We start from the raw sequence: 72,089 nt of genomic DNA, 5'->3' as shown, positions 1-72,089 counted from the left end.
TATATATATATTTGGATGATCTCAAAGGTTGTGGGGTTCTTACTTCCAACCACCAAACACAATACCTAGTTAGTAGGCTTAGCTGTAGAAATTTATGGTGGATCTGATGGAATCTGGACCATCACGTACACTAAAATTAATTTTAGCCTCAAACAAACCAAAAATATAGATGAACTATCCATTTTTACATTCTACATTTCATGACGCATGCAGCTTTACCAATAAGTTATGGTTACAATATTACTATATTGTGAAAAACTAATAAATCAGATTAGTAGATAGTTGAGTTATTTATTAAGTATTACAAAAGTTCCATTCTTTACTCTTTAATTATACATACAGTCATACAGAAAAAAAATTATTAGAAGAGATAGAATTGATCATTTCGGTGATTTCTATATTTAGAAAAAAATGAGTAGCAGATCATCGGTTAGAGATATTTTTGGTTAAAAAAAATACTATCGTGACTACATTTTACTTCCTGATTTGGCATTAAAAAATTTACCTGTACGTATTTTTAATATTTGCAATTAGAATCAAGAATTATTGCACTTGCCTTACTCAACAGCGAGAACGGGCTCACGGAATTTTATTTATTTATTTTTTTACAATTTTAACCTTATAAAAATTGTATATGATAATAATTAATAAAGATAAAAAAGTATTTTTATATAAAAATTTTATTCTTAAAACTGAGTGTAATTGCACACTTTTTCTACTAAAATAAATAAATACATATATATATATATATATATATATATATGTTTATCTAAAAGGGCATTATATTTTTTTTTCTCTTTAAAACAATGGTTGACATTTTTTTCATTTATTTTTTACTTTTTCCTTTTGTTTTCACTTTTTTTTTATTTGCCCTTGCATAATAATCCCTTCTCTCTCACAGTTGATCTTCCCCACCCCTGAGGTTCTCATAAGTAGGCAATTTGTGGTCCAGAAGTATTTGTTGGGCTCAAGTGGTAGTGATTCATGATAAGTTTAGTTTGGATGTATGTGTTTTCTCTAGTTCACAATGAGATGATAGTATGTGGTTTCTGGGATGGTTTGGAGTTTTATCTGATGCAGGGATGAAAAGGCTACACTGACGGAGATGGCTTTCAACAATGGAGTATGGTGATCCATGGTGTATATATCTAACCTAGAGTGGAGAGGTTGTTTAAGTGTGTTTGAACGTACGTCCAATACATGAATTCAACCATAAATTCATGTTCATAACGTGAAAGCTACAATAGATTGCAGGACATGTTTGGATCACATTCAAATTAACATTAATTTTGGAGAAGCAACTCTTTATTATTTTTATTAAATGTTAAGAAATCCACTTTTTTTATTTTAATTTCAAACACACACCAATATTAACGTGGAAATTCACGTTCTGAGGACCAAACACACGGGAAGAGGTAGAGATAATCAGATAAATAAAAAGAACCGAAAAGCAGAGATAAAAAAAATAACAATTGATTTAAAAATAAACTAATGAATCATAAAAGTAGAGATAGTAAAACGGGTTAATTCGATTCGTTTAAACACCCCTCGTCATCAATTCGTAAAAAGTGGATTGAGTCGAGTGAGATACTAATAAGTGAAAATGGACTGGTTGTTTTGACCCATCAACACCTAAAAATAATTTGGTAAGTCAGGATATTTCAAAATAATTAAAAGAAAGAAAAATTGCATATATATTTTAGTTATCTCTTGTAATATTTTTTTTCTCAATATTTAAAGGATTTACATAAATTAACATAAACTAGTGTATCTAAATAATAATAAAAAATTAATTACAATAAATTTGGTTGATTTATTATTCAATAAAAATATCAAATTTATTACATAATAAAATAGATATGTAATTATAAAATAATTCTTTCAACAAATTTATTATAAAAAAAAACTCAAATTACATATATTAAAATAAGTCAAATACTCACATAATAAATCTATTATAATTTATTTAAACTTAAGATTAATAAAAAAAAATTAGATAAGCCAACATTTCAACCCATCTTTACCTCCCATTTGACCCGATAAATAGACAACTAAGGTAGAGTGAGCCACAAAACTAACAAACTAAAATGTGTAACCTCACCTAATTGTGATCTCTACGAAGACTTTTCTAGTGGTGGGACTCTCGGAGAAATGAAGTCTTTCACCCTAACCTTCCTTTACCCTGCAACGAGTGAAAAATTAGAAAATCTTTACCATCCTTAATAATCGCACCAAATCTAACTAAATTAAAATATAGTGGGTAATAAAAAAAACTCTAAATTGTATAAGAAACGTGTTTAAAGAAGAAGAGAAAAAATTCAATACATATGTCGCGCGCGAATGAGATCTCATATAACAAAAATAAATTTGATCCCATATCTTATTAAAAAAGAAAGAAATTAAAAAATTCAATAGATATGTCACGAATGAGATCTCATATAACAAAAATAAACTTGATCCCATATCTAATTAAAAAAAATTGTTCATATATATATATATATATATAACTCTAAAAAAGAGTTATACCAATTTTCAATCATGATCAAATTTTAATCTAATGATTCTAATATACAAACGCATTAAACAGTCACGTAACTTCAAAGTATGTTTGTTTATGAACATTTTGTTTTTCTATATTTTAACAATGAGGTGCTCACTTCATTGTCGATCATATTATTTTCTTTTCTTTGGGTTGCAATAGACTATAAATCGTGGAAGTGATTGCCATTTTTACCTTTTATTTGTTTCTTACTTTTTTTTCTTATATATATAAATTGTCATATCCACTAGAATATCAAGGACTTGATACAATAATTGTTAGACCAGAAGGCTATGTGGCTTTTTTAATGCTTTGCTAATGAAATTTCTTGAAAAATTATGCAAGTTCAGATGTATACTTGAGCTATATTTTATTTTATTTTTATTTATTTGACATATGCAAGTTAATGTTTTTATTTTGTTTTAGGTCACTAAATAAGTTGACCAATCATTAAAGAAGCCAACATTGAGCCTAGTATTGGAATGGAATTTGATTCGGTGAAAGAAAAGGTAATTGTTAAATGTTATAGGTCATTGCATAAGCACAAGGATTTGAAATTTGAATTTATCATAGAAAAATGAATTACTTCCTTTTTATTATTTGTGTTAGGGAAGGTGATTGTCCAGTGAGAAATGGTAAAGATGATAATAACATGAAAAAAGTTAAAGTGTCTAACTATACACATGGGATGTCAAGAGCATCACTTACCGCGAAAAAGGAAAAAATACGAAACACATGAGTTATAATGTAGGTAACTTTGTTGATCAACTATTTTGTACTTGTATTTTGCATAGATATTATTTTATCAAATGAATTTGATCTAATTTTATTCATGACCTTTCTATATTTATAGAATAAAATTATAATACAAAAAATTAAATATTTACATTATCTTAATCTTAAAATGAAACCAATGATATTCTAAACCTAAATGATAAGAATAACATCCTTATTTTTATTTAAACAATATCCTAAAAATTTAAAATGTAACAAATTTCTTAAGAATTGAATTATCCATTTTTCAAACTAAGGATATTCAAGCATATTCCAATTTCTCCTCCTTGACTTAATGTCTTTACCATCCAATTTGAATTTCAACTTTGAAATTTGTCTTTCCTTTTCTTTTATAATTATTTTCTTTCTTTTATTTTGCTTATCACAATTTTTTTTGAGTGGGACTGCCTTAGCATTTAACTTGATTTTCTCCTTCAAAAGTAGTGGTTATTCATCATTTTCATTCTCCTCTTGAACACTGAGCTTCTTAAAAAGACATGCATCTTTATATTTTTCATCATTTATAGTTGACTCTTCCTTCATCTGAACATTGATCACTTGTTTGTTGTTTGTATCTTTAATTACATAATTATTTTCTTCAAATAAGACTTTGTAGCTTTTCTCTAATAATTGACCAACACTTAATTTTTATTATTATTAATATTATAAATGTATAAAACATCAAATATTAATTAATTGATTTCAAACTTGAATATTTTTAATTGCAAATGTTCTTATACCTTTTATTGCAATGTGTGCTCATTTCTCCATTATGACTTTAAAGATATTAGTTTTGTTGAGATCTTTAAATAACTCTATGTCATAAGTCATATGATTTGTATAATCATTGTCAATAAAATTAAACTTTGTGGATTTATTACTTGTAAAACATGATATTGTTGTTGTTGTTCTTGTTGATTTTTAACAATGTTGACTTCTTCTTATTGCTCATGAGATTCAGTTACTTTTTTCATGTGTCCTAATTGGTCGCACTTATAACATCTTGTATTAGGTCTCCCACCAACATCTTTGTTGTGAATAATTAGTCATTTTGTAATAAAATCATAATGGAAAAATCTGAGTGTTATTATTTTGAGTGCCTTATTGGAATGACTCTTTCTTCTTATTTTTGTCACAATTATTCTCCTATTTGACTAAATATACACTTTCCATACTTCTTTCTTATCTCGCGAAACTTTTTTGCTCTAATATCTATGATGCATCTAACATTTATGCTAAAGTGATCTTACATAGATCTTCTATTCTCTAAGACTATTATTGAAGCTTCACATATTTTAGGTCCAATTACTGAATTTTTTCCCCAAAAATTATAGTTTCAAAAAATTGTGTGCCAAAGTAATCATACCTTATTGGTTATACCAAGCAATTTATCTTAATAATTTTTTGTTGTCTCAAATTTTTCCATAATTCAAATTCTTTTATTAGATTCAACACTTGCATATTTCAAATCCTTTTATCTCCTATGAATTCTTTCCTTAAGTACGTAATTCAAAATTACTTTCATTGATTTAAGAGTCATGATTTTGGTGAAAATATTATTTAGGCTAAAACCCTATTTTGGTCTCTTATAATAATTGTTTGTTTCAATTTAGTCTCACTTTTATTTTTTGTTTCAATTTGGTCCCAAATAAATTAATTGGTTTCAATTTGGTCCCTAATAAATTAATTGGTTTCAATTTGGGACTTCAGTCTAAATTATTTAAACGGAGTTAATTATTGGCCACGTGGGTGCCACGTAGATGTATAGGTGGATTTCACGTGGATGCCAATTTTTTTGAAAACACCTGGAACCATAACCGCTCGTTCTGAAATCAGAACGGGCCGTTCTGGATGCACTATTGGTGTGTTAATTTTGCATCTGAAACGGGCCGTTCCAGATGCAAAATTAACCCACCACCAGTACATCAGAACGGACTGTTCTGAAACCAGAACGGTCCGTTCCGGATTCAGAACGGCCCGTTTCAGAACGCCAGTTAAGTGAAAATAATAGAATTATTAATTTGTTTTCTTTTAATGTCCTCTAAATTTTTATACTCATTTAAAACAAAAATATTTTATATGTTAATTTGAATTAATTTAACGAAGTATCATATGATTTTTAATTTTTTAAATTTTTTTATAAATTTGATCTATACATGAAAAGTTTTTTAATTTAACAATTAAATTTTTAAAAATTTGATATAGAACATTAATTATTAAGTAGAATAAATCTATCAAGACTTACTCTTGAAGTAAGTATTTTTTCTTCATTAAAAATGAAGATAATTTTACCACAAAATAAAAAATAATTAAACAATATAATAAAATATAAAAAATATTAATGTATTTATTATATTAAATATAACAACATAATTAAAATATAATTAATAATATATATTTTATAAAATTATTAATATTTTATATATATAAAAAAATGAAAAAAATTATTACTATGATTAACTTAGATCCGTCCCTGCATGTGGCTGTGTGGTGAAATGTTAGTCTTGTCTATCCTCTTCCTTTACTTTAGGTTCTACCTCTTCAAGAACAGGTTCTTGTTGTTGGTAGTAAGTGGTTCACTCCAGCTTGACTAACAATGAAATAAAATCTGCTACCATTATCTTTAGTGATACACTGCATTGTCCTTAATGATACACTGTATAGCCCAACTGTTTAATAATTGAAGTTATCAACTTTCATTGACAATATTATCAAATTCAGTGTTTGAAATATTTTGTACCAAATCCACGTGGATGCCACGTAGATACACACGTGGATGCCACTTGGATGACTTTTTTTTTTAAAACACCTGGAACCAGAACGGCCTGTTCTGGAACCAGAACGGGCCGTTCTGGTTGCACTCTTAGTGTGTTAATTTTGCACCTGGAACGGGCCGTTTCGGATGCAAAATTAACACACCTAAAGTTCACCCAGAACGAGCCGTTCTGGTTCTAGAATGGGCCATTCTGGTTTTAGGTATTTTAAAAAAAAGTCATCCAATTGGCATCCACGTGTGCATTTACGTAGCATCCACGTGACTAATAGTTAACATCGTTAAAATTTTTTTGACAGAAGTCCCACATTGAAACCAATTAATTCATTAGAGACCAAATTGAAACTAATTAATTTATTTGGGACCAAATTAAAATAAAAAATAAAAGTGAGACTAAATTGAAACAAACAATTATTATAAGAGACTAAAATAGATTTTTAACCTATTATTTAAGACATGAACAAATAAATAATTATCTGTCTTTGTTTTCGTTATTTATCCTTATTTGTGAATTTTTATTTGGGCATGATGGAATCGTTTGATGATGCAAAATTATTATAATCTTCTTTTATGGCTTCAAATGGGAGGAAAAATCTTTGAAAAGTTTATAATAGGTTTTTCAATATCATATTATGTATCAAAGATTCACAAACATCTCTACATTAATATGCTATTATGTATTTTAAATTTAAACTCTTATTTTAATTATTACTCAAAAGATTTATATCAATGGAAGCTTTGTATGTTTTTATAAATTCATATTCTTCATCTTATTATAACAATGTGGGATATTGTATTTCAATAATTTTCCTTTTAAATTAAAGACTAAAAAATTAAATTTTTTTTAATTAGAAATATTTAAACATATTCCAACAATTGTCAGGTGAGCAATTTGTTGATCATTTGAAAAGAAATGTACAAAGCGGTATCCAAAATGAAGGAAATAAATTGAATTATTTTTATTGTATAATAACATAACGTGCATTTATACATCAATAAGGAAATCATAATCATGAAAAATCAGCTATTGATAATCATTAGCAAATTTCTGAAAAAAGCAAAATCAATTATTTTTTTATTCTAATAGTTATTTTACTCTTTATTGCCTAAAAACTAGGAAAGTCAAAAGTTGACTAGATTCACGTGTCATTCTAATTAACACTCATCCTCTTTTTCTCATGTATTAAAATGTCGTTGAATAAAACTTTGAATTCAAGAAAAACTAAGCTTTGAATTTCAATGAACTAAAATAAATTTTATAGGGTTTAAAATCAAACTTAAATTTTATTAAGACTAAAATAAGATATAAAGGTTTTTTAAGGATAAAAAGAAAAAAGAAAATTTGCCTTGTGGATGCCATGTGCCATCTTCGTCAACCAAAAAAAAGTCCATATGAACAATTATGTCATCAGGAATGTTCAAAAGTATTGAAATAAATTGAATTGTATAAGAACTGAACTGCAAAAACAATTCGTCCAAATTGAATTAAACAGAAAAATAATTGAACAAACTGATCTGAGGTGTTTTATTAATTATGCAAATTAATTTGAATTGAACTAATTTTTTTACAGTGAAAAATATAAAAACTGAAGAAATTTTTATCCGTAAATTCAATTTTTTAAACACTTCTAGCTACGCATGTAACTCTGTTAGTTATGCAAGCACTAATCTAATAAAGTTAAATATTTGAATAAAAAATAACACATGTTATAATTTGAAGAATTAAATTTAGACGAAAAACATTTTAGGAAAAAAAATAAATTTGAGAAATTTTAAAAGAAAAAAAAAACATTTTTTTTCCTTTAAAAAAAAAAAAGTTAGAGTACTGGGAACAGGGATGTGAGGAAAGAAATTGAGACCGCGTAAAGTAAGTAAGGGGTGAGAAAGAGAGACCGCAGTCTCTGGCCAGAAAGGAGGCTGAGACCAAGAGAGGCACTGCACAGTGCACACATTATTCCCGCCGCGCCACTCTCTCACTGTTTCTTCCACTCCTAACTTCTCAGATCTTCTTCTTCATCTCTTCCTCTTTTCTCTTCGCTGATTGTTTGAACTTAGAGAGCTTCTCTGATGGAACAGGTTTGTAAAATGTAAACGCGCTGCGTTTTGAACTTCCGCTTTCACTTTCTCTTTTTATATTTCCGCCGACTCTTTCCCTCTACGCTCTGTATATGTATGTCTGCGTTTTGTGGATTTTTGCAGTACGAGAAGGTTGAGAAGATAGGTGAAGGCACCTACGGCGTCGTTTACAAGGCTCGTGACCGCGTCACCAACGAGACCATCGCATTGAAGAAGATTCGCCTCGAGCAGGAAGACGAGGGCGTTCCCAGCACCGCCATTCGGGAGATTTCTCTCTTGAAAGAAATGCAGCACAGGAACATTGTTAGGTATTTCTGCTAACTGTTTCTCAGGAATGCGTTGCTCGTTAATTATGCAATTCGTGTAACTAGCAAGAATATTATGTGGTCGTAATGCTCAGTGTGAGCCTCAATGTCTCAACACGGTCTTCGTTTTGTTTGGTATTTGATTCTGCATAGAACACCAATGTTTAGGCATTTAAATAATAGTAGATGACAGAAGCTAGGTAGGGCACGGTGATTATTTCGACATGGTTAAACTCTTGTTGGATGATGTTGCTGATGGTTTATGCGTTTATTAATCGAACAATCTGTGTATTTTCTTGATCACTTCAACGTTGCATTATAGAAAATGTTGCCATTATCGTGTTGTTCATATTCTTCAGTTTTGTCCGTCTTGTGACAACCTGTTTTCGTTACTCTAAATATGTTCAAAATGGTAATTTTAGGTCAACTGGTAAAGCTGTCTGATATATTTTCTTACAAACCCTATAGCTGTTCTGTGAATTGTTTGTGTATGTGACATTTGGATGCACCAATGATGTGTGAACATTTTCATTTCCAAGTGCAGCTGTGTATGTCAATAAAAACCCATACTTAATGTCCCTATGATTTTCACTATCCCAGCATAATGCTCCCAAGTGACAGATTCTGTCTGCACTGTTTTGTAAGTTCTACTAAAGACATGCTTGTGGGGTGTTATGTATGCATCAAAATTCAAAATTAGGATTGAATGGCCCAAGAAAACCTGTTGACTTTAGTTCATTTAATTATGTTGATTCATATAGTTCATACATTATTGTCCTAATGTTATTTGTCTTTTTAGTCACTTTCTTATTATCATTGGCATATGTGTGGAGGTCAGGTTGCAGGATGTAGTACACAGTGAGAAGCGTTTGTATCTGGTTTTTGAGTACCTTGACTTGGATCTAAAGAAGCACATGGACTCATCTCCAGAATTTGCAAAAGATCTACGACAAGTAAAAGTGCGACTTCTCTTCTCTTCTTTCCTTTGTAGATTTTTGAACTTTTTGTAACTAGACTTATAATTATAAGAGATCCAGAAATACAACTTTGCCACCAAATGCCTGGTTCTCTCATCCTCTTACTTGTCTTTGCATAAATTAAATAAAGCAAATATGAGAGCCAATGATGATTAAATATGGTTTCAACATAACTATAGCTTGTCAAAAATGCAGGTCCATACATATTATGCTTGTCTCATGATTTTTGTGATGAATTACCAGTTACGTGGATAGCAGTCAATTGGTATGACTTTGTCCATAATAGTTTCCTGTTTTGAAGACAAGTGATGCACTGAATAAGTTTGACCTTTAGCATATTGATTTGGGCTGTTAAGTTCTAATTAAAATTGAAGGTGCTAAAGAGGAAATCTCTATTCTATGGAAAAAATAAACTAGGTCTAGGTCAATAAGTTAATGATTCTTATTTGTTTTTGGAGTTTGGTATTGTGTTTGTTAAATATTATATAAAGTAGTTAATCAGTAGAAAAACTTTGTTTTCTTTGTTCAAGTCATTGCAGTATGACAATAAAGATGTTGTACTGACATGCAGCCTTTTTAATTCATTAGATTTTGGCTCCTTTCCACAGTTCTTGTTAACTTCCCTTTTCATTGTTTGTATGTTTGATCATGACTAGTTATTTCCACCTTATCTTGCATCATTAATTGAATATGTTTTATTGTGGTTTCGAAACAAGATGAGGTAATTTTGGCAAAGAGGATCGGTTAATTTAGAAATTAAATTTTTAAATGTTGTTTTCTGCAGATGTTCCTTTACCAAATTCTCTGTGGCATTGCTTACTGTCATTCACATAGAGTTCTTCATCGTGACTTAAAACCACAGAATTTGTTGATAGATCGTAGCACTAATGCACTAAAGCTTGCAGATTTTGGATTGGCTAGGGCATTTGGAATTCCTGTTAGAACATTTACACATGAGGTTTGTGGGCAACCTTTTACTGGCTTCTGACTATGGAGACAATTAAATTTGAAATTAATGAGCCCATGTACTAGAAAAGAAATCAGTTGTGCACATTTTAAGGTTGAATGTTTTTGAACTCCAAACTTTAGTTACTGCCCTATAATGCTAAAACAATGAAACAGATATTGGGGACTAGATTGGTAGTTTGTTATTTCTTCTCCTGATCTAAAATTCATTAATGTGTTTTTGCAGCTGGCCTTCTACTTATTCTTGTCCTACATTCTGTATTTTTTTTATTATTAAATTGAGGAGAAGATGATAGAAGATCGTGTTATGTGGTTTGGTCATGTGAGAAGACTAGAGGCTTGTTAATTCCATCTGTTTTTACTAGAAAATTGCATAATGGATTCTTAATTTCAACTGTTTTACTTTAAATAACACGTGATAGTTATCTGAGTCGTAAGAAGTGGATTTTCTTCAAAATTTTGCAAATTAAACATAAAGAAATTGCCTCATTTGAAACTCTGAAAGATTATTGGTTTGTTTCATATTATCTGTCTTGTTACTTGTCTTATAAATTTGAAAATTTAAATTTATGAAACACATAACTTGCTACTTGTTAGGTTCGTTGTTCCTTTTGCTATATAAATACAATGTGGCTATATATATACGTGTTTATGTGTGTGTGTGTGTGTGTATATATATATATATATATATATATAGCCACATTGTATAGTCTTTATTTTTTTTCAAATGAAAAAAATATTAAAATTTTATTAAATTGATAGATTTATGGAAGTAGATTCTTTTAAAACATAAATCTTGTGGTATAATGGTAGATGGACATTGAAAACTTCATATCATCTTTTTTTTTCTTTTCTGAGTGATAGTGTTGGTGGTTTCTTGTAGGTGGTAACACTGTGGTACAGAGCTCCAGAAATTTTGCTTGGATCCCGTCATTATTCTACTCCAGTTGATATTTGGTCAGTGGGATGCATATTTGCAGAGATGGTAAATCAACGTCCTCTTTTTGCTGGGGACTCTGAGATTGATGAGTTGTTTAAAATATTCAGGTGAATAGCCTTTTTGTTGTTTTGCCATAATTTTTTTTTGTTTTTTGTAAGGCATATTAAATTCTGTTGGCTGAGAACTTGACAAAAAATGTCCACCTAAATTCTCATAGCAGTCTCTAGCTTCTTCCAACTAATGTGGATCTTAATGATTGGGAGGTTGCAAATACTTTTTTTAGTATTTAATATTTTGGAATGTTAAGTATTGATGTAATAATCTGATGGATCAATGCAAATAATATGCATGTTTTGTGATGTCCCATATGCTTGTATTTTACATTAACATTTCTCAAAGTTTTGATACCCATTTGGTTTTTGTGGAGTTGAATTTCTGTCAATTCTTTGTTATCCAGTTTGGGGATATGGGAGGAAAAATGTCAGAAATCCTTTGAGGGATTTGCTATATACTTGATGTGTGGTCTTTGGATCAGCCTAGAATTTAGTCGGGTATCTTGTGGTCAAAGTGTATAGTTTTTAGTTTGAACATATTCTCTTTCACAGCTTGCATTAGTTGTGTTAGATTGTACATTAGCTAGTTATATTTGTGATTTGCTTTCTATACTCTCATATTTACTGAGTTCTGGGCATGCCATTGAGGAATACTTTTAATTAAATACTGAGCTTTTGGCCATTCTGAGGAGGGTAAAGTGTTACCATCATGTGCTGAACTGAATATGATGTCTGTTGGCCACTTTTTATTTTTGGAACCGAATGCTCTGATCTTTAAGCAAAAATGCATGTTTGTGGACTAGCAATAAAAAAATGTGCTTTACATGGCCTTTGTATTCTTCAGCCTGTGAATTTTGGTCTCCAGGGAATCTCTTTGGTGGCATGTGGATTGGAAAGCTCTTGTATCGATTGTAGCCTTGTAGGATGCATGTTACTATTTGATTCTTTTTATAACTTTCTCTAAAAAGGGGATTTATAATTCTTTACTTTGCATTTCTTGTCTTATTATCTTGTATATAAATGCAGTCATACATGTGTATATATAGGCTCATAGGATAGTGTGCTTAGTTTTCATTTTTCAGTTTTGACAAGTAATTGAATTATTGACCAACTAGGCTGCTTTGTCCCATATTCTTGCAGACTCTGTTTGACTCAATTTTTTTCTCTCTATCTTAAAACACCCCCTTCCCCTCCAAATGAGTATCTATAAACTAGTCTAGGCCAAGTAAAAAGGAGTGTCTTGCTTGGATATTTATGGCTTGTTTGGGTAAACAGCTTAATGATGTACATATTCAATAAGCTCAGTCAAATGAAAGCTTATTCACAAGTTTGACTGTGAAGCTCATTAAATTGAGCTGAAAAGAGCTTATAAGGTCATAAGCCACTTTCATAAGTCCAAATAAAGCTCTGTAGAAGCTTTTCCAAATGCCTGCTTTTGGTCATTGATGGCCTAAGAATGTTCCTCAAATTTTTATTTGCCCATCTGTACGTTTAACTTCAGCTAAAAGAGTTTCATCTAAATTTCAGAGATCACTTGTGTTTTAAAAAACTGCTATGAAGACCCTTAGATGTTTCCTGTTCTTTCAAAGGAAAATTGTTATTTCAAAGATCTAGGGTAGGGATATACATGAATCAGTTTGGTTTGGTTCTAGAGAGGAAAAAATCTAAACCAATCAAAATCAATTGGTTTGGATTTTGAATTTTTTTTTTTCAACAAACTCAATCCAAACCAACCTAGTGAACAATTTGGTTTGGTTTCACTGGGTTGGTTCGGATATCAGGTTGGCAACCTATATATACTTTTAAAATCTCATTGAATTTAGAATACCATTTAGTATATATTTGCTAAAGGTAGGGGAATTTCTCAAATTCTAGAAAAGATTATATATAGAGGATATATCTAGTGAGAGGGTAATTTAATGAGAGTTGGAGGAATAAATTTGGACCATACAATCATACATAGGTGGTCAAGATTTAATGTCATTGGTCACTTAAATGTGATGTTTTAAAAAAAACACATGACTTTTACCTTTTAATCTTGAGCCCTTGACCATTCATGATTAGACCTAAGGGTCAATATTAATTCCTCTCACTCTATGAAAAAGGCCCTCTAACTAGATGTTTCTCCTATATATATATATATGTGTGTGTGTATATATATATTATTAATTGGTTTGATTTTGGGTTGGTACAAGTTCTGAGAATATGAACCCAAAAGCTGAACCAATGAAGATCAGGTTTCATCATATTGTTTTGTGTTGGAGTTGATTTTGTCAAAAAACTGAACCAATTAAATTAGTTCAGTTTGGTTCGTTGGTTTTATTGGATTGACCTAATCCAATGAAGACCCCTAATCTAGGTTACTGTAGGTTTCAACTTTTAAAGTTGATTATGAATACTATTGGGGCCCTCGTCTAGGTTTCAGTTATAGATAATTTCATGGGATGATTCACAGCTTGATTGGGTCTGTTGCAGGTGGTTGAAGGATAAATCGGGCACAAGCCTCAAGCATCCATGTCAGTCAAGGAAATAAAATAATTAGAAAATTTCAGTTCTATATATACTTGATAGGCAGGGTGAGCCTTGGCACAATGGTAAGGTTGCTGCCTTGTGACCCTGAGGTCACAGTTTCTAATCCTGGAAATAGCCTCTCCGGTCTCCACTAGTAACGATAAGGTTACATACATATACCCTCCTTAGACCCCACTAGGGGAGCCTTGTATGTGGGGCCACCTATTTATATACATGATAGGATATTTCATATATAATGAGAGCTTCCTTTCTAATACATTCACATTTGTCTTTCCTACACTTTTTCCCATCCGTTTTTTGTTTTTTTTTCTCGTGACTGGCATGGACCATTTTTGCATAGTATCATCTATACTCTACTACTAGTATACTACTACTTGAGGGGTGATTGGTGAAGCCATAATATGGTAATATGTAGGTGATTATTGATTTTCAGCCATAGCTTAAAATTTTTGTACCTGCTACATCCTCTTTTTCAAACATAGTTTCCTTTAAATTATCATTGCATATTTCTAGCCATTAGCCAACCAATTAATTTGTGGCTTTTGACTTCATAGTACAGAAATTGTCATATTGTAAGTATTGCAATCTATATAATGCAACCCATATATTTTTTGCTTCCAATTTCCAAACAGGCATGTAACAAATAAATAAACAAAGCTACATAATGCATGCTTATATTTTGACACATCGTTCCTTGTATGAAGAATCATGGGTACACCAAATGAAGATATATGGCCTGGAGTTACATCATTGCCTGATTTTAAATCAGCCTTTCCCAAGTGGCCGCCCAAGGTAATTAAATGGGTTTTGTCTTTACATTGCTTTAATTGAAAGTTGGGTTTTTCTTTACATAAAAATTTAGAATTTAATATTATTTTGGACTTTGCAGGACCTGAAAACTGTGGTTCCAAATCTTGAGCCAGCTGGTCTTGATCTTCTTTCTGTAAGTGGAACATCTTGTATAATATTTTTTAAATAATAAGAAAGTCAAATGTTTCTCTATTATGGTGATAAATGTAATATTGTTACCGAAAGTTATATTTTTTCATCATTAGTAAGGAGACAGTACTTTTTGTTCTGTTGAGAAACGGGATAAAACAAAAGAAAATGCATTTTGAAGCAGTAACAGTAAAATGAGTATTAGATGGAAATCTTTCTCTTCTAGATGAGCCCAATAGCTAAGAAACTCTTCATTATTTGGAATTTGATAAGGATAACCATGCCAAATGAGGATATCAAGTCTCACATGCTTTTGTTAATGATATTAATAAATTGTACCAATTAGTAATACTCATGATTCTACCAAATGCCAAATGAGGAACTTATGAGTCATGATTCTAATTTTAGTTGTTCCCTCCAATTGTACCAAGTAGCTTTACTTAAAACCTGTATGGTGGTATTATCTGTTAACAGCGCGTGCCTGTCCCTTTTTTTTTTCGGCAAACCAAGTATCTCTTGGTCAATACTTAAGGACTAATCTTCTGAAACACTTTATTTAGCATAGCGAAAGATCCCGTAACAATTTACTTCATCTTTATTATTTTTCTATCCTTTATATCAATCCATGTTTTGCAATTAAGTTCTTTTTTAGATACTAATATGCAAATGTTTTATGTCCTCCCCAAATTATTATTGATTTTTTTTCCAGTGCTTAGTAGTGCATTTATATTGTATTCCAGAACATGCTTTGCTTGGACCCCAGCAAAAGAATTACTGCCAGGAGCGCTCTTGAACATGAATATTTCAAAGACATTAAATTTGTACCCTGATTTATTATCTTCGAGGCTGAGGTGTCTATATATGTGTATGGGTGAGTCAGAAACGTGTGCTATCCTTGCTTTTTTCTTGTTGGGACCGAACCATATTTCATTTATTTGTTCTTACATATTTGTTTTAGGTTCGGCATGAGTGTGATTTTATTACCTATACTATTTCTCTTTTCATGTTTTAGTCTCGATGCAATGCAACAAGCAAAATTCTCGTTTGCTTGATGTGTGACATGCCTAGTGCTAAATGCTGCTTGTAAAACTATTAGGTACTTCCGTAGGCTGGAGCATTTAAAATTGACTCCCGTTCAAGTCTGTAAGCTACTTCTATCTGCTGTCAAATTGGTATCAGGACATCAAAACATATAATTCATCAATGTATGATTAAATTATCTGATATGATTTTTAGGGTCGCTATTATATTGTCAAAATAATTCACATTTTATTTATATATTAACAAAAATGAAAAAATAAAATAAAATAAAATTTCAGGCAGTGTATTTATACCTTATTACAAATAGAAAATAGTTATATCGACTTTCAAGAGATTTTTTCACGCGTTCTGTAAATCCTTTGTGCGTTCTGAAATTGTTACTTAGATGCGCATCTTATTGGACTTAATCGGAATATAATTTTCTTTTATTAGATAATTGTGCGTAATATATCGCCCAGTATCAACAAACCCTTGCAACCCTTGAAAATTGAAATTGATAGGCATCTTATAATTAAATTCAGAGGCGAAAGAAGTTTATCTCTAGCCATGAACTGTGTTGACTTGTTCTGATCTCTTAGTGTATATTTGATATATACCAATTAGAATAATTATATTGAATGAAAACGTTTATAGTGATTATCATTTGGCAAAGACATAATGTTCATGTAAAACTATTTTAACTAGAATGATCTTAACCAAGATTGGTTATCAATTAATTTTGCTGCAAATGATAGCTTACCTAAACTATTCGGTAAAAAGTTAAATGCGAAAGCTTGGCAGCTTGCCCCACTTTTTCCCCCACTGCCTTGGCTCTAACGAGTTTCACTGCCTTATCCATGAATGAGTGGAATCTTTCCATTAGGGAAAATGATTGGTATAGATTTTACCTAGTGAGAAATAAGAAGAGACAAGAGAAGTGAAATATATGACGAGAAATTAATGTAATGAGAAGAGAGACATATAAAGAGAAAAATAACGATAATATGGGAGTGCGTAAATATGATTGTTGCTTCATTTGTGCGGGTCATTAGTGCATGCCATTAAACTTTGATTCTGCTGCATAAATACCATAAACTAAAGGGTCAAAAACAGTAAAACTGGATATACTCCCCACCATTCAACATATGGGGACCAATTCTCAACACCACAAACTAAGAACTTGTTCGAAATTAAATGTTACCCGCTCATAAATACACAATACGTTAATTGTCCCTCAATTTTAAATATTTCTGTCTAGAAGTGTTCTGATTTGCTCGAGATAGCAAGATTCCTGACGTTAAACTCAAGTTTTTTGATACTCAAGTCTTTTTTTTTTAATGAATAATCTTTTTCATTAATTCAATACTCTTTTAAAATTTTTGTCATACATTAAAAAGCATTCATTATCCTTTCTAAAACTTTTTTTTATACATATAATTATTTTAATGTAATTATCTAAAAATACATTTTTTTTTTCAACTTGAAGTTGTTAAATATTAATTTTAACTATAGTTCTCATCGTTCATCTAACTCAGCTGGTGGAATAGACGACGAGAATTGTTATAAATATTGTTATGTTGAGTTCAATTTGGAAGGATAAAAGATATATCAAATCATAATGCTCTAAGTACAAGTTAAATAAATGAGATAATCAATTTGACGGCGTAAAGAATACAAATTTAATTTCAAGGGAAACAATAGGTTTAAGATTGCGAGACACTTGACGAGCTTATAATTTTTCTTTGATCAACTTATTTGACTAAAATAAGTTTGTGTGGTATATTTTAGAAACTTATAACTTATTTCTATAATTTAATTAAAGTAACTTATAACTTATTTTTATAACTTTGCTTTTTTTTCTTTCTCTTTTTTTATCATCATTAATTTACTTGAAATCATTTTTATCTTCTTATTATCAAATAAATGTGTCATTTTACAATAATTAGATAATTTATTAACTAATTTTATTAAATATTTTAATTTTATTAGTAAACTTAGGATTAGTCACGAATCTAGATCAATTTGAAAAACTGATGAATGGTTGGAATCAAATTGAAAAATGCAAATTCAACAAGTTCCAATTAGTTTACAGATTTTGATGTTGAAAATTTAATACAATTCAATCTAACAAATAAATCATTATAATTTATAAAGATTTAGAATTTCTTAGTAAAAAAAGGATTATTATTTGAAGATGCCAACCAAACTTTCTATTCATTCTTAATATTATAACACTTCAATTATCATATGATAGTCTACATGTTTATAGTTCTATACTTTTATTTCCTCTCAATTTATCACAATTAGAGTTTAAGTATAGGTATGCTACAACTATTCATACAATATGGGAATGAATATAACCTTAATTTATTTTTTTTTCAAACTTTTATTTTTTATTTTTTTTAAATGATATATAATTCAGATGATCCGATTCAATCCAATCTAACTATAGTCGAATTGGTTTGACTCAAATTATTAAAAAAAATTTAGAGACATTCAATCCAGACGATTCTATTAAATTTAATTGGATCGTGTAAAAAAATAATACAAATCCAATTTAAGTCCATTCGTACCCACTCATAAATTAACTTATAAGTTATCAAATTTAAATTTTTAGTCCTTGATCTATAAATTATAAATTAATTTTATCAAATATATACAAAGTTAAAAAGATTATATACAAAATATATTTAAAGAAAATTACCATTATATTGTACTTTATTGGGGAACAAAAACTTAGTCAAATTGCTACTTATCAAAAACAAATAATCACTCAATAATAAGCAATAGTTCCTCTTCATAAATTTATTTATAACTTGATGTATATAACATACATAACTTAATTTCTTGATTTTATTCACTTTGAACAAATGACCACTCGATAGCAAGTAAGAACCACTTGAGTTCCTTTAGCGCATTGGCTCATTGTCTCATTGGCAAAATGGGATGTGACCTGTGGATTGACTCATTGGCTCGCTAAGAATTGACAGGCCAGACCCATCATTCCAACCCGTCAAGCCATCAAGTCCGCCAACTAGCGGGGCCAAATGGTGAGTTGGCCCGTCACAACCTGCCAACCCACATAAGTAATTGGGTTTCATTTGTGAACTATTAGAAAATTTAGATTATTAGTAATTTGTAAGTTTGTAACTTGATTTTGATTTTATTTTAAGTGGACTAATTTCTATTTAATTTTGTTATAAATTTGTAATTTATTTTTGTTGAACATATATTATGCACAATATGTATGCATTTTTAATTTTATGTGATTATATTTATTTATTCGTAGCAGTTTTTTAATTTGAACATAAGATACATTTTTCTTTTATAATTTTTTAGTGGTATGCGAGCTAGCTCGCTGACCCACCCGTTTGCCCTTTGACAGGATGAACCAACATTTCTAACCCATTTTTCAATGATAACCCAACACGACCCATTTTTGATAGGTTATTGGTGAATCAGACTAGCCTATTTTGGCCACCCCTAAGCACATCCCTTTTATGGTTTATGTGTATGATTTAATATAATATTTTTTACCACAAAATCACGTCAATTCCATTGCAATAAGACTTTGGATATACTGAGGTAATACAGGAAAGGTACGAGAATCAGAAAATTTATTAGAATTTCTACTTAATAAATTAGCAAGTAAAAATAAGGTTAGATTGAATCTTGAAAAAATAACTTAAATAGAATTAAACTATTTTTTCACTAGTCTACAAGTTTATGAATTAGTCTATTAAATTAATAATTAAAATAATTTAAATTAATATTGTAATGTGATATAAAATAATATAATAAAATATAATAATACTAATACAGTAATAGTCTTTCATATATATATATATATATATATATATATATATATATATATTTTGTATTTGCTTATGCTTACAATAATTTAGAGTTGGGCTACACCGTTTGTAGTAACGTGTTTTTAAATTGAAAAAATAAAGAATGTTTTAACTATTACTCCTAATAAAATATGTTTGGCAGATGATAAACACACCTCCTATAAACACATCCCTTTTTAAAAAAAAAATATATAAAATGTCTAAATTACCCTTAAAAAAAATAAAATTCCTAAATTTATAACCCCCTTCCACATACTCCCGTTCTCCGCACCCTCCTTCTCCGCACCCCACACCCTCCCTTCCCCGCACCCCTACACCCCCCCTTCCTGTACAACACAGTGATCAGTGATGTATATTCACGGCAGTATTATATTTCTTGTCTAAATTAGAAGGCAAGCAATCTCAGTACAAAGGGGATAGGGATATGCAGGGCTCTTCGGATTGTATTCAAATTACCATCGCACGTATTGAGGTCACAAACCGGGCATCTTACAAGCTGCAGGTCTGAAAAATTAACCATGTCAAATAAATGAAGTTAATTAAACATAACTGAGATAAATTGGTGACATAATTCATTTCAAGGATAATCCTAGAGCAAAAGTTAACTTGGGAATTACCAGCTATCCAGATTCCAGATTTAACATTATCTAACAGGCAACAACCTAGAGACCGTAACATTTTTTCCATGGTTTCTCCTTTCCGTATCTTCCCCGGAAAAGTCAGTCTCTCTGTCAGGACGGTTACAGAAGAATCAAAAGAAAAGGTGCCAATATGCATCCAATCTGACGGTACATAGTATTAAAAAAAACAGTTACTATTACATCATCACTATAACCTTCTAAGTCTACGATGTTAAAGTTGCAGATATTGCCGGTAAATTATTTTCAGTCAAGCGGACTGTGTTTTAGTTCAACAATATATTGCTCCTCTTATTTATTATATATTGCGGGGAAGGGGGTGTGGGGTGAGGGGAAAGGAGTGAGGGGAAGGGAGTGCGGGGAACGGGGGTGCGGGGAATGGGGTGTAAATTTAGGAATATTATTTTTTTTAAGGGTAATTTAGATATTTTTTATATATTTTTTTAAAAAAGGGGTGTGTTTATACGAGAGTGGAGGTGTGTTTATCATTTGCCAATATGTTTTACTTATGATGTATGTGTATTTGTAATTATTTAAGGCTATATAACTGTGACAGTTTATTATGTTGATTTAAATTGGAGGTTAAATAGTAAGTTACTTTCATTTTGTAAATTGAGTAGTTCGCATACTAGGTTAGTATTATTTGGAAGATTGCTTGGAGCTCTTAAGAAGTGGAGGATAGATGGAAAAATATTTTCCCTTGCATTGGATAATGCCTCTACCAATGATAGCATGATCAAAATTTTAAAAGAAAATACAAAATTTATTATTTGTTGATAGTGCTACATTTTCTTTCTAACCTTTGTTTATTATTTATCATATTGTTATTTGAGCATTAAATTGTAAACAGTACAATATAATTTAAAAAAATAATCAAGTTGGACTTTCAACTTTAAGGAAAAGAATGACAAACAAAATCAACATAATTTATGTGCAAATATTGCTAAAATAACTTTTGTAATTAACTTGTAGTGATAGGGTGTTTCATAATTGTATAAAAATAACTAATAATGTTTCATGACAATATATAATATCAATTAATCATGTTATAATTTTTATTATAAAAAATAGGTTTAATTTTATAAAATGTATTTTTTTTAATCAAGTCAATTTGGCCCGATGGCCCTGCATGGTCAAATTAGACAAAAAAATAACAGTCCAAAAATAATATATACCAAGCCAGTCTATCATAAAATAATAATTGACTCGTGTAGGTTAGATTGGATCAAGTCAGCTCAATCTGTTTGACATCTCTATATATGAAATACTTCATTAATTTGCCTCCTAATAAATTGAATAGATGAAATAATTTTTCAAAAAAAAAACCCCTCTAATTTTTAGAATCACTCTGTAATATTAAACTATAGAAATTTGAGTTTTTTAAAGTAGGATATATTTTAGAAGGATAAAATGTATTTACAATTGTTAATTATAAAATTAAAAATTAAGAATTATGATAAAATCAAATTCATACAAAATAAAATTTAAAATTAACTATAATATATTAATTGTTAATTTTTTTAATTAATAATAATTACAGTCCTTTATTTTTTAAAGTGGAATTTCTTGACTTTAAAAGAATCAAATCCCGTATTAAAAAAAAAAATTAAATCCGGCACTGTAAAGTGGCCTGGTTAATTAAGTATTTTGGGAGGAGAGACGTAAAATTGAATTGATAAGAAAAGAAAAGAGTGTGTCTAAATCTCCCAACTGAGATAAGTCATAACAACGATTTAAAAGACTTTGTCATCGATGCAAACAGTTTAAAAAGAATTAGTTTTTATATAAAATTATTTGTCAGTTAATAGGAACAAATTAATATCTAGATCGACACAAAAAACAATAGTTATTTACAAATTTATTTTAAACTCATTGGATTTGATATAGAATTTCATTTACAAAACTATAAATTATAACCAGTTACGAATTAATAATCATTATTAAAGAAAAGAAATAGCAGTTTGAAGTTTCTTTTAAGTTTTTTTTTTCTCTAGAAGATATGTTTAAATTATACTTTTTAGACTTTTTTATTGACTCAAGATTTAAAATTTATTTCATTAGATTCACCTATATGAACATTATTAAACACAATTGAAGTCTAAATAAAAAAAAAGGTTACAAACATGATAAAAAAATTACATAAAAATAAGTTTAAAAATAATTTAAATTTTTTTAAAATATAATTTCATACAATTTTTTAATTACTGAACTTTTTTGATTATTAGATGACATTTTATAGTCCTAGTTTTGTGATGGTGGTAGACATTACAATCTGGTGATTACCTTTTGTAAGGATTACGTTGGATTTTGTTTAGGTGACTTTGTATTTTGTAATGAGTTGGGGTATCCCTTGTACTCCCATTAATTTATTTTGCTTATAAAAAAAATTTCTAATTGTTCATGGGACATATTTTTTATACAATTTTCACTATATCTATAATATTTTTGAATTCAAATATTAATTGAATTTCTTAATTTTCATTTAGTTAAATCTAATGTTTCAAGTTTCATGTCGCAAATTAATAAAAAATTGATTCAAAATTGTATCATAAAATAAAATTATTATTATTATTATTATTATCACAATATCAATCCAAATAAAAAAAATAAAATATCAAAATAAATATAAAAAATTAAATAAATGACTAAAAATATAATTAAATTATAAGATTATAATGATAACAATAGTAATTATTGATATTGTAATTTTTTTATTGATGAAAGAACAAATAAATAGTTAGTAATTACTAAAGACTATAATCATTATCAATAAATTATTAGTTTGAATAGTATTGAACTCCTCCTTTTTTAAGAAAATTTTTGAATTGAAGTAAAGAAAATATTTTAAAAAGAAAAACCTGCTATCTATTCGCGACAATACATAATCATTTGTAGATCTCTCTTCAACTTCGTGGATCTTACATGAAACTTCAGTTATACCTACCCGACAAAAAACAATGCTTTCATAATTCCTTCTCGGCTTTTTGTACAACTTGAAACTAATTGTAACTTTAGAATATCTCAATTTACATTTTAAAATGTAAAATTATAAAAATAAATTTAGGTAAAAATTAGAGGAAGGATCAGCAGCATAGCATTTCTAAATGAATAAACTGGTGCATATATAACACTGTTGTTATTAATCAAATTCACACTTAAACTACATGATTAGACACCATCAAAGTTGGTGTTACTTCACAACAATAACATTGTTCTAACATATTTTGCTAGTTCTGTAATGTAGGAAGGAAATCCTTGAACTTTCCACCAAATCACACACACACATATATATAACAAAACTCTGGTATTAATCAGATATTACCCTGAGAAGCTTCTAATAATAGTGAGCACATGATCACAAAATCATCAATTAAAGCCATCCTGGGATGAGAAGTAGGAAACCCCATCAGAAGCAGAAGCCGTGGCATTCGAATCAGACAACAACAAGTGGTGAGGAACACTCGAATAATTCATCATCATCATCATGGCATCACTTTGGTGCTGCACTTGGTTCTGTTGACCCTTCCTTCGTTTCTTCTTCTCATACGCTATGCCTCTCGCCTTCGCCTGAGCGTCCCTCACCTCCCTCAGGTAAAGCCTCACCGCGCGCGTCCCGAACGGGTTCATCTCCGCCGCGCCGCCGTTCTCCTCGAACGCCGCGCGCAGCCGCCCGATCAGCGCGTCCAGGCTGCCCCACGCCTGCTTCAGCGGACACGTGCACGGCGCCGGAGCCTGCGGGTTCCCGAAGTACGCGCACGTGTCCGCGTGCACCTTAGTTTTTCCGAACTGGTCCAGGTACCGCAGGAACTCCAGCACGTGAGCGCCGCTGCACCGCGAGAGGCTCAGCGGTGGCCGGTGGTTTCGGAGGTACTGCCCGAACGTCTTCCAGTCGCGCCGCTTCTGCGACTCGTACCTGCTCAGAGGAGGAGACACGCACGCTCGTTGTTCTTCAGCTGTGAATGGCGCTTGCGGTTCCTCAAGGTTTTGTCTCTCCGAGGAGTTGTGGTATCCCGACATGGCGGCGGCGGCTGCGGCGGCCATGGCGGCGGACATGTTATATATATAGTATGGTCTTTCTAAGGGTGAGGAATAGCACGTGTGATGTTACGAGGATGTTGCACTCTTGCACTTTCTCTTTTTCTTCTGGTTTGGTTTAGGGTTTGGGGATGACTTGGGAGTTGGGATGGATGAGTGTGTGTTTAGTGCAGAAGATGTGTTTTATGTTTGGTGAGAGACATGTGTATATATAGACTCCTGATATTGGATTACGCGGAAAAAAAGAGAAAAAGATATAGATAAAAAAAGGTTAGATGTGATGACAAGTGAAGAGAGACAAAGATTAAAAAATGAGATGGAAATAAGATGAAAGAGAATTCGTGTGAATTGAGTGTTTATAAATTTTAGGGTTGAGTGAGTGTGGTATGAATAATTCAGTTGATTCAACAACGTGCGTGAATGATTGGAATAGTTGTGTACTATCTGATAATGAGTTTGATTTTTAAAGATAAAAAGAAAATTAGGGTTTATATATAAAGGTAGTACTGTGGTTAATAATTGGGATATATGTGTGATTATGTGGTCTTTGGGGCACTGTTGTTCAGGTGGGTTTGGTTGGTATTGTCTAGCGAGCTAGCTGGCTTAGAGAAGACAGATTGAAGACGGTGAGTTTGAAAAATGATTGGGTTCAGAGTTCTTCCCCTATGGTCAAAGGAAAAGAGCTAGGTAGGAGTTTGGTAATATAACATGGGATGGATCCATCTAAGTGAGAAGATGGTGTAGGTTGAAATTCTTGGGGTTGTTAACTAGGGCTATACTCAATCTAGTGGAAAACAAATTAAGGAGAGGAGTGGGGGGAGGTAGAGGAGGATGTAAGGAATTTATAAATCTTAAGCGATGCTTAGAAGAGGAGGATTTATGGCTGAGGATGCATGAGGTATAGCATAGGGTAGGCAAGTTTCGTAGCTATAGGGTTAGGGAGACAAAAGAGGGGTCCATGCATTTGAGAGCAAGTGATGGCAGTTTGAATATCTCTTCAAAACGTCTATCTCAATCATTCATCTCCCTTGTTTTCTTTCCCTTCCTCTATGGCTTTAAGGTGGAAAATAAAACAAAAGTGGGAAACTTGTTTTGGCCTACCTCTTTAAGTAAAGTAAGTACAATTTAGACCATTATGCTGGACAGATAATTGTCACCAACGGAATTGGAAACAGCAAAAGAGGTTAGTCTCTCAAAACATAACGAAAAAATGATAAAATTTCTATTATCGGGGAATAGTTTGGAAAAAAAAAAGAGAGAGAGAGAGAAAGAGAGAAGATAATTGTCGATTTGCACTGGGAATTTAACCTGGACGAGACTAAAAAGGGTTAGGACAATTTTTCTTTGCGTTTGCAGGTGCCGCAGGCCAACATTTTCGTTCTCTATGCTTGCACGAATTAAATTCACTTCGTGTGATATTTTCTTTAGTCAAAAATCTAGTTTTGAAAAGTTATATATATATATATACGACTTGCTCCATAAATAAACCTGGACTATTTTTCACTTCAATTTTTAGTAGAATTTATTTTCATACTTGGAAGTATGTACACCTTGGCAAAGAAAAGAGGCAGAAGGGGGAAAAATGATAGATGCAATAGAGAGATATATAGAATCTTATATTATTGGTTCATGATATTGTAGGAATTGGCCAAATTAGTCTTTAGAATAAATAAAAGGTAAAATGGCTACTAGCGTTTAGCACCAACACCAAACATAAAAGCAACAATCATCAAAACCACATCACCCACCACCAAATCAAAGAAAATTCGGTCATCAAATTCATCCATGATACGTGACAAACCATATGTGTGTGATTATTACTTGGCTTTCACCTCAACACATTAATGTGACAATTCAGTACTTTTGACAATGTTAAATGATACCGTTTAGCAAAAAGACTATATTCATTGATCATTTATAAATTCTATACTTTTTTTTTCATTTGGTTAATTTTAGAGAATGATTTGACATCCTCGACTAAATTAGTAATTCACTGTTCATGGGACGAAATTACATATAGGGATAGAGGGGCAACTGGCTCCCTAAAGAATAAGACTTTAATATTTTTAGTTAAAATCAATCCGCCCCCTAAGTCCAATGTTTACTTGTCTTCGACAGGAAGGAATTGAGACAGCACATCAATTACTACATTTTTTTTATAACACAACAATATCTATTTTTATTTATTTATTTATTTATTTATTTTTTACTTTGGCTCCTCTTACTTTTTATATATAGACTACACATTAAGAAAATGCAACTTTTAACTTAAACAGTGTGTTTACAAGTCATGTATTAAATGAAATAATAAATCAATAAGTTAGACGATTTCTAACATGAAGCAACATATCAAATGTTAAATAATATATTCATGATTCATGAATTAACAATTTAAATTAAGTGATACACTCAAGCACTATCATTTGTAACGATTGAATACATATTTTAATATTTCAACGATTCATTCATAAATGCTCTCTATCGGTTAGAGACGCATCCCAGGCAGCCAACCTTTCACAAATTTTATTCGGTGTCCATGAAAAATGTGGATTGTATTGTTTATATATCTTGATCATGAACTGAATAAAGCTCTTGTGACATACAATATACTAACAAGTTTTTAATTAAAAAAGAGAATAAAAAGAATTGAGAGTGAGCAATAAAAAGGAGAGCAATACCCAACGTATAAAGATCTAACCATTTGTGGTTTGAAAATTTTAAAAAAAAATTAATTTCAAAACTTTGAAAATTTAATAATAATTAAAACTACAATAGTTAAATTATTATATCTTATTAAAACTTATATTAAACTTTAAAACTTATAATTAATAAACTAAATTGAATTTAAATTTAAATTCAAATTCAAAATAATCTCATAAATAAATTAATTTTTTGAAATATCTCAAAATACCCAACAAATTATATTATATAATGTTGAATGGAACTGTTGAGGAGTTTTTGTTGGATTGGATCTGTTGACAAAGATGAAGATTGAAGAGCATGGGTTGATGAATAAGGTGAATAAGGTCACTCTTACTGGTGGCAACATGGCAGTGGAGAAGCCAAGGTACCCTCACCATCGGTCCTAGATTTACTGTTGGTTAACTACTTTATGGTGGTGGTAGAACCGTACAAGTGTGTTCATCAATTTAATAATACTTTATGTCAGTAAAATGTAAGCCACCAGCACTTTAAATAAGATCTTAATGTGAGAGGATAAGGATAATATGAATTAGATTTTAATTCAAAATTATGTTGTCCTCAATGTAATTTTTATTGAAAAATTTTTAAATATCAACTAACTAAAAGAAAAGAGCAATCAAAGGTTACAATAAATTTTATGGGTGAAGCAAAAATTAGAATGGAAGTTCCGTGTGAACTCTTCACATGTGACACAAGTCTGTGTTTGATGCTAACTAGGTAGACTTGTGTTGCATACGATGAATTCGCGATAGCATATGATTTCTTCTATTATTCTTTTATTTATTTTTTTTAATAAAATGTCATGTGAAATGGGTACGAGATACTCTGATGCCACACATGATACACTTTTTCTTTTCTCCTCCATGGAGTATCCACCGTCGAACCCTTCATCTTGCTTAAGCGTGGATAACCCCTATTGCTAAACCACACGTTTTGAGATTTTTTTTTAAATAATTAATATTTTCACCTGAATTTTCATTTTAAGGCGGTACTAAAAAAAAACTGAAGGGTTATTAACCATGATACATATTAATTCCAGTATATATATTAAACACATCATCAATTTATTATTTTATGCGGTAGCATTTTTAGAAACTACTTTTAACAATCATATTTTTAAAAATTTTGAGAAAAGAATTTTTAGAGATTATTTTATTTTTTTAATGTATTTTAATTTTTATTTGTCATATTTATTTATAAATTAAATTTTAATATTTTAAAATAAATAATCAATAATTAAAATAATTATTATTTATCATAATTTTAATATAATTTATATGTTTAAAATTATTTATTTATACAAAATTTATACATAACTTATATATTTAAATATAATATTTATTTCTATATAGTTTATTATAAATTTTAGTTATATATAATTAAAATTTTCTCATATACTTTTTTTAATACTCTTGATATTATCTATATTAGAATTATAATGACAAAAAGGTTTAAACTTAAAATTCTATACATGTTGCTTTAACTCTTTAATTACTACTAGATTAATTCTAGTAGTTTATAATGCTCTTTATTATTTTCTAAAATTAATTAGAAATCAAAAATTTTTAATCTCACTTTTCACTTAATGATTCTTTTCTAATTTATAATTTTTAATAAATTTTAACTAATAATAAATTTATATAGAGATAACAATAGAATTAGACAAGTGTAGGCAATAGCACTCCGGTAATCCACATCATTTAATGCAAGTATTAATAATTTATATATATAAAAGTTTCCACACGTACATGTGAATAATTGTTAAAAAATAAAAATAAAAATAAAAATATATTTTTAAAAAATGTCCGTGTGTAAAAATAAGTAAATTCGGAACATATATTTTTTATTAAAAATTAATAACTATAATATGTGTATATAGTAAGAATAAATTATGTCAAATTAATTTTTATATAATTAAAAATATTTTTAGTAATTTCAAAAAATATTTATAAATCTAAGTATTTTAGTAATTATTACCTGCTCTTTATCTCGTCCTTATTAAGTAGATATCTATTTAATATTTTCGATCAATAGTGGATTCTAGGTGTAATTTTTTTCCCTTTTTCTTGAAATGCTAACTATATATATTCTTTAAAAGTTTTCAATATAATTTGTTTTATGTTTTATTATTATTGGGCTTATAAAATGAATTTATTTTATAAGCTTGTTCATTGTTTGTCAAAATAGTGATATTATAAGCGAACATTCAATAACTCCATTGACAACACCTATCATTTTTTTCTTTCATTTTATTAAATCATATTATCTATCGTATCAACATTTTTATGTTTTCTCACTTTTATTACCACACAGGGCCTTGTGCGAGCGAGAGGAAAAGTAAGAGAGAAAAGTTTGTCCAAAATTGATGTAAAAATGAAATTGAATCATTTTTAATGTACAAAGTTTCCAAACTTATATACAAGCATAAAAAACTAAGAGATGGAACCATAAAAAAATGGGTTAACTAAAAACTAACCAGTTGTAAAACTCCCCCTCAAGATGGGCAAAAAAAAAAATGTTCAAAGTTCACAACTTAGATAGTAACAGAAAGAACTTAGATATAAGTAGGGCTTTAATAAAAATATCAGCTAGTTTGGCTTTATTCCACTTAATGATACCATCAACTTTATATGTCAACAACAAAAGGCTTGTTTGATGTGATATCTTTTATTTCAATATATATATATATATATATATATATATATATATATATATATATATTCAAAAAATTTATTAACTAAAAAATAATTTCAAAAAAATTTTATTTATTAACTAAAACTATGAGCAAAAGATATCACATTCAAATTTTACATCCGAAAATTAAAATCAAATAAATTGTTATACAAGTATAAAACACTTTGTGGAAATGTTTTTAAATAAAGTAAATCCAAAATTTCTAATTCAAATAAGATAAAAAAGAAAAATCTATATTCACAGTACACATATTTCTCATTTCATTTTACTAATAAGTCATTCTTAGGTTTGCTCACTTATTTCATTTACACACATCACATGTCTCATAACTTATGAACAACATCATAAGCATTTAATGTCTCTCATATATTCTCAATTCTTATTCTTAGGCACACTACATACTATTCATTCACCTGACATTTCATAGATTACTCACTCTCACATTCAATAAATCATGTAATTCGTTTAACAATACTAAATTAATTAAAAAACATAGTTCCAAGTATAAAAGTCTGTTGGGACAAGACAATGTTCAACGTGGGGTGCCTTGTGCCCAGTGCGAACGAGGCTGCGAGCCTCTAGAAGGATCACGCTCAGGGTGATTCTTCTTATGCCCAAAGAGAGATCACAATAGAGAGTCCCCTAGAGCTCCCATATTTGGTGTGACCAAATTCACTCACGATGTCATTTGTACCACAAGCAATTCGAAACTTTCACACTCGATGTTATTGCACTCAAACCTAGGTCATTACGTCGCAAGTATTTCATACTCTCGTGCCTGATGACCCCAATGTGGCACTTGATGTGGTATTAGTAAAAACATAATTTGCATAATTTGCGTTTCACTCTCTAAGGGTTTGGTTCTACTACTACTGTGAATTCATGTTAATAAAGGTATCTATAATCTAATTAGTTCATTTTTTTACAAGTAATTACTACATACAATTATTTCATCAATAATTTGTTTTGTATCTTGTCCTTAGGATTTCCTCCCAAGGAACCCATAGGCACTCAATAGGGACAAATTCATAGATTAAGAGCATGACTATAGTACAATAACATGCTTAGAAATCAGAGACATCATAGACACATCTATATGCACATTGCAATAATAAAAAAATTAGGTTTGATCCCTCATGCATACATATACAAACAATGGAATTGGGGTCAATCCCACTATCCAATAGATAATTCACACTCAGAACGAGATTCTCACTTTTCCCTTATCTTGATTGATGTTAAAATCTGGATTTAGGTTTTTGAACTTTTCTCTTGTAGTCTTTGACTCTCCTTCTTCTTCTAATCACAAGGCACACAAGTTAATTTGATAAAGCGAGATAACTCTAACCTTAACACATTTAAATAAAATGTTAAGCTTATATTTTGTGTAGCACATTAGTAAAATTCTATTTTATTTACTCCTCACTATTTTCAAAAATAAATCAAATAAAATAACTACTATTATTTTAAAATATCTCTCAAAAATATTATATTACTCCAAATTAATTAATTAAAATTTTATATTAATTTATTATGAAAAATGGGATGTTACATTTAGGGAGAGGAAAAACGAACCATGCATTATTTGTCTCTAAAGCCTCAATTACAACAGCCATGGCTTTACACCAATCAAGGAATTGCATACCTTGATGATAAAATTGAGGCTCATAATGATCGGTGAGATGGAAAATGAAGGTCTTATAAGTAGGGAAAGTCAATCATATGAAAGATGGTTAGACATGGTTTGTGGGGTATGACATAACTAGTCTTGTAGGTAGATTAGTGTTCTGTGTTCAAGCGGATTGTTGAAGGGTTAGAGGAGAATGTGTAGTTAATTGGGTTTGATCATGTTGAGGGGTCACGTCTAAAATGGACAAAGGTAATAAATACAATGGATTGAAAAGGATTTGAATAAGTTGTTTGTTATGGAGAGAAGTTCAAAGGGGGAAAAGTCTGTTTGAAACTTAACATCTCGTGAGACAAAAAATTGGTTGGAGGCGAGATCAGAGTTTATAACCCTTGTAACCAAGGGGGTACCCTATCAAAAATGTTGGAATGACCTTCAAAGATATTTTTTGGTCTTTTATCGGGAATTATGGTAGCATGACATAGGAAACCAAATACCTGAAAGGCTGCGTAATTTGGCAACTTGTTGTATAAACTTAAGTTCTCAGGGTCAAACATTCTTAATAGAGGAAGAAGGAACTACTTTGTTAATCGACAGATATGATCGCACATTCACCCCAAAAATGAATTGAAACATCGTGGACCAAGCAGCATTCAGCATAAGTGTTGGTGTTCGCATTCTACAAAATATAATAAATTAATAAGCTTTCTTATTAAAAATTAATTAATAAGTGATGGATATTCAGCTTGTTAAAAATTAACTGATTAAACACTTTCTTATTTTATAAGGTAGTAAATTCGACTAATTTAGCCATGATATTTGTTATTTTAAATTTTGAATTAGCTACGTACGGCATGGCATCGAATCAAAAATAGAAACTACAGATCAAACTCAAGTTCAAGACAAAATGTTCAAACCTGAAATGGCTTCCAACAAATCAAAATAGAATCAGATGTTAGTTACAGACAATAAATCGAGTAACACGAGAGATGGTTTACCAACTAAATTATTTAACACTGGTCCAAGGCTTTAAAACTCAAGTATGATGATGATAGAGGTTCAATCCTCTAATTTATTTATTCTTCTGTCGTTATCCAAGTACTTGTACACCTAACTAACCTCCATATCAAGCCATATACATAGCTAAGGAACATTAAGAATAATTTAAGTTCCCTAATCTGTACTTTCTAGTGACTTCCAAGTCTAATATCTTGGCTTGAATTTTGAGGAATTATCCCCCTTTAGTTCAACTGTATATCACATTTCCCATTTTCCCTATCTACTTCATGATTCATGTCATATAGCGCATTTCCTATTACAATTAGCAATAACAATTTTCCTAGGGGTAAAAGGCGTACATGCTACTTTGAAAAGATGCCCCTTCCACCAAGTCCACACTATAAACAATTTACCAATACATTAACGTCTGATCAGCTATCCCACCGTCTGCGCTTGAGTATGCACAAATGCACATTATAGACAGTATCCAAAATAATTAAAACAAATCAAGATTGAAAAAAGTTGGCCAAAAATCATTTTAAAAGCTGTGTATATATATGGAACGTTTACAAAATTCAGCCAATTTCCTATAGCTAAGTTTACACATGCATAACATGCTCAGACAATAAATTGCAACCTAAAAAGCGATGAACTAATCATATCTATAATGCAACTTGCCATCATAGAATCCTATCAAACTGGTAAATTCTGCACTCTCAAGTGCTTATACTTTTGTTCTTTGTTGAATCTTTTTGCACTCTCAACCAAACCTTTAGTTAGAAGGAACTTCAAGACATCAACCCCCTCTTGCAAAGCCTCATCAATCTGTCCAACAAGAAAACAAGAAGCAACACTGACATGATGTCATGATGATCTTTATAAGTTATAACATCCCCATTTTCAATATGGTGCATTAGCATGATGTAAAAACATGTAATAGTAATTGCTTATGAAATCTGCTACACTATAGAAGTAGGATAGTGCGCCTCACGGTAGTGCTCTACTGCCTCTACTCACATCGCATGGTATTAATAACTATGGCCCTATTGTAAAAAATTTGCCGTGAATTTTTCTGGATCAGTATATTCATATTAAGTCATTAGAAAGCCACCTAAATGGAAACTATTAGCATGGTTTTATGACATTGAACTAACGTGGCAAGTAACTGCTATCGTATTTGGCATTTGTCACAGTACGGCCACACATCATCCCCTCTTGGCACCACATCACCACAATAGCAACTCATTACTTTCCGTTATTTAAATTGCCAATAATAATTGGATTCAGGTTGCACTGAGTAGATAACATGAGGAGCGCCATTGCACTTTGAAGAACCATGAAAACCAAATTGAAACTACACGAGGAACCGAAAGTATATTGAGCAGTAAACCAAGAACTTACTCGTTGTCTAGCAGTTACATTAAACTTTTGAAGCAAAAATGCTTTAGGATCCATTTGCCCAGGAGGACTCCCAATCCCTAACGACAAAGCAAATTGAAAATAAATGACAGTAATAATCAAAACTAGGAGAACAGCAAAGGATCTGCCACAAAAGTACCAACCAATTCTCAGCCTAGGAAATTCTCTATTTCCTCTGAAGTGATAGATCACACTCTTTAGCCTGGTTCATTGAAAAGAGAGGACAAAGTATAAGACGAGTAGCAGTACTAAAGAAGCACTTGACATTAAAAAATTAGAATTCAGAGCTAAAGATTTCATGAACTCATTTTCCATCACCACTCATCCCTTAAACAATATTATTGAATTATAAACCCTGGCTTCTTTACATCAGTCACTTCATAAATTTGATTTTCCTTTACCTAAAATAGTGAAGCATTACAAATATTACAACAGATGGCAAGTGAAAATGTATCGAATAATGGTGAAGCTATATATCCATCCACTATGAATATATAAAGAAAAACTAAGAAAGACTAGATGATTAGGTTTCTATACAAAGTAAAATTACTAATGGAGTGTTCATTTACTGAAACAGCCATAAGTCATCCACTATTTAGAGCAGATACAAATTTCTCATTAACAAGGTTCTTGATATGAAATATTCTCTCGCTGTATGCATTTTCCAACATTTAGATTCCAAATAACCACAATTGAAGTTAAGGATAACTACTCATTGGTCCATGCATTGAAGCTTGCTTATTAAAACTCAAATCACTGAAATCAGAAATAGAATTGAAATAATATAACATTGCAATCATTATTTTTTTCAATACTTTTAATGAACAAAGAAGATATTTTCCACAGTTTCCATAAGCAATTGGATAGCAACAATAAATGTCAGGATAAACTGTTTTTAAATTCCAGATAAACTGGAACATGCCTTTGAGAATTTAGTTATGGGCATAAAACTTGCAGGAGGCTGGTATGAAGAGTGGAAGGTGAGGGACCAAAATACCTAGCAGTAAGTACCACAAACAACCCTAACTGTTAGGACCAAAACCAAAACTTTTCAGTATCAACTGTTATCCCTACATTCAAATGCATGTGTTAAATAAGTAACTTTCATGATTGACTCATCAGTAACTGATTTCTCTTCTTTCTGGTCTATTCCCCACTGTAATGCAGATAGCCTAGCAAAACAGATTTATGATAATTTTGTACAAAGGATGAGAATCCAAAAAACAGAAAAAAAAAAAAAAAAAAAAAAAAAAAAAAAAAAAAACCTGAAATGGTAATACAATACTTTAGGAAAAGACCTTAATCTGAAGTGCATAAAAAGGATTGCAAAATGCTTGATTAGGCAACAATTAAACAATTAAATGGGACAGCCAAATATATAATCAACATGTTACAGCAGTACAAGCACAAGATACCTTTCATTATGAGAAAGAAAAACAAAACAAAATTGCATGATAGAATAAATGAAAAGGATGAACTGTTCAGAATAAGATGTGAAACACAATCTGAAATATGTATGATAGGCCCATTATGCAAGTATATAGAAGGAGGAGTAAGAAGGTGTAAGAAAAGGAAAGTGGGCTGAGGGGATATGAGAGGAGAAGGGAAAATGTGACACTGAGGAGGGGCTGGGAGGAGAAGAGAAAGGGAATAATAGAATGGACCAGTGTCAAGGAGAGAATGGAGGAGGGATGCAGAAAACAGGGAAAGAGAAAGAGGATGATTATTTAGTGCAAGGTGTAACCAGATAGAGAGAATGAGAGAATTTCCTAAGGGTCATGACTCATGTTGGGTTTGTTTTTTAGTCTGAGAAGAGGAACTAGTCATTTCTCAGTCACTGGGTGTTACCGTTTCTTTTTTATCCTAGTTATTTTTTTCCATCTTGTAAGTTGTAAGGAGCTTGCTCCATTCCACTGTCATTTGTTTTCTGTAGTTTCTGCTAATATACTGTAACAGAGGGTTCCTCCTCTGGTTGTAAGGGGATCCTTCGATAAATATTTGTTTTTTTTTTCAATCTATATCTAGTTCCTACCAAAGTATGATTGAGGGGAAAAAGTTTATAAGTAATGAGATTTCCCCTCCTCAAACCACAAACCAAGATGCAACCCAATAAGGACTCTTAAATATCCATATAATTTTATGAGATTGAAAAGTCATTAATATCTGGCTTACTACACCTTCCTAGTTTGTCCGCATCTTTTCATTACAACAAATGGTAGAATTGACTTCCAAAGTGATGGTTATTGGCTTATGACTCCAATAACATCTCCATGTAAATTTCAACATAGATATTTATTGGGTTCTGGAATTAGTGAATTACATAATTTAATGATGCGTGATAAACACCATAATATCTCTAGAGTAGGTACTTGAATTATAAAACAATTTTCTTTTGGTTATTGTCAAAAAAATAAAACAACTTAAGAACGGAGACAATATTAATTTTTCTTCTAATTATTGATTATCATTTAGTGTTGTACCCTTTGTGGCTACCATGACCCCCTTTGTCGTGAAGACGAAGCACCCCACATGGCAAGTTCATGTCATCATGGAACTGAAACCAAAGATACCGTCAAATAAAGAACACCACACCTATCATTGATTAGATACTATAAAGGAAAGGTTGGAATAACTCACCACAAGCACCTGAGTAAGAGGTAGCTTGTAATAAGCAGCCAGCGGTCCTGTCTGCAGTAAAATTAAGAGTCATAGAATGACAAATTGATAATAAGCACAAGGTTTAATATGTAAACAAAACATCAACAGCACGAGCAAAAAGAAACCAGATGCATGCTACCTTAAAGATAGAAACCCTTCCATGGAACCAATATTAGTAAATTACCTTACCCCAACAAAAAATCAGCACTTCAAATCAAATTAAACCAGTAAAAGCAGAAAGGAAAGATGTTAGCAATCAGCCATGATGACTGTTTTTGAACCCTTAATTATTTATAATAGAACTATCCATTAATTTCTTGTTCCTCTGGATTCGGTAAGGACCTCTATTTGACAAAAGAATTATAAATCCAAAGGAGATTTGTAAAAAATTCTTAATTCATTTTTTTCCACAATATATATAACCTCACTCTACCACGTATGAAAAGATTTTATAAAAAAAAGAAGTAAATCCACATATGTGAAGAAACACAGGAAGTAAAATACACTATATGAAGCCACAAAAACCTACGGGAGAAAGCAGGAAACCATCACAACTTCCCCCAACACTCTCCCAGGAAACCCCCTGCACAAAACATTTGCAATGAAAGGGATTATCTAATACTAACATGACACTAAAACACACCAAGACAATTCTTCAAAATAACCTAAACAATTCTTCTAATATTTTAAACCCTCCATAATTTACTGCTGCAACTAATCTTAGAAGTTCTTTTTCTACCTGAAATCTTTGTAATATAGGTGTTTGGAGAAAATATCATCTTTGGAAGTGCTCAAAGTCCCCTAGCAGAAATAGTTTCCTCACCCATTACCCTCTCACTTTGTCCAAAAGGTTTCACCTATTCAACATCTGGGCAAAGCATTATTTCCTTTCCACTGTGGAATCTTGACAGCTTAAACACAACATACTAAATAATTTACAATCACTCATTTTATCTGAAAAATTCCAAACAGACATAATACAGATTTAGTCGCTGAATAAAAGACCTCCACCGATATCTCAAGATAGGTACATTTCATAAAGAGTAAAAAAGGAGTAAAAGAACAACATTCCTTACATATAGAATAGAACCTATTTCATGCATTGTTATCTATATTCCACAAACATGATAATAGCAAGAAGCCTATAGGTTGATTCTCCACAGCACATAAAAAAAGAGGACATGGATGCCAAAGAGCAGCAAGGAAGATACATTTTACAATAAATATGAAGAGTAAGAACTAAATAACCAATTTGAAGATATGAAGGACATGAGGAACACACACATTGCACCCAAATAATTATGTCAGGGTAAGACATTCAGAATTGGGACTTGAGGAAAAATTGTAAACACCATTGGTAAATATGAATACATGAAAACAAGTTAATAAATGTGACATCCACTAGAAAAATAAATATTATGATGTATAAATATGGGAGAATAACGTTCTTAAATTTAAAATCTTTCTTGATTGCTACATACTACAAAGAAATAGACTCTTCTTAAGCTCTAAATTGACAACCAAAGTAGTCTATGATTGATCCATAATTTATAAGGATGGCAATCAGTCATCAAATAATCAAGGTCCGCCAAGAGGACAATTTGATTTCAAGATTGCCAGAATCACCACCAACTAGCTACAACTTCCTAGTTTTCAATACTTAGGCTTTATCAGTCTAGAAATATTATAGGTGCATTTGGATATACAGATTAAGCAGTTATTTAATAATATTATAACACGAGAGATTAAATAATAAGCTTAACAGAGAAGCTTACTGAATTAAGCAGGAAAGAGCTTATTTTGATAAGCTTCAGCTTGAAGCTGATAGAAATAAGCTAAAAAGAGCTTATTGAGACTCAAATAAGCTCTATATAAGCTCCTCCAAACACCTTTATATTTAAATTGAGAAGAAACTTTTAAGTTAAACATCATCTACTCCATATCAGCACTGAAAACCACTGTACATGCTCAGTTATTCCCCTAGCAGACATTGTCAACTTCAAGATTTTCCCATCAGTAGTCATAATATTAAAACATATGAACTTTCAATTTTTAAATGTTTGCAGTTATTGGTACAATTTAACCTCAAACAATGCCAAACAATAAGAGTAAAGTTCAATGTACCAGAAAAGCCACCCTCAAAGTAGGTTATTCATTAATGACTTAAGCAGCTGAGTGTATAATCAAAGGAACTCATAGGTTAAGACATTTTTTCCAGCAGCAAGTGACAGAAAAGATAAAGACAGCACAACTTGTAGAAACTAAAGTAAAACATCTAGATGGATAAGAGAAAAAAGAAAATGCAGCACATCTTAATTCCTCACCGATTCCCCACTCAGATTCATGTAAGTTTGAGGCTTTGCAAGGAAAACAGGAACTTCGCCAACAAAACCTGTAACAAACCACCTTGCCTAAATTTCATGAATCTCAACAAAAATGGATAGAGGAATATAAAATAGAGAAGACAAACCTTTACCAAAAATGGCTTTGGAATGGACAGTGTCCATAGGAATCCCCTGCGACTCAGCAAATGCATCAATCATGTCAAAGCCAACCTGATACGTTCAGACAAAAACATGAGGAAATTGCTAATTCACACACTATGACCCCTTTACACTAGAGAACACTTGCTATGCAATTTGAGTGATGATAACTAAACTTGCAACTTTAAACTAACTCCTAACAAACCAGTAATGCAAGATAAAAGGGTAAAAATAATAGAAAGGGTACATTGTGCCTGGTTCCTTTGTACTTGTCGCCAGGGTTGCCCAACCCCACAAAAAGCCAAGGGCGTGGAGCAATGGTGCAAAAGCAACGCGTGCTTAACCTATTAAGCATATCCTCTGCTACCAAGGTCGGAGAAAAAAATTCAAATTAGAGTTTCATTGGTGAACGAAAGTTGAATATGCAGTGGTAATTACCTAGCTTAGCTTAGCTTAGCTATCACCGTTGTATCTCTCTATCTATCCCCATCGTCACGATCACTAATCGTTCAATCACTTCTATTGGGTATCGGATTTTTAAATACCTGCAAAAATAAACCACAACCTTGGCTTCCCCTGGTTTAATATATACAACTAGAACCAGAAATCATGAACCTGTGTTCACATGGACTACAGGACAAGACAGAAAAATAAATAAATTCCTTTATAATTTAAATTAGTTTATTTGTAAGCTCAGTAAATATCATAGAATTTAGTTCTCATAAAATAGTCAATTGATAAAGGAAATTAAAATTGTATAATTTTAAAAATAAAGAAACTAAAATTACATAAATAATTTTTTTTTTATTTTAATTTTATCGATTCCTGACTTGTAGTCATACACTTGTTCCTTTTATCCACCTTTACCATATTGAGTTGTGAAATTTTGTAAATCATTTATCAGATGTAAATATATTCTCAAATAATTAAAATAATCAATCTTATTTATATGATGAATATATTTTTATATGGAGTTTCAGTTTTGATCTCAAAATATGCAAATAAGTTATGAAATAAACAAACCCATGAATTGGAAAAATTATACCAAATGTCTTCCAAAATCCATAGGCAAGCTCCAGAACTTGGAGACCTTGGATGCTCGACAATTACCTTCCCATAATTTATGCCGAAAAGGTGATAGAAAAGACGATTACTCTACTAACTGTAGGCCAATTTACTCATAAACCAGCAAGAAAGACCAAAATTCTTAACGCAAACTACATAAAAAGAATTTCCTTTGGCAATGGCAAAATACATCAACATGAACATATAAACTAACAGTACAATTGTAGCTATTTGCACTAGATCTAGGACACTATTTATTTTTGGATAGTAGCTCATTGTGTATAGGAGGGAGAATAAAGAAATAGATGATGAGGCATCAGCTTGGAATAAGCCAGGGAAAAAGCATTTCTAATAGCTTGGAATAGGGTTTAGCATTATTTATTTTGGATAATAGCTTGGAATAAGCCAGGCGGTTAGGGAGGGAGTGAAAATGGAAGAAAACGAAGGAAATTTGAAGGGATAAACAAAAGAGAGAAAGGAATAGGGTTACCTATCAAATGATCGAAAGCAAAGGCGAGGAAATCCAGAGGGAAATGTAATAAATTAAGCAGCTGTCAAAAAATTCACAATTTGAGCATGGTAATAGTAATTTATACTAATTTTTTACTCTTATAAATTATAATTTTCCTCTTTTTTTTTAATTCTACACTAAAATTACCCACACTTGTCAATTAATTGTTCACTATTTTTCTTTTTTTAGTTTTTTTTTTAGAAAAATGAGAGATGAGAGATACACGGCATTTTCTTTGACGTATAAATTCAGTAGAATTTGGAAAGTTTGATATTAATGAATCTATCTCATAAATGTGGGAAAGCACCTCACGAAACTTCAGGCCTTTAGCTATGTTGTCATTGTGGCGTTAAATGGAGACATGGAGTATTGAAAATGTAAACCTTGACTATGGAAGTCAGGAAGTGGTTTGCCAGACTTCCTAGTCAGTGGATAGCAGAAACGGCCATTTCTTCAATTCCGGGAACATCATATGACAATCAACTTTTTGTCAAAGATTTCATAAAATCAAATGTTTACACGAGTGAATTCACATTGGAATGTGCAAAAGCAATAGGAGGAAGGTAGGAATGTACATGTAAACGAAATTACAACAAGATTAAAAAATAAAAATGCCCATCTTTAGATTTTCCTGTTTCGGGGAAGAAAACCCTTCAAAAGTTATTAAGCCACCACTACATGGTGCTAAATTTTCTAAAATCTGATATATGCCTACGAAACTTGTCCTTTTCCAACCTCCTGTTTCATGTGCAATCTTCAGCTATCACCGATCCTTGCACGTGCTTCTCTACATCTACGCCTCCTACCAGAACGACCCAATAAAACTCTGCCACCACCATGGCGGTGGAGACGGCTAACCAAAGATACACCACCATCATTACCATCATTATCATTGTCTTCATCCGAGATATCCAGCACACCAGCCACATTCTGACCTGCTACCCTGTTGGGAGTCAGCTCAGGCCTCAACCGTCTACCAATGCTGTTAAGCTCATTTCCTTGCCGAACTGCATGAAACAGGAGGAAGAGATTCATTGCCTCTATACCCATCTGAAATCTTCCATTTCTTTCTGCATTGCCTGCACCTTCCTCTTCATCTGTATCAAAGTCATTATGGTGACCTTCTATAACATAATCTCCAAAAACAACTGCCCCAGGCATTGTTGATGTTACTGTGCTGATAACATCTTCCCTTTCACGCTCCCACTCAAGCCATCTCCATTTCTGTTCATGGGCAGGATCCACCATCCGTGGGCGTGCCGAGGGATGCTCTGCCCGCACATGCTTCTTCAACTCCTTATAGTTCCCAACAAATGAGCAGTCATCCTGCATGCAGCCTCTTTTCTTTGCATTCAGGTAGTCCCGGGCAGGTTCCACAACAGTCCAACCTTTCACCTGACCCCTGCATAGAGGACATGCAAGCTCGGTAGCTTCACATTTCTCAGGAAGCAAGTTTGGATCCTGTAGCACACCTGGTGTGCCTTGCATAGGTTGCATATTAGATGAAATTACTTTAGTGTAAGCTTTCTTATACTGATCAAGGCAGTTGGAATGACGAAAGCTAGTTCCACACATATAGGGACGGCAACCCTTGTCATGAGAAGAACAAAGAAGAAGAACAGCATTGTGTGGATATTCCATGCACACAGAACATGTTACGTCCTCTAACTCTTTCTTTTCCAAAGCCTTGGAACATTTCTTTTGGCACATGTCCTCACAAATGTCCCTTTTGCAGGGAACCAGTGGGTATGGATTCACTCTGTATTGACGAGAAGCAATCCTGTGTCTTCCCCTGCTACCTTTTGCCATTTCTGATATTCCAACAGAACCTGGAATTTAAACTGCCAAAATGTTATCAAGGAAGCTCTGCATTAAGGGATCTACAGACATTATTAGGTTGTCAAACTACAAATGCATTCATATATTTTTCACTTAAAAGCTTACAGAAAATAGACACTGGATTTAAAATTTATTCAAAATAAAATAAAATAAAAGTTTAGTCATTGCAAATGTTGTGTGTAAAATTCCACAATGCTTGTGAGTGATCAGAAACAAGGGGTTAAAAATGATGACCAATTCAATATTCATCCTCCAGGAAAAAACCAAGGGGAAGGTGCAGACAGAATAGAAGGTCAAGCTAACAAGCCAAACAAGAATAAACCGAAGAACATTGTACAACACATTCCACAAAACGTGTATTTATTCATTATCTGCAGTGAACCCAAACCCATTGTAAGAACATGTAATAAGCTGTCTTCAATTTAAAAAAAAAAAAAATATATATATATATATATATATGCACATATATACTAGAACGGGAAACAGTACAAGATAACAGGGAAAATCTATCCTCCTGCAATGCCTACAAATTAAATTAGTTCCCTAATTTAATCTAAAATTCAATTCAATATAAAAAGTGATCTCACCCTCACATCCATTGTGCAAACCACTTATGACCAAGTGCAGTGCATAAATTTATTGCACCAGCATTCTTTTATTTCTACTCACTAACCAATTCAATCAGTGCCTAAGCAGCATACATTGAGCGGGGGAGGGGGGGAGGAAGAAACCATGTACACTGCGTCACTGCCTAAAATTCATCCTTCCACCCCTCAACTTATCCAACTGACTGATCAGCTATTTCAAAAATATAAACACATACATAATAGATATGTCATCTTTTGGATACATAGTCATTTGAACCACTCATGAAACAATTCCAAAACAGTAGCTGAAATATCCAGTATACTCAGTTATGCAATGAAGAAATGATTGGTATACATAGGTACTTATTATGAGTGTCTATCTATATATATCTGCTTAAAATTAACACATATAGAACATTAAAACTCACATGGCACAAACAGACATACATATGTACAAAACATCAAATAATAATAATAATAGTAATAGTAATAAACAAAATAACTCTAAAATCACAACATTTAATTAAGCTCCAATGACGACACTTACAAGTTTTCTACAGCACATCAAACTAAGGTGGCATTTGCTTAAGGGATTATTTTTATATTCCTTGCAATGTTGAGATGGGGTATACAATGTTCCCGTGTTTAATTCACAGTTTGAAAAAACAACCCACCTAAAACTTATTCCCTTGCATATTTTTTTAGCATTAGTCCCACCAAATCTTACCCATGGCAGCATGTAGGTTTAATTTATTCCCATCAGAACAATTAAAACCTTACCAAATGAGTAATGGACAGTAGGAGGGAAGAGGGAAAATTTTTTCTTGTAATATTCCTTGAAATAGGTTTTTAAACTGTATAAGAAAGCTAAACCTGTGTATGACAGAATTCCAGGAATTTCATTCTAGGTGATTTTATTCCCAGGAATGAAAAATCATTCCCTGAAATAAATGTCCCCTTAATAGATATTATAAAAACACACACAACACAACTATAACAATGTGGATGCTCTTCCAAGGGTTAAAGACTAATTGCTAGTTCTTTTCAGGACTAGGACCAGATAAAAGGTTTCAAATCACTGATTGCACTATGTAAAGGGGCCACAATATCTCTGTTGCAGTGGCCACTGAAACCAAATCAGACCAATATTGCGGTTAGCAATGGCCGCATCCACCCAAAAGTAACACTGCAACCACAATTGACCAGAGATATATTATTGAGGAAAAAAAAAACAAAACTTGCCATTTGTTAAACAGAGTATCAGAGCCACACGATGAACCCCCGTCCCCCAACAAAAAAAAATTAAAAGGGGAAAAAAAAACACAAGTCCACGACTCATGCAGGGGTAGTACCTTGATGAAAAACCATGCAACACCACCAAGATCAATCCAGTCTCATGACAGGAAAAATGAATGGCAAAGTCATTTCACCAGTCAGTTGCAGCACAACCATTGCAATGAGACAGAAACTCAGATTGGAGGAGAACAGTGTAAAAAATTGATAGTAGTCAGAATATCAGATAAAAGTGGAATAAAGATGTGAAGCAGCCAAAAAGGTTTGGGTTGGGGTTCTTGATATTTAGTGGAAGACAGATTTTTCCCTACACAAAATGAGTTGTCCTGCCATTTGAATGGTTGTCCATCTAGATTGAAAAATCTGTCTGAATTGCCATGTAAGTAATTTCACAAGCTTGACCACTGATCTCTTAGAGATCTCACCAAACCAAGTTGGAGTGCATAAGTGAAACAGAAGTGCAAGATCACATAATCCTACAAGGAAGATTGCCTTCCCCAATAGAGATATAATGGGAAAAAATTATCTTTCTGTGTTAAGGCTTCTTTTTCATAACATTACAGGGGCAACTTTGCTAGCCCATTAAAAAACATTAAATGGATGACCCCACAAAATAATGGCTGCAGACAAATGTAAGGCAGCTAGAGATGAACATAAGTTGTCTGGTCAAGTAGAAGATAATGATATTATGCTCTCAAATACTAAGGCAATAAACTTTCTCAGTTACCTTCCCATAAATAATGTCGAAAAGGTTGTAGACAAGACAATTACTTTAATAAATGTAGGCCAATTTACACATAAACCAGCACAAAAGACCTAAATTCTTAACAGCAAATTACATGAAAAGAATTTCCTTTGGTCATGGCAAAATACATCAACATGAAAATAAAAACTAACAGTACAATTGTGGCTATTTGTACTAGATCTAGGACAATCCTTTATTTATTTTAGTATAATAGCTCAGCTTAGAATAAAGAAATAGATGATGATGCATCAGCTTAGAATAAGCCAGGGAAAAAGCATTTTTACATCTAAATCAAAGATGCAATCATGCAATACTATAGTAAACCATATTTAATTTGCCTATTTTGGAAGTATTATTGGGCTTTGAAAACAGTTCAGAGAGGTTCATGCATGGCCCACATGACCATGATTCTAAGTTTATTTCTATTAAAAAAACAACCCAAAGAAGAGCACATGTCAATCACCCTTAAATATTTTGGCTGTTTAAAATAAGACTTGCATTCATGTGCCACTCGCACATTATCATATGACCAGATTATCAGCTCTAACAATCAGGCGGCATCATCATAGATTCATCGTACAAAACTCATCTAATCCAAATTCCTCTTACTACAAAATTGAGTTCAAAAAGTCCAATAATCTCATAAATGGGAAACAAGAGTAAAGATTTTAAATGAGAGGGTGAATAGAAGAAACAAGTTGAGAGTCAAACCAACACAATAATGAAATAAACTATATTAAAAGATAACAAAGCTTGTAATTGAACTTCAGGAAACAACATCAGCAATTTATTTGCTAGATCAAACTGAATACGCAATGAACACATGCCTAACCCAACTAGTCAACACACTGAAGATGAAGAATAGGTACAAGCCACAATGGACTAAGCACCCACAGCAATTGAATCACATAAATAAAACAAAACAGAAAGGCAATTGCTGGAAATAGCCCCATTGCGCCAACAAAGGAGCCTCACTTCCTGGACTGCAGAAAACAAAAGCATGTTATGCATCAAACCACAATGAAGATAAGGAAAAACTCACCAGCTCAAAATCGGAGTAATTAAGCCAACGAACTAGTTCGCAAAACCAAAGTGCATCTGGCAATAAATAATAGAGCAGCAAGAAAGAAAACAGAGTAAGAGATTTATACAAAGTCGGGTCAGAAGGAAACAACGCGGTGAGAAGCAATAGCAAGCAAAGACAACTAACAAAGTAACATTAATATAATATTAACCGGAACATGAAGCTAAGATAACAAGCACATGCCCCTAAACTTTACTCATCCATCTGAGATCCAATCAACCCACCAATATATAATTGTTTAAAACCAAAAAAAAAAAAAAAAAAAAAGGGGGCGACAAAACAAAAATGACCATCTGTTTGGAAACAGAGAAAACGATGGATAATGGAAGTTGGAGCTAGAAAGCACAACCAATTAGGTATCCGCTCTTCAATTAACAGTTTAATTTTTTTAAAAAAGTAGGTTAGATTAGGTTAGCAAAAATTAAGAATGTTAAATAGACGAATCGAAAATTGCGGAAAGAAGAAGAGAATTAACCTAAAAATCCGAAAAAGAAGCGAAAACTGAAATTAAAGAGGGAGTGGAGGGATTGTGTTCGTACCAGGCGGTTAGGTAGGGAGTGAAAATGGAAGAAAAGAAAGGGATAAACAAAATAGAGAAAGGAATAAGGTTCTCTAGCAAAGGATCGAAAGCAAAGGCGAAGGAATCGAGAGGAAAAATGGAAAGGCACGCAACTTTCTCTCTCATACTCTTCTCATGTTTTAGAGAGAGAAAGTTGAGAATCGCGCAGTTGGAGTCATTTCTACGCTACGCCCCCATCCACCCTCCCACGCACGCGCTCCTCCAGCGACTGCGTGCCACGCTCTTCTGAACGTGCTGACGTGTCACAAAGTGCGCCTTCACGTGCTCTCTCACGTTAACCAGAAGAGAAGAATCAGGCATATTCCCTTTCCATCGTACCATCTTTGTGGACTCCTCTGGACCAATCTTTTCTTTTTTATTTTTTTTTTACGAAAAATTAAAAAGCTTAAATATTGCAAAGTAAAAAATATATTATAATGTATTCATATCTCATTTAAAAAAAAAAAAATTCTAATAACAAGAGTATTTTAGTCTGTAAAGTATTATTTGGTTGGCCCAACTTTTCCATGTGTTGGGATAACATGCAAGTAGTATTAAAATCTGTAACCATTAAAACTATTTATTTTAGAATTAAAAATATAACTGTCATCATAAAGAAATCTTTCTTTCCCCTCTTAAAGAATATTTGGAAATTTTAATATATTAAAAATCTGAAAGATTAACTCTTCTAATTTTACAATCATAACTTATAAAAATAATTTTTTTAATTCTACACTAAAAATTACCCACACTTGTCAATTAACTATTCACTGTTTATAATCTTTTTTTAGAAAAATGAGAGATGAGAGATACAGGGCATTTTCATTGACGTCTAAATTCAGTAGAATTTGGAAATTTTGATATGAATGAATCTATCTCATAAATGTGGAAAAGCACCTCACGAAACGTCAGGGATTTAGCTATATATGTTGTCATTGTGGCGTTAAATGGAGACATGGAGTCTTAAAAATGTTACCCTTGACTCTGGAAAGATTTTTATAATGCTTGTCACAAAAGGAAAAAAAAGGTTTTCAGAACAGAGTTATGTTTTAACGCATGATTCCATTCTCTCTCCATCCCATAATGATGATTAGTTTAATCTTTCTGCACAATAATAAATTTATATATATATATATATACACATTTTCTCATTCCATTTTATTTAATGATTAAAGTTTTGGTAGAAGGTGTAAAAAAATTAACACTTAATAAATATGATAAATATGTTTAATTTTATAAAGAAAAATGAGGTATTATAACTTTCTAATATATTCTTAAACTTTTTATATTTTCACCAATGAAATAAGTATTAAAAAACATATTGATAATGACTAAATTTCAAAAGGAAAAATCATATTTAATATTACATTGATATTATATAATTATAATATTTTATGAATTTTACAAGAAAATATGAATTTAAAATACTATAAGATTTGATATATATATATATATATATATATATATATATATATATATATTAGTCATTAAATTAGTCATTTGTCAAATTAACCATTGAAAAATAATCGTCACATAAATAAGTCTATATTTATATAAGAAGATTTTTCACACTCTTCGATTGTGCAAACAAATCTTATCTTATGCTTAAATTCTCTCAACATTGGCATTTTTATCGTGTCCCTTTGAATAGGATCTAGCGATTCATCTCATGAATAGAATTTTAAGGGTAAAATCATTGAAGAACTATGCATGAGATGAGTAATGGAGAGGCAACAAACAACTACACATAGGTAAAGATGAATTCATATTAAAAAGAGTCATGAAGAAGCGCATGCTTAGTTGTCCAATGACTACTTCTCCAACAATACAATATACACATAAGAACAATTTTCAACGAAGATTTTAAATGTGAACGGATATGTTCCTTTACATTGTATAAGCTTTGAGCAATCATGATGAGTATTTTCAAATGAGAGTTGATGCAACCATAAGAAAGGGTTTTTCTTCATCGCAAAAATGTACTATTGCTATTTGTATATTAGCATATGAATCATCTACTGATAGTATTGATAATTATCTGTAAATTAAGGAAAATACTATAATGAAATGCTTGAGTAAGTTTGTCCGTGGTGTTTTTCAAATCTTTGGAGTAAAATACTTAAGAAAACTTAACAACAACGACATTCAACGCCTACTTCAAATGGGAGAGAGACATCATTTTTCAAGTATGTTAGGTAGCATAGATTGTAAACATTAGGAATGGAAAATTTGTCCAACAACAAGGAAATATCAATATTGTCATGCTGATTGTGGAAAACCCACAATCATGCTTGAAGTAGTGGTATCATAAGACTTATGAATATGACATGCATATATTGGGGTTATAGGTTCGAACAATGACATCAATGTGCTCAACGAATCTCCCATGTTTAATGAGGTTTTAGAGGGATAAGCCTCGAGGGTGCAATATATGGTGAATGGAACCTGATATTACATAGGGTATTGTTCCAAAATGGGCTATGTTAGTTAAGACTATCCCAATGCCACAAAAAGATAGAAGAAAATTGTTTGCCCAATATCAGAAAACAACAAGAAAGGATGTGAAACATGCATTTGAAGTGCTTTAATCTCAGTTTGTAAATTATATGTGGCCCTATGTGTGCTTGACACATGAATACAATCAATCATATATTATATGCATGTATCATATTACATAACATGTTTGTGGAAGATGAATGACACACATATGATAGTAATTTTGATTATTCTTATGAACAATAATGTCTCAACAACTTACATATTGATCATTATCCAAACCTTGCACCATATCTACAAAGAAGAACACTTGTTTGTGATAGGCAACATCATTATCAACTTCAATTTGACCTTACGGATAAGGATATAAGTGGGTACGGATAACTCATGAACCCTAATTGATTTAAATTAATCCAATTAGTTTGAATTGGACTTTTATAGTGTTCAGATCAGATCCAATTCAACTTGATTAAAATTTGACATTGTACGAGTTGGATAATAACATTATATGGGTCAAATAATGAGTTTTGTGCTATTGATTCGTGATCCAACCCAATCCGATCATATATAATAATGCTAATAATAATAATAACAACAACAACAATAATAATAAATTAGTGTGATCACTTGTTCAAGACAATATTTTCTGTCACTCGTGCTTAGTAACATGTATTATGTTTTTTTGGGTTGATAACATTATAACAATACAACATATTTATTGCAAATTTTATTTTGTATTAATGATGGTTGTTTGAGCTAATAATAATGTAGCAAAGAAACAAATTTATTTTGAAATTTAGTTTGTATCATTATCTATATTTATCAATTGATAACATTGTATTTGCAACTAGATATCAAATGTTTTATATCTATTATGAAATATTTAAATTTTTATAAAAATAAATAAACTTAATTATGTTAACTCGATTAATCTAACTCAATTCAATCTGTCTACGATCGAATTGGGTTGGATTGGGTTGAATTTTAAAAAGTTAATGCACAAACTCAACCTAACCTAACCATTAAATTTTGATCAGATTGGATAATAGATTTATCAAGACTTAATCCAATTCAACCCACTTACACTCCTACTTTTGGAGCATATATGAAGATGTTGTTTTGGACACAATAATTTACAAAATTAATTATTATTTTAATTACGTACTTTTTTTAACTATAATTTTTATATTGTCATAATCATGTAGTGTTAGTTGATTTCATCATTTTAAATAAAATTTAATTTAGTTATTTTTTTTAATTTTGTATCATTAAAAAATATTTTGCAAAATAGTATAAAAGAAATCTCTTAATTTATAACTTAATAAATAAATTGTTGATAATATGTAAAAATGTAATGTTTTTTGTGGGAACCATTAAAAATCAAAAGAAAAATGCTAAGAATCAAAAGAGAAATGCTAAATTAGAGAGATTAATATTTATAAAAGTGCTTAAATTAAAAAAATAATAAGTAATATATACAAGTGAGACTCTCTTTAGCACATAAAAAAGAGATCTTCATTAGAAATAGCCTTATAGTATCACTTTTCATAACACTAAAGAAATAAAGAGAGAAGTTACAAATATTGTTTAATTGAAAAGGGAAAAAAGTAGGTTACATTCTTTTGAATTGTTTTTTCTAAATAAAATAATACAAAGATGGTGACAATAAAAATCTCATCTAAGTCTACATGTTTCTACTACCTACCTCCTTATTCTTCTAAACACTAGGTTAACCTTTAATTATTTAACATAAATTACATTCATTTGAATTGTATAAGACACACTTATTTCTTTGATTATTCATACACGTTTTTTATTCGTCAAGACAAGAACTGCCTGTCTACCATCAGAAAAAATCATGTTCAAATCTCAAAGTAGTTTAAAACAATGAAAATTAAAATGAAGCATGATTAAAGTCAAAACAACAAAGGATATTTTTCACATGAAATGGGTTCTACAATGTTGAATAGGATATGATTACATTAAGTAAAATTTGTCTATTTATATCTTTTAAATATGTACAAATTTTAATATAACTTCATCTATTTAATTTTTATGAATAAAAAAATATGCTATTTCCATAAAAAAAATATCATCATAATTTTTAATTACTGAAATTATTTCTACATTAATATTATCATTTATCAATTACCAATTAAATATATTGTAGAGTCCTTAATCGTGGCCAAAATGTCAAAATCTGAATTCCACAATTTTGTCAAATTATCGCACTAGCTTGTTTTGGCTTCCGCTCTTCCTCTACCAAGTATGACCAGCAAGTCAACACAATCAATAACTATTGTGTTTGTAACTACCATGGTTCCCACTAGGAACACCACCGAACTTTTACAAAATCTTGATTTTTCCTTCAAGTCTTCAACTTCTAAATGTCTGGTTTAGACTTGATAGTGGTAAATACTAAGTTATCAGGTGCGGAAATTTTGAAGTACATGAATAAATTGTCACATACCGCAGCTTCACCTCTTTACAGCAAATGAGTCATAGTGATTAGTGAAGCTTAGCATACTGATTACTTTTGATTAGCAAACAACAATTTTCCTGTTATAAAGATATTATGCAAGGGCCATCATTTTACAATGGAAAATAGATACAAATGCTAGTTCCTGGAAGAAGGAAAAAAAGTCCTGCAATTATATACTGTTTAACTATATTATAAGAGAAGAGGGGGGAAGAAAAAACTACAAAACTTTGAACTTTCATTGTTGCTCTAATAGCACATTGCTTGAACTAACTATTTACCTGAGACCAAGTATCAGCAACCTGCTTGCCATTCTTGGGACTGTACAGTTATATGCAAGAATAATCACATGAACATGAGCTCCTGACAGGATCAAGTGAAAGCAATGGGACCTGACAACTCCACGCCAGATGGCCAACTGTACTTGGCCATAGCAATCTCCTGGTGGGGCCTTCTGCCTTATAGAATAAAGAGCAACCAGTTGGAAATGAAAAGGTCCCTCTCCTTCATTATCCATTTCCCCAATCCAGTCCATACGAAGATTCACACTGGGATTGAAGAGGCATTGCAAAAAGGTGAAAGCTTAGCCTTGTGAAACTCTTGATAATGCATTCACCCCTTTCAATGAACCTACCTTGACCATGGAAATATGGGTTCAACATGGTGGGCTATGATGAGGACATTGAGATAAACAATCAGCCGAGAGTAGTTAGGTCCAACTCAAGCAGATATCTGCAAACCCATTAAACTTGTCCTGGACATTCCACCAGGTAAACCAAGATGTGTATGGAGAAAGATCAGAAAATAGAGGATAAATTTCAACTTCTTAGTGCCAAATTAAGAGGTGATTTAGAGTTCCTATAACCGATAGATGCTCCTATGTGGAGAAGCAGAGCTTAAGGGAGGTAGAAATTTTTTCCTTAGAAATGGATGAGCCGATAGCTGAGCTGCAGTTGGGCGGTTGTTTGGGTTAACTTGTAAGCATCGAAGAATGAAATCTTGGGCATCCTTGGATAAATACTCAGGAATAGGTGGAAGTTGACCCCTACCAATCCGAAATAATGCTTGCATCTGTTTAGACAGAAAAGACATCAGAATACACTATCCCCAGTTATCCAATTTCAAAGAGAAGAGTAACCCACTAAACTAAAATCCTAAATATTTCTTATTCAAAGGGGTGAAAAATTAAAAACAGAAGGTAAAATCTAGTCTCTGATAATCAGGGGAACATAGGAAAGTAAAAAAACTTTAGAACAAGAAAAGTCTGAAAAGATGATAATAAGAAGTGTTACATAATACGTACTCCTTCCAAATCAGAATAAGGAGGCTGCCTTGTCAACATCTCCAGAACTGTACACCCTAAGCTCCATATATCAGCTGCTAGCCCATAACCTTGGTTCTTTAAGTTAACAACCTATTAACCAACAATCCAAAGTTAAACCAGTCACAATAAAAAGCTCACTAGTATAAAAATTAGCGTTTACTGAAACATTTCTCCTAAATCACAAATGGGTGGAGAAACTACAGTTTCGAGATTCTGAATCTGCACTCTGGCACAAGAAAAGCAATGGAATTTTGGAAGCATATACTTTATGTTCTTACAGCAACATTTGGAATATGTACTACAGACTAAAACTGGATTAGACTGCCATATGATCACATTCTAGTTTGTCCTGTGCAGGAATTACTCCAAACAAATGATATAAGAGCAGAGACAAACCTCAGGGGCCATCCAGTATGGGGAGCCTTTGCTTGATTTAACATCATTAAATTTTGTTGCCTGAGAAGGAAAAAGACAAAAAAAAATATAATTTATATAATTACAACCAGCTACCCCCAGTATTTGGATTGCATATGATAAGTAGATGAAAAGAGAAATTGAGTTTTAGTAAAGGTTACCTTTGCCAACCCAAAATCTGCAAGCTTGACTGCCCCATGTACATCCACCAGTATATTAGAACACTTGATATCCCTTTAAAATTGAATATATAGATTTAAACAATCAGAACATAGCAAATCAATGCAAAGTCAAGATATTTCAGAAGTCAAAATCAATGATTGAAAGTAATGTAGTTTCCACTACTCAAAAAAAATCTGTTAAAGCAAACTCATCTTCCCAGGCGGAGAATCATACTCCATTTCTGGTTTCTCAACTATTTTCTTGATATACATACATGTGCAAATAAAACTAAAACACATCCTCCAATATAAGAACAGAAATAATACAACTGCTAGATTACTGACTTGTTAAAGAAATTTCCATGACTTCAGTTGCAAAATATTCTCTTATTATAGGTCCTCCTAAATAGGAACCTTGATTGCTGATAAGTATTAAAACCTTAATTCTGATTCTCCCATTCATAAGTCATATTCAAGTTGCATCATTGGTAGGATTCAATCAAAAACTTATATGAAAATTAGGTTTTAAGTTACCGAATCATTTATATGACTCAACTTCATAGGTCACTTCTTACAGATGCCTGTTTCATTTTTAAAATATCAAATTCTTGAATGATGCCGTCAGTAAGGTTCAGCTCTTAATTTTTCATTTAACAAAATCCAAGGTTATTTCTAAAGGAAATCATCTCTCTAACTATTCTACATTTCAGGTGCATGTCAGACTTAGATAACAAAGCTCCACGCCCCAGTCTACTTCAGAACTGGATCAAAAAGACACTGTACTTAATAAGCTCCAAAGAAACTATAGAGGCTGAATTTCTAAATGTCATAGTCAATTAGTCATACACTTTGAAAGATATCTATTGTCATCCAGTTTCAAGCTGGTATAAAATTCTAGTTAGATGTACAGATGCACAAACACACACACTGGCTGCAGTTGTGAAGAGCCACTTTATTATACAGAACATTCTTGAATATATTTCCCTAATACATTAAGAATGAAACGAAAATATATTGACCCTTTACCACAAATCACTTTAACATCATTAACGAAACCACCTAAATTCCTCACGGAACTCACCCAAATAAGCCGATATTATACAGTCATTGCCAAGTATCATGATAGAAATTCATCCATGTTACCTGTGAACCACATCATGATCATGAAGATATTTCAAGCCATTTAAAATCTGCCTTGTGTAAGCAGAAACTTGAGAGTCATTTAAACGATACTTTTGGTAGAGACTTGCTAATGATCCTTTTGACATAAGCTCAAGGAAGATATATAGTTTACTATTGTCCTGTGAAATACAAAATATAAATATAAATAACAAATAGAAGGCAATAAAAACATTATAAACTCAATTTCTGTTAAACAAACACAATCACACAAAAAATAATTGAGTAAATCCCAAATTTGGTCATCAAAAAAAATTTAGAACACTAATTTGATCTTCAAAAGCTTAGTGATATTGACATTAAACTGAACTTCCAATATTATTTATGAGCACAAGACATCAATTTTTTTAAACAGATTGGTAGATGAAAAATTTCTTTTTTGTTGCATTAAATGCAGGATTGCAAAGAACAGTATTTATTGATTCTATAATGAGAATTGTCCAAAGTATGAACAACTTATCTCCCTCCAATAACCACATGGTATCTCATTCCCTCTTTTTTGTAACACAAAGACATCATTTCCTCCTTCCACATACATAACAGTAAGTACAAAACAATTAGCTATAATTCCCACAATTTCCGAGATGCTTAATGAACAGAGTGATTTGGAGCCAAATAAATGCTTTCAAATTTACAAAATGCTTATTTCAGTTATCTAGGTCCTGGAAATGCAATTATTCTCTCTAGAATATCATATTGTGGCAAAATAAAAGAGACTTGCTTACTAGATAACAGCATACCTTGTCCGAGCCATAATATCGAACTATGTTTTCATGTTCAAACTTACTCAAAAGATATATTTCCTGAAAGGGAGGTCACAGAAATCATATATAAGAATACTACCATGTAAGAATTAATGGATAAATCATAAGATTTAGTGAGAAGCCTAGGTCCTCCGACCTGCTGAAGTTGGAAAATGCTCTGTTTTCCCTGGCTACCTTCATCGAGCAAAGACACCTCCTTTACCGCAAAAAAGAATCCATCACTGCAAGAAAAGAAAATGCATATTAACCCTGTAAAAACAAGATAGATTACAAAGCTAAAAAAGAATAGACCACCTAACACTTTTAAAACGAGCTTGATAATAAGTTTTACAAACCATAGCCATCATAATAGTTGTGGTTTCTCTTATGCGAACTATAAAAAAGTCATATTTAACTGATTATTTTCTGCTCACAGCCGCAAAAAGAGAAAAGTAACTAGGCTCACTACCAGACTAATCTATTATGGGTCTGTTTAATAAACTTCTTCAAAAGCACTTCTAGAAGAAAAAAAAGGAAAGAAAAATGGAATAAGTTTCTCTGTAAGTTAAAATTAGTTTATGCATAAGTTAATTTGTAAAAACTTTCTCATATTGGCTTCTCCAAAAACTTGTTTTTAACTTACATATAAGCTAAGTTTAGCTTATAGAGAAGCTTATTTCATTTTTTTTCTTATTTTGTTCTCCTAAAAGTGTTTTTGAAAAAGTTTATCCAGATACATCCTATATAAAGTTAAAACTTAAAAAGTATTTCTAAAAGCTGAACAATTGATTATAAGTGCATCTAGAAAAAGAAGGGGGGAAAAAAAAGCTACACTGAACCAAACATGTCATCCTGTGATTAATTACTATATCTTTTTCTGTAAGGGTCAGTTTGGATAAATTTCTTCATAAGAACTTCTAATAAATAATGAAAAATGAAATGAACTTCTATAAGCTAAAATTAGCTTCTTCATAAGTTAAAAATTAGCTTGTAGAGAAGCTAATGTGAGAAAACTTCTACAAATTAAATTATGTGGAGAGTCCTAAACCCTAAACCCTAAACCCTAAACTTCTTCAAAAACACTTCTAGGAGGAAAAAAAAAATAGGAAAGAAAATCCAAATAAGTTTCTCCATAAGCTAAAACTAGCTTATGCATAAGTTTATTTTGAAGAAGCTAACAGGAGAGAGATTCTACAAATTAGCTTATGAGGAGAAGCTTATTTCATTTTTGTTTTTTGTTTTTCTGTCCCAGAACTTTACCCAAATAGACCCATACACTAATTTCAACTTTTAGAGAGCTTATTTCCTTTTTCATATAAGTGTTTGTGAAAAAACTTATCCAAACAAGCCCCAAGTCATAAATTGTCCAATAGGGAGAAACTTTCCAAATCCATTCTTCTTATAGGGCACCTGCGGAAGATGTCAACCTAAGTACATGCCTTAGAATGACCCTACATAATAAACAGCTTGGATACACAATTAAACACACCCATCCTTAAAAACATTCATCAAAGGAGGCAGGGGCAGAGTTTTCCTTCGCACTTGAATTTTGCATAAGTTGTGCTATAACCAGTACATCTGTACATGTGTATATAAGCTCAGCAATTATTACAAGATAATAATACCATCTAACTAGCACTCAAGCATTAGGTGGAAATTGAATGCAATCGGAACAAGATTTGATTTAATTCATGTCAGAAACCGTAACGAAAACAAGTTAATACCCAATGAGGATGTTCTTCAAAGCGCAAGTCAGTCCAAACAAGACGGACAAATAACTACCCTAACCTAACCACTAACCAGAACGAGGTCATTAAATAGTGTTAGATTTCACAGCTAGGTTAATTACAAGAACTAGACTCAATCCAAAACGAAGCACGGAAAAGGAAAGACTCACTCAGTGAAGCCTTCGTACACCGTTCCGAACGAGCCGCTTCCCAACACGTCACCCTTCTGCCAGGAGGAGAAAGTCAGGCGGAACCAGCCGTTGGAGGAGCCAAACGGAGAAACCAACTCATCAGCGGCGGCGGCGGCGGCATTAGAAACGGAACAAGCCCTCTCGCCGCCGATGTCACTGTCGTCGTCGTGCGAAGTAGTGAAGGAACCGGAATCAGTGAAGAGCACGCTCCGGTCGCCGTGCCTCAGTCTGCCGACACCGCCCCTGCCTCCATCGTGCTCCCCCGAAGACCAAGGGGAGTCGAGAGCGGGGACGGAAACGATCTCGGGAGCGGGAGCGGGCCGAGTGGAGGAAGCGACGCGGACCTTGCGGGCCTCCCAGTCGGCGGTGGGGATGGAGAAGTCTTCGGGGCCGGAGAGGCCCAAAGTCTGGAAGATGCGGTCGAATTCGCCGTCGACGCCCATGATGCGGAAGCTGGTTTGGTGGTCGAAGAGGGAGGAGGCGGAGGCGGAGGAAGAAGGGGAAGGCGGAGAGGGTGGAGGTTGGTAATCGATGCCCTTTTTGGCGTTGAGGCGCTGCAACCGAGGCTGAGGCTGAGGCTGAGGCTGAGCATGGTTCTTCTTCGTCTTGCTGCGCCTCCAGTCCATTGTACGGACGCGTTGCTACTCAGAACTGCACACGAATCTGCTTAGCACCTCCCTCTTCCACCATTAATTATACTTTCCTGATTTTTATGGTCTTTGCGCTTTCTTTTATTTTATAATTTATAATATAATAAAATTAAATAATATGCTTACTACAAGTACTACTACTGCTACATTTATGCCTTTCCTTCTTTCCACTTTCATTACATGCGCCACAATGATTGCCGCCTCATCTACATGGTTAAATATTACTGGTAATTTTTAGATTTAAGTGTTTCTTTAATTTTATTTTGACACAATACGATAGTAAATAAAAGAAAATTATGATCAAGGTAGACAAATTTTAGTTATATTTCATGTTTAGTGTAGTTGATAATATTGTATTTTATATTAAATCAATTAACGGTTAGTTTCCTTTTACGTATATTTTTAATTTATTATTATGAGTCTATTGATAAATTCTTTATTTAATTTTTATGAAAAATTATGTATTTATTGAATTATTAAAGTTGGTGTAGAAAATGTAATAATTCGTATGCATCATCAATTAACTGTGAAAAATAACTAACATATATATATATATATAATTTTATTTTTTCTCACCAAAAAAAAAAATATAATTTTATTTTTCTAGTAAAGGGGCATTGAGTTTGCGACCATCCCGATTAGGTTGGCATTGTAGCAAATAGAAACCTGAGACAATAAAGGGCAATATCGTTAAATTAAACAACCAAAGAGAAGATACAAAAGGGGGATGGGACGTACAAAACCAAAATCCACGGGGAAACAAAATGAAACACTATCTAAACTTATAAGAAGGTGAAGCTTCTCTATCCTGAACACAAATAAAATAAAATAATAATAGATGGTAAAATTCCACCAACAAAAAATCCTTTAAAGTAGTTTCATGTTACACAAATTTATTTGCACAAGTATTGCTTTTACGAAAAATGTGACTCATAATAAATGTCATAGATTTAGTAAGACAAATAACGTTTTTTCATATATTTATAGTCATAGCTAATCTCCTCGCTACGTTGGAGGCACCTCAAAGGGTGAGATAGTTAGTCCCTTTCCTCGTTTCGTTGGAGGCACTTCAAAGGGTGGGATAGTTAGTCCCAAGATTTAACGCGATTGTATACACAAGGCAAGATTCGAACTCATGACCTTGTTTAAGCGTGGATCAATCCCCTATCGCTGAATCACACGCTTGAGGTTCATACATTTATAATCTACCAAGGAATTAAATTATCATCCTTAAAAGTTAGGACAATGTCTTAGAATCACACTCCAACTAAATAGTGCAAGTTTGCTTTACCGTTTAGAATAACTAAACGTATGCTGAACTTAATCCATCCACACTCATACTTTTCCATTTGAGTGCATTGAAATATGTGTAAATGAGTAATCAAACAAGTTCATAATAAGGTCACTTTAAAAGATTTACTTAAAATTATATTTATTATTATTATGGTTACAACTATTACTATTATTATTGTTATCATTGGTAATATTATCGCTTTCAATTAAAAATATTGTAGGTTAAAAAAATAATTTTATTAGTTTTTTAATAAAACCATTTTTTAAAAAATATTTATACTTTCTCATGTTTTTTCTTTTCAAAAGTATGTTCGGCTTAACTCTTTTTAAAAGTGTCGTTCATACTTGATTTTCTTCGAATTAAGTTTTAGGTTAAAATTCTCATTAGTAAAATAATTTCATCAATTATATCAAATATTATTGACTCAGATAAAATTCTCTCTAAAAGATTGTTTAAGTCTAAAAATAAAACTAGGGAACATAAATTCATTTTTTTTCAAATAATTCTTTACTAATTTCCATGTTAACTATATTCTTAAAATTCGAATTGGAAACTTTTAATTAAAATAAAATAATTATCATGATTTAACAAATAAAAGTAATATATACTTTTATATTTTCAATACTTACATATTCTTTTTTCTTCACCTTCTTCATAAAATATTAAAAATTCATGTGCAAATTACAAGAAGATTTTCTTATTTTTGAGGGTGATTGGATTTCTTTTTGCAGCATTTAAAGTTTAAAATATAATTTTGTAATATACTCTTAGTCTTACATAGGATTTTAATTTCTTAGTTTATGAAAAAATATTAAATTAGTTTTTCTATATTTTTATTTTTGATAAAACTTAAAAAATATTATAATTTTTAAAATACATCATCATTTATCTGATTTAAAACGATTTTCCATAAACAAAACATAAATGAATATACTCTTATTTTTAAAAGTGATTATTTTATCATCAAACACAAATCAAACAGTGGAGGCTATTTTCGTTTAAGCTTCACCAGTAATTTATAATATAATGAATGCTTTTTATATATATATAAAAAAATAATTTTATTATAAACTATGACTATATAAAATAAATATTTGTTATGTGCTTTACACATGCTAAATGTATTAAATAATTATTGTGTTTTTAATATGTTAAAGAAAATTATAATACAATATATACTATATTTCTTTATCATTAAAAAAACTGAAAATCATTTTGTATTTTGTTATTAAGTACTTATAATTACTAAGGAATTACTAACGAGTGTTCTCAAATCATTTGAAGAGATCAAAAGAAGTCTAATAGAAATATTTATATTAAAAATAAAAATTCTGAAAAATTACATGAAATTTCAATAGAAACTGTGAACTTTGAAATTTCAAGTTAACAAGTTATTAGAGCAACTCGTAGAAACAATTTCCTTGACATTTGAAGAAATGTGTGAGGGTATCTGCAGCGGACGGTCTCGGGATTTGACTTTTCAATTTGGATAAGAAAAAAATAAGAAATTACTCATATAAAAAATAATTATTAAAAACAAATAAATAATAAAATAATTTATGTAAAAATGAAAATCAAAAGTAAATTGTCTCTATACTGAAAGTACATATGATACAAAAGTTGAACTTTGGATACGTGAGTGAGTACAGATTATGAATATGGTATAAGTTGCTATACCGTGGTGGTCTCCCATTGGCCGACCAGAGGCAGGTCGGTAAAATGCCGATCACACAAGAGGGACCTAAATATGGGGAGATTAACTGGTTCACTCGGACAATCAATAAGATCCCACGATCCGTGGGAACGGTAATAAATACCGAGAGTTACGAGTTCATAATGGGGCGTGATTTATGAGATCATAAGTGCGATTCATGTCTATAACGCTACACCGTTATATATAGCAATGATTAGGTCTAAGACGGCAGGTTACTCTCATCGAATGTTCTAGGTCAAGATTGCTGTTAAGTTCTTTTAGCTCGGTATCGTTAAGGGTTCTTCGGCGGCGGTCTCCAATGCCGGAACAGTTGCATATTTGTCCTAGTTGAACATGCCCTTTTGAGAAGTTGGATGTGTGTGAGACATTGAAGAGATGTTCGACATTTTGAGAAATTGGATAGTTGTGAAGGATATTCGACCTATTGAGAGTGAGATGGAACATATGTTGAGAGGTTTTGGATATTTTAAGAAGCCAAATACATGAAATATTCAATCTATTAGAAGTTAATGAATTTGAATTTTAAAATTTGTGACATGATAAACAAGAAATTGAGTGGTTAATTCATATTGGCTGGAATTGGATGTATTAGGTGTAAAGGATGTTTCCGCGATGGAGGAAGGAACGAAGGAAAAGGAAAAGGAAAAGAAAACAATGATTCAGATTTCAGAGTCTCTTTGCCTCTTTGGCACGATGTCCTTGGTGGATCCCAAAGTCAAGCAAAAAGGGATTGTATTATATTAGACCCGTCTTTTATTTTGATTAATCTATTTTTTCGTGGAACTTCTACAGTTTCAATCCTTTTTACACAAGAGGAATCCAGCCACGAATTCCACTTTTATATATTTACTATAGCCAGAATTTTAAATTTACAGTGCATGCATGACATATCTAATCAAAATAAATTTTATTTAGTGAGTGTAATAATTATAAAATTAGGCCATATAGTTATACATAAGTATTAAAAAATAAAGTTAGTTAATATTTATATAATTATTTAAAAATGAGTGTTAACAATATTCTCTACACGACTTTTCTTATTATTGATTAAAATTGATTAAAGATTATAGATTTTAATATTTCTCATTTATAAATCATAAAAGAAACTCGTGAAATAAAAAAAGTAAGATGTAATAAAAATTTATAAATTTCAATATTAATTGAAATAAATAAAATATTAAAGAAAGTATTACTGGCATTCATAAATTTAATTTTTAATATTTTTGGTTCAAATGTAATTTATTTATTTATTTTAGTGTTCTTATTTTCACAATAATTGCATACATACATATTTTAATAAAAGTTCCACATAATATTCTTTAATTAAAAAAGTAGTAAAATTTCTGTAACACTACACCAAAATTAAGTTTTTGTGGCAATTAATTTATTCTTTAGCGACCATATAAATGGTCATTATTTTTTTTACCAGCATTTAGATAATGGCCGGTGTATCCAATGTCGCTAATACTATTACCGGCATTTATATAAAATGCTGGTAAAGACCTACTAAATTGTCGGGAAAACTTATTTTTTTTAGTGGAAATTTTTTAGTAGCCATTTTAAAGGCTATTAAAAGTTATTTTTTCAATTGTCTCCTTTCCATCCATTTAGTGACTTTTATCTTTTGCTAGTAAAACTTTAAATAATTTATTCCTATAATTTTTTTTTCTAAATTCATAACTTATATAGTTGTCTTCTATTTATATATTTTTTTAATTGTCTTATCTCTTAAGAGATGTGAGATTTATAAGGTTAAAGTTGCTCTCTAATTGTTTTATAGCACTATTGAACTTGGTAATAGTGGGTGATTTGATATTAATTTATTATAGTGAATTAAGAGTCTAACTCAACCCTATAAATCAACTTATAAGGTGATAGTTATTACTCACTTATATACTATTTAATTATCTTATCTCTAATCGATGTGGGACTAGTTTTTTTCAATAAATAATTGTCGCTAATAATAAACTTTAGTGTAATATAAATACACTTTTAGTGGCTATTATATATTAGCCATTAATATTTTTATTATATAATTAAATAGTAGCAATTAGATTATTGCCATTAAACAATTGTTATTAAAAATAATTTTTGTTGTAGTGTAAAAGTCATGAATATTATATATATGTAGTATATGTTAAAGTTGTTTAAAAATATAATTAAATTTGATATTTTTGATTGGGATGACAAAATATATCTCAACTCTATGAGTACTCAATAAAATACTCTCGATGAGGAGGGTAAATTTGTAACAAGTCCCATAATGGAAATAAGGGTGGAAACGAGAATTTACCTGCAAAAATTATGGGGATGGGTGCAAGTTTGAATACATTTCGAGTCATTCTAAATTAGTTTTAAATGTTCCATATTTGTATTTTGATATATAAGAATTACAAGACAATGACATGTTTGAACTTAAGATCATATACTCTTACTGTTATGATAACCCTAATAGATCTATAAATATCTCGAATTATTATTACTGAATTGCAAGTCATTAACTCATTAATTAATTAATGTTTGAAACTTGTTTCTCTTTATAATCTTCTTCAATCTTAACAAGAGAAGAAAAAAGTTTGTCTCATTAATTTCAACATTTATTATTCTTTTCCATAAAATTATTAATAAATCAAGAGTATTAAAAATAATTAATGTAAAAGGTAAATAAAAAAATTAATTTTATAAAAAGGGACACAAACAATGAAATAAATAAGAGTATGATATACAAGAACAGATGTAACATTTATTTTATTTAAAATTACTCTTTCAACAATTATCATTTTGTATCTCATAAGTAAGATAAAATAATTACATAATCTCTCTATGTCATAATAAATGTTTTATATTTTTATACACAAACCAAAAAAAATATTAACAAAAAGATGAAAGAATATGAAAATTTTATGAAATTGACGTGATATATTATTATTTTTCATTTTTATAAAATTATTTATCTTACTCCAATGGTTCAATTTCGAAGGAATTAATCTTATTTGTTGAAAATGATATAACATAACATCAACATTTATTAGAGATATAAAATGAATAAAAATTAAAATAACACATATTTTAAGACTTATGTTTTTTTTAACACATTAATTATTATGAGACCAATAAAAATAGTTAAAGTAATTAATCTCATAATTCTAAACTTTATTATTTTAAAAATATCCTTAATTTGAATTAAATGGTTTAAATAATAGTTTTATTTAATAACATTACACCTAATTTTTGAGAAATAACTTTTCCTTCGTATGTAACTTGTATCGTCAATGCAACAATAAATATATTTACTTTCGTAGAGATAAGTAGGTGTTTCATACTTTTCGAAAATAGGAAGTACATGTCTTGTTAATAGATTTTACAATATATGAATGATATAAAATGAAACTAATACTCTCTTGGTCCCAATATTTAGTTGTTTAAGGTTAATCCACATTAAATATTTAACAAATGTAAATTTAGATTTTTTTTTTATTCAATATCTATTATTATCTCAACTTCATTTTCTAGTTTTTGTAAAGAATAAGTGGAAAATTGATGAAAAAATATATTAATTAGACTTTAAAATTCTAAAAATGTCAATTAATGTTATTGTTGCTATTATAAAAATAAACAATAAAGAGTGGAATATAAAATATCATAACAACTATAATAAAAATAGAATAAACATATCATGCAATAAAGTAGAGCAAAAATGAATATATAAAATATATAAGAAAATACCTCATATAAAATATGATAAAAATAATAAAACCCAGAGATAAAAAGTATAATAAAACCATATTTAATATATAAAGCGTAAAAAATAAAATATGGGAAATAAAATATAAGAATATTATTTTAAAAAATATTAATTGAAATAATATAATGTTTCAAAATTGTTACAATTTTAGATTCTATCTTAAAATAAATTAGAATTTTAAGTAAGGTTGCTTCACAAATATGTAAGTTACACTTTAAGACAAAAGATGTAAGATTTTCTAACAACCCTTTTCACAAATACTTGTCATAACAGGTAAGCCCACTAGAATAGACTATAGACTCATGCTAGATTTTATCATAAAATCAATTAACATTAAATAAGGTTATTCAAGTATAACAAAATATATATATATATATATATATATATATATATATATATATATATATATATATATATATATATATATATATAATAGTTCTATTCATTGTATTTATAATTTTTTATTTTTGAAAAAATTCCACAACATATGGTAAAAAATACATTTACACAAAAGATAAATTAAACAAGTTGTTACTTCAAGAGTGAAGTTGAGCTCGCAATTTTTTTTTTTAAAGTTTTAGGCTTAAGTTTGTAGATAAAAAAAAATATGATTGGAAGAGAATATTATACACTGATAACACAATAATTGTTATTTTTAAATAAAAATAGGTATAGGAAAATATTGGTTAGTATAAAAATTAAAAATAATCAATTCCCTATTTGACAAAGATCAGTAAATAATTTTTAATTCTCAAATCAATATAATGGGGAAACTAATAATTTCATTTGATTGCAAATGCATTTTTTTTACAAAACGCAATAATATATATATACATATATATATGTGTGTGTGTGTGGTTTTAAAATAATATAATAACAAATTTTATATATAAAAAAAACTAATAAAAGAGAAATAATAAATGCTTAAAATTTTGTCTAAAAGGAGGGGGAAAAAGAGCCAGGGATGAAGCCTAACGTAGATGGTCGGAGGGGCTAAGTATAAAAACTAAGTTTATAATTATATGTATTTTTCAAAAGGATCCCATACAAAAAACAATATATTTATACATAAAACAAATTAAAACACCACTTTTAAGACATAAATTACGAAAAATAGTAATAGGAAGAAAAATTGTCAGCCCTCAAAATTCAAAATTATCATTCAAAATATTAAGTTTTGAAATTCTAAAACAAGTATTTAAAAATAAAAAAAAAGGACTGACTGTGAAAATGTTTTGTCACCCTTCGTTTATTAGAGTCTGCTTTCTTCTTTTTCTTGAAAACTAAAAATAGTTTTGAAAGTAAAAATCAAACCCACCATTATTATTCACACTCCTCCTGGTATTCTAAATATATAGAACTAGTTCGTGACAGATATTGTTATACTTGTATCAATACATGCACATTAATGGACACATGCACTTGAACTTGACGTAGCAATTATGTTCAATTAATTAATCAAACACATAACCAATTTCATTTTCTACGAAGATATAGCTAGTAGCCCTACCCCAGATCCCCCTTCAAAAAGAAAAAAGAAACTAATTTACGAGAACCAAATATATATTTCTTTAACTATGCAACTTGATTCCACATGAGAGTACATTAAAAGGCTTAAAACACAGTTAAGAAAGGCTTTGCATTAATACTTTAATAATTGAGCCTTGGCTAACTGCATTAGCTAAAAGTCCTTCACGTGTATGCCATCCAACTAATTAATTAATCACCCAAATCTTAACTCCACAGCAATCGACAACGACAACAACAAAAAATTACAAGGAAAACAGAAGAAACCACCCCCTGTAAGATTATTTATATGAAGGTACATAAAATGTAATGCCTGATAATTAAGTCATTTGGACAATGTGGTATAAACATTGTCGTATATAATAACATTCACTTTTTTTGTCTTCAAACTTACTCTTTATCATGAAGGTGGAAAATCAAGTGGGGCTTACCATGCATTCAGTTGCTGTAACTAGAGCTAGCTAGCTAGCTACCATTTTGTGATCCACTCCTAGGACCAAACGAAGTACCTATAGGATGAGTAGTGTGGCTCTCTTTATTCATGAGAGATGTTATGGCTGCTGCAACCGCAACCCTAAACTTAGGATCTGAGGCAATTGCGGACACATTGTCGTGATCTATTGCCTTATTATTGCTTTCTTCTGCTTTCCAAATAATTCTATCATGATCCACTGCTCTAGCCTTGTGATGAAAATTGTTCATTGCAATGGCACCACCACCTTGGTATCTGTTTGGCATCCAAGAAAAACGAGGCTCAGTTGTAGGGTTGGAGGAGCTAGCACCAGTTGAAAAACGTAGTGGTGGATCACTGAGGTTGTTGGTGAGATCAAGAACAATCCCTTTGGAAGGGTCACTGGGGCTAATGCTCCTGAAGTTTGAAGCAGGGTTTAGGGGGTGGAAGGTGTTGTAAGGAAGGGGTGCTAATTGAGTGAAACTTGAGGTGCCATCTGAAATGTGGTTGCTTGAGTCTAGCAACATGAAGGAAGCTGCTGCAGAAGCTGTAGAAGCCATAGCAGTTGCACCAACAGGGAGTGGATGGTTATGTGTCCCTTCATAGGTTGTAATAAGTATGGACATGTCATCTATACATCTTTGCACCTATACATGTAAATTTAACAAACATAAGAATTGAATCTGTACCAGAAAGAATCCCATAAAATAAAACAAGGAAATAATTAGATGGTATGAATTTTTGACAATATATATATATATATATATATATATATATATATATAATATATATATATATATATATATATATATATGGACATTGTCATTTTTTTAATATGTAGAAATATTAATCGACTTTGATATTAAAAGTGTTTACAATAACTTATGTATTCAGTTTAATTATCTGATATAGACTTTTTTAATGGATATTACCACGTCTGTCTAATTCCCTGATTTTATTTTATTCTTGAAATTAATTTTTATCAATCGATATACATGCATGCATCATTTTTTATATATTTATATATTTTTTTGTATTATATATCAATGCTAAAAATTTCAGCCTCATAATTTGTAATGGAACATATAATGTTGTTAAATTGTTTTAAATTTTGAGTATTGTACATTTTGATAAAACTAACTTTAAAACATTAAATGTAATTATGAGGTATGTAATAAGAAAATATTAGTGTGGACGCAAAATTCTAGTTAACACCTAGCTAGAGAGGAAAAGGAGATAATGATATGCTATGATAACAAAAGTGATACAAAGAAATAACAAGTAATACGATCGAAGTGTATACATTACTTTTAAATTAATTTTAACGAAAAATTACATTAAAATGTGTGTTTTATATTGAAAAGTTTGAGAATTAATTAATTTTCTGGTGCCAAACCAATTAAAGGGCGCAAATATAGTTGAGAATTACCTGTTTCCTAACGGGGCACCCTGGAGCTACAGTGCAACGATAATAAGCTCGTGGACATGGATTTCCTTTTGCAATTTTCTGCCCATATTTTCTCCATTGGCACCCATCATTCATCTATCATGAACAACACTAGAGATGATTAGATGTTAATGTTGGAGAGTTAGGCTCAAACCTTGTTCTTAAGAATCTAATTTATCATATAATTAATAATGCTAACTAGATTGATGGATATATTATTACAAATTAATATATAGATTTTGAACTCACCGTGGCAGCCTCACATCTTGCTCTAACCGAAACCCTAGCCTTTCTGTTAGGAGGGGAAGCAGCATGTGTTGTAATACCAGGCAACTCATGTGTCCGCTGAAATTTGTTCTGCACTGATGATGCAAAACTTGCCAATTGTTCATCTTTCTTTTCTTCCTTATTATTTCCCACATCACTTTCTTTTTCACTTGTGCTTGGTTGCAACCTTAGTGATAAACCCAATTCACTCTCACTTAAACTATCATCAGTGTTTGGAGGAGATGGAGCTCTTTGAATAATTTTTTTGTTAAAGATCTCAAGAATTTTCGATGGCTCTTCACCACTGCTGGTTGCAATGTCTTGAAGTGAGAGAGAGATTTCATGATCCTATAAAAATGGGATCTATTTATTATTATATGTATAAAATATAGATGTTAGTCAATGAAGATCATCAATATTAAAGAAAACAATCGGATTCACCTTTCTTTTATTGTTTTCCTGGATGGCTGAAAATTTCATTTGCAGATCATAGTAGTCTTTCATTGTTTGTTCCACCACTTTCCTCAGAACTTTGTTTTCCTCTTTCATGCTCTCCATCTCCATTTGTAGGACATTTAACTGTAGGAAAATCATACCCTTTAACTACTTCTATAAAAACAAGTATAGCATATAAATATCATACGCAAGCAATTAAAAGTTATCAAAAGAATTCTTGTGTTTCAAGTTACTCCTGCCTGAACATAAATAAACATTGATATAGGAAACATGAGAATATATAGAGAGAAAATAGTTGGTCAAATTATACAGTTTCAACCGTTAATTTTCTCAATCAGCAGAATCAAATTAAGGAGGTAATAATTTTGAATCTGCTCACTGATATAATGAAAAATCTAATTACCTCTTTTGTTTTTGTGTTATCTTGCAAAGATGTTTCTACCACTGATGCATCGTCTTCAATTTCACCAGTTGGGGTCTCAGGGACTTCTTCCTTATTATTATTATCTGGAATCTGTGTCATTTTCTCTTCCTCCTCATCCTCTTTCACACTCTCATCCATGTCTTGTTTTTGCTCATCATCAGTATCAATCTTCAAAGAGAGATCAATTTCCATCTTTGAGGGTTTTTCTCGTCCCCTACCCATGAATTGAGGACGAGGTTAAGCTTTTGAAGAATCTCTTCCTTTGTCCTCTCCTAGATATATATAAAAAGTACATACGCTACTTTTAAGGCACCAAAGTCAATACCCTCGTCCCGAAGACGTTTCTTATCTTGGACACACAAGGACGCATCTATGATTTGACTTTAGTTGGCTTCTTAATGAACCTCCAATTAAATTAATTACTCTATAAGCTTTCATTTTAAAATTAATTTAATAAACATATAGGCAAGTGGGCACCCTGCTATATTTGATAAGTGAGCCCTCACATTACCAAAAAGACAAAATTAGCCATTGATACTAAGTGAAGTTGATGGTGGGTCATTGACCTTTTTAATTGCCCCTTGTGTGATTAAGAAGCAAATCAAGGTCTTATATAAAATCTCAAGCCAGTGCACAGAAGAAAAAAAGTGAGCCAAAAGCATCACATCACTTCAATTGTTTGACATTATTAGCATAAAAAATCATAGGCTTTTTATCCTCTTAGACCACGTAATTAAGCCGCCTAACATCTTGATTAATTGATGCCATCGTGCTAATTCGCCCCTACTACTCACTCGTGATAATAATACAAAACCTTTTTCATTACTAACACTAGGGCATACTAGGGCATGCACATCGTGACTCCTACCATGAATTGCATGCTTCTCATTTTATCTCTATTTCATGCGTAATAGAGCGTGACTCGCATGAGCAATAATGTCTTTTTACCATGGAAAGAGAAGCCATTGGTGTTGAAGATTGAAGGGGGCACTCGTGCTACATGTGCCTGCTATTACGAACAATTTGACGAGATTCATTTGAGTTTTTTTTTATTATTATTATTTTATTTCTCTTATGAATGGGAAAGAGGGGAAAAATATTCCAAGGTTTAACATGCAGATGATTATAATATATGATTTAATCTGACATCATCTATTACCATGGAATATGAGCCCCGTACGAAATCCCATATGAAGGAAAAAAACCTTGGGATCAGATCTTGATTTTGTCAACTGAAGACCATATTTTAAAGCTCATACATCTCTCAACTCCTACTTCATAGTTTAGTTGTATACTACCTCCCACGTTATAGTTTAATAATCAACAAAAAATAAAAACATTTTTTTTCGTAGTAAACTCCTTCAGTAAGGAAATGAATATATTTATTATGTCATTTGTTTAATGAATTCATACAGCATTTTTTTATGATAATTTTTCTATCTCTTTTTATCACGTCAACTATCGTATCTCACATACTCTTGCTCTGTTCTTTCCATTGTATGGAAAGAGAACTTTCTCCCCTTCTTCTTTGGCGCATTATCTACAATTAGAGTTTTGAATGGTATTAGTTTAATTTCTGCTTTAATTTTAAATGTGGAAAAGATCCGCAACACCCGAAAGTTTATTATAGTTATAGACTGCAGAAGTTACAAAGTTATTATTTTTAAATTTCAATGATATAAAGAAATAAAGTATATGGCTATAAATGGATAAAAAAATTTATAAATAAAATTTGACTTGATTATGTTTTTATTCTTAGTAAAAAGAGTAAGTTTTAATTTTGATCCATATAAAAACAATTATTCATTTTTCATCCTCTAAAATTTAGAATTACTATTTTTAGTTCCTAATTAACTATTTATTTTGTTTATCAAAAGGTAAAGTAACCATCTTGACACTTATATGTGATATTATGTCAATATGATACTTTTAATTTTTTTATAAGTCATTAAAATATATATTATTTATTTACCTTAAAATAATTGTTAAAAATTAAAAATATTAACTTTAGATTTTAGAATGATGAAATTAAAATTTGTTCATCTTCTAAAAAAATCAAATATTATGATTCTAATTTTAAGAGGATGTAAAATAGAAATAAAAAAATAAAAGACTAAAATAATCAAAACTCTTTCATTTCATTTTAGAGAAATTAAAAATATATCTAATTCATAAAATTTTATTAAGAAGATAGTGCAAGAAATATTCTAATACATATATATTAGTCAAACAAAGTAAAATAAAAATATAAATAGAGACATCATTTAGAAAGGGGGGAAAAAAAGAGGCACGTCTTGCATTGGCTTATCCACTTTAAGATACTATTAAAATAAACATACAGTAATTATTATAATCAAATATTAATTAAATTAAGTATAATAAATAGTACTTTAGCATATAAAAAATTAATAATAAAATTTATAAAATTAATTTAATGCATATAAAAATATTAAAAATAAAGAAATTATATAATTATGGTAAATATATAACGATGATGTGGGTGACTGGTTTTTTCATTAGTGTTAATAAAGCATTGATGATGCATGACCATTTTTTTTATTTGTAAGATTGGTTTGTGTTATCCATTTTTGTTGAAAAAAATCAAAATTAAAAAAAAAAATATTTTTTAAAATCCATAAGCAATATTATTGATTTAAGAGTCATTCTTTATATATTTTTAAATAATATATGTCATATATCACACTTCAAAGTT

The 72,089-nt window shown here is 30.9% G+C and overlaps 6 protein-coding genes across 16 annotated transcripts; 1 reads left to right on the top strand and 5 right to left on the bottom strand.

Annotated features, from left to right (window-relative positions):
- The first annotated feature begins 7,911 nt into the window (after positions 1-7,911).
- Positions 7,912-16,100, top strand: LOC109814491 (cell division control protein 2 homolog). Of its 4 annotated transcripts, XM_020378940.3 has the most exons (9): positions 7,913-8,162; positions 8,286-8,470; positions 9,306-9,426; positions 10,229-10,402; positions 11,294-11,457; positions 14,640-14,727; positions 14,825-14,878; positions 15,615-15,745; positions 15,971-16,100. In XM_020378940.3, exons 1-8 carry the CDS (start codon positions 8,154-8,156, stop codon positions 15,702-15,704), a joined length of 885 nt encoding a protein of 294 aa, XP_020234529.1. In that variant the 5' UTR covers positions 7,913-8,153; the 3' UTR covers positions 15,705-15,745; positions 15,971-16,100. The 4 variants fall into 4 exon arrangements, 3 of the variants coding, with proteins under 3 accessions (XP_082924852.1, XP_020234529.1, XP_020234528.1); XM_020378939.2 differs by having other exon boundaries at positions 7,914-8,162; positions 15,615-16,100; XR_014431663.1 differs by lacking the exons at positions 14,825-14,878; positions 15,615-15,745; positions 15,971-16,100 and adding an exon at positions 13,879-14,079 and having other exon boundaries at positions 7,912-8,162.
- Positions 16,101-23,483: 7,383 nt separating this feature from the next.
- On the bottom strand, positions 23,484-25,244 carry LOC109814506 (protein LIGHT-DEPENDENT SHORT HYPOCOTYLS 4). Its single transcript, XM_020378959.3, has one exon. It carries the CDS (start codon positions 24,437-24,439, stop codon positions 23,753-23,755), a length of 687 nt encoding a protein of 228 aa, XP_020234548.1. The 5' UTR covers positions 24,440-25,244; the 3' UTR covers positions 23,484-23,752.
- Positions 25,245-32,956: 7,712 nt separating this feature from the next.
- On the bottom strand, positions 32,957-40,581 carry LOC109814502 (peptidyl-tRNA hydrolase, mitochondrial). Of its 5 annotated transcripts, XM_020378951.3 has the most exons (10): positions 40,560-40,581; positions 39,443-39,549; positions 39,252-39,364; positions 38,992-39,076; positions 38,846-38,913; positions 36,501-36,551; positions 36,344-36,417; positions 34,007-34,065; positions 33,846-33,922; positions 32,957-33,269 (listed from the first exon to the last, which is right to left on the bottom strand). In XM_020378951.3, the coding sequence occupies exons 3-10, from the start codon at positions 39,357-39,359 to the stop codon at positions 33,138-33,140; spliced, it is 654 nt and encodes a 217-aa protein (XP_020234540.1). In that variant the 5' UTR covers positions 39,360-39,364; positions 39,443-39,549; positions 40,560-40,581; the 3' UTR covers positions 32,957-33,137. The 5 variants fall into 5 exon arrangements, with proteins under 5 accessions (XP_020234540.1, XP_020234542.1, XP_020234541.1 ...); XM_020378953.3 differs by lacking the exon at positions 40,560-40,581 and having other exon boundaries at positions 38,998-39,076; positions 39,443-40,517; XM_020378952.3 differs by lacking the exon at positions 40,560-40,581 and having other exon boundaries at positions 39,252-39,367; positions 39,443-40,516.
- A 472-nt stretch (positions 40,582-41,053) lies between these two features.
- Positions 41,054-46,843, bottom strand: LOC109814490 (uncharacterized). Of its 4 annotated transcripts, none has more exons than XM_020378937.3 (3): positions 46,604-46,843; positions 46,087-46,142; positions 41,054-42,409 (listed from the first exon to the last, which is right to left on the bottom strand). In XM_020378937.3, the coding sequence occupies exon 3, from the start codon at positions 42,387-42,389 to the stop codon at positions 41,337-41,339; it is 1,053 nt and encodes a 350-aa protein (XP_020234526.1). In that variant the 5' UTR covers positions 42,390-42,409; positions 46,087-46,142; positions 46,604-46,843; the 3' UTR covers positions 41,054-41,336. The 4 variants fall into 4 exon arrangements, with proteins under 4 accessions (XP_020234526.1, XP_020234525.1, XP_020234523.1 ...); XM_020378936.3 differs by having other exon boundaries at positions 41,054-42,421; positions 46,668-46,843; XM_020378934.3 differs by having other exon boundaries at positions 46,668-46,842.
- Positions 46,844-51,717: 4,874 nt separating this feature from the next.
- On the bottom strand, positions 51,718-58,140 carry LOC109814505 (mitogen-activated protein kinase kinase kinase 1). The gene is made up of 8 exons (XM_020378957.3): positions 57,381-58,140; positions 55,641-55,725; positions 55,481-55,543; positions 54,705-54,862; positions 53,562-53,634; positions 53,383-53,442; positions 52,966-53,076; positions 51,718-52,733 (listed from the first exon to the last, which is right to left on the bottom strand). The coding sequence occupies exons 1-8, from the start codon at positions 58,025-58,027 to the stop codon at positions 52,521-52,523; spliced, it is 1,410 nt and encodes a 469-aa protein (XP_020234546.2). The 5' UTR covers positions 58,028-58,140; the 3' UTR covers positions 51,718-52,520.
- An 8,278-nt stretch (positions 58,141-66,418) lies between these two features.
- LOC109814512 (putative WRKY transcription factor 9) lies at positions 66,419-69,659 on the bottom strand. The gene is made up of 5 exons (XM_020378964.3): positions 69,356-69,659; positions 68,938-69,075; positions 68,479-68,844; positions 68,212-68,325; positions 66,419-67,429 (listed from the first exon to the last, which is right to left on the bottom strand). Exons 1-5 carry the CDS (start codon positions 69,596-69,598, stop codon positions 66,797-66,799), a joined length of 1,494 nt encoding a protein of 497 aa, XP_020234553.1. The 5' UTR covers positions 69,599-69,659; the 3' UTR covers positions 66,419-66,796.
- Positions 69,660-72,089: the final 2,430 nt, after the last annotated feature.

The sequence above is a fragment of the Cajanus cajan genome, chromosome 2 (genome assembly GCF_000230855.2).
Source record: "Cajanus cajan strain Asha chromosome 2, NIPB_CcT2T_4, whole genome shotgun sequence".
Classification (NCBI taxonomy): Eukaryota; Viridiplantae; Streptophyta; class Magnoliopsida; order Fabales; family Fabaceae; genus Cajanus; species Cajanus cajan.
Note: the sequence above shows the minus strand (reverse complement) of the source record. Positions and strands in the feature narration are given on the sequence as shown.

Bases quoted from the DNA above. Each gene is read 5' to 3' on its own strand.
- LOC109814512 (XM_020378964.3), bottom strand. From the start codon at position 69,598: ATGGGTAGGGGACGAGAAAAACCCTCAAAGATGGAAATTGATCTCTCT. The intron at 69,076-69,355 runs GTAATTAGATTT...ATTTTCCTACAG, and splicing joins ATAACACAAAAACAAAAGAG to TTAAATGTCCTACAAATGGA. The intron at 68,326-68,478 runs GTGAGTTCAAAA...TGTTCATGATAG, and splicing joins CAAGATGTGAGGCTGCCACG to ATGAATGATGGGTGCCAATG.
- LOC109814491 (XM_020378940.3), top strand. The intron at 9,427-10,228 runs GTGCGACTTCTC...TGTTTTCTGCAG, and splicing joins AAGATCTACGACAAGTAAAA to ATGTTCCTTTACCAAATTCT. The intron at 14,728-14,824 runs GTAATTAAATGG...TGGACTTTGCAG, and splicing joins TTCCCAAGTGGCCGCCCAAG to GACCTGAAAACTGTGGTTCC.
- LOC109814505 (XM_020378957.3), bottom strand. From the start codon at position 58,027: ATGGACTGGAGGCGCAGCAAGACGAAGAAGAACCATGCTCAGCCTCAG. The intron at 53,635-54,704 runs GTAACATGGATG...TCAATTTTAAAG, and splicing joins GATCATGATGTGGTTCACAG to GGATATCAAGTGTTCTAATA. The intron at 53,077-53,382 runs GTTTGTCTCTGC...GTTGGTTAATAG, and splicing joins CATACTGGATGGCCCCTGAG to GTTGTTAACTTAAAGAACCA.
- LOC109814502 (XM_020378951.3), bottom strand. From the start codon at position 39,359: ATGCTTAATAGGTTAAGCACGCGTTGCTTTTGCACCATTGCTCCACGC. The intron at 39,077-39,251 runs GTACCCTTTCTA...TGAACGTATCAG, and splicing joins ACAAAGGAACCAGGCACAAT to GTTGGCTTTGACATGATTGA. The intron at 38,914-38,991 runs GTTTGTCTTCTC...GGTTTGTTACAG, and splicing joins CAAAGCCATTTTTGGTAAAG to GTTTTGTTGGCGAAGTTCCT.
- LOC109814506 (XM_020378959.3), bottom strand. From the start codon at position 24,439: ATGTCCGCCGCCATGGCCGCCGCAGCCGCCGCCGCCATGTCGGGATAC.